This window comes from Lolium rigidum, chromosome 1, assembly GCF_022539505.1.
Source record: "Lolium rigidum isolate FL_2022 chromosome 1, APGP_CSIRO_Lrig_0.1, whole genome shotgun sequence".
Classification (NCBI taxonomy): Eukaryota; Viridiplantae; Streptophyta; class Magnoliopsida; order Poales; family Poaceae; genus Lolium; species Lolium rigidum.
The window spans coordinates 18,211,843-18,283,560 of NC_061508.1; the positions used below are offsets into that span (position 1 = coordinate 18,211,843).

The following is a 71,718-nucleotide window of genomic DNA, read 5'->3' on the forward strand; positions in this document are numbered from 1 at the left end:
ACCCTTCGTGAGGTCCTCTCTGTGGCTTAGGTTTTCGGGACGAAGGAGTGGGCGAAGAAAAGGAGGCGAAAGAGGCTGTGGGCCGCGCCGCCCTAGGGTCTGGGCCCACCTTGGCTCCTCTCTGCTCCCCCTTCTGGCTCCCTCCGTCATCTGGAAAAATAGGATTTTACGTGAAATTTCCTCCCACAGTTGATCTTCCGAAATATTGCGTTCGACGGTGCTTTTTCCAGCAGAATCCCGGCTCCGGTGCTTGATCCTCCAATAATGATGAAACATGCAAAATAGATGAAATAACATAAGTATTGTGTCCCAATATGAAATATATCAATGAATAACAAAGCAAATTATGATACAAAATAGCGATGCAAATTGGACGTATCAACTCCCCCCAAGTTTAGACCTCGCTTGTCCCCAAGCGAAACTGAGCTCGATAAACAAGACCACATGTTTATGGAGTGAAGAGTCGATAAATAAAATACGGACAAGAAGCATCATATTCATTCACACAAGACGTTCTAGTAAACAACTTCCTCATATAACTCCTCTTGAAATAGGTAAAGAGAAATCACAAGTAAAGGTGCATAAGAAATCATAGTTGGTGATGGCAAACTTTGTTCTTGGTCAGAGAAATACTAACGGATTGTACTTCTAAGCAAAGCTTTCATATTAGAATTTTATAGCTGAGCTTTCATATTCAAGCATGACAATCTCCTCATAATCATTGATAACTTCGAATTCATATTCATTCAGATAAAATTGGTACTAAACAAAAAAGTATAAAAGACATGATTAACTGAATCATAGCATAAATGATTGGTTCACAACAACTCAATTGCTTGCTTGAGATAGAGAGAAATAGGTTTATTGACTCAACATAAAAGTAAAAGACAGGCCCTTCGCAGAGGGAAGCAGGGATTAAATCATGTGCTAGAGCTTTTCAAGTTTTGAAATCATATAAAGAGCATAAAAGTAAGATTTTGAGCGGTGTTTGTTGTTGTCAACGAATGGTAGCGGGCACTCTAACCCCCTTGCCAAACGAACCTTCCAAGAGCGGCTCCCATGAGGGACGGCATCTCTACCAAGCAAGGTAGATCATCCCCCTTCTCTTTTGTTTACACATGTATTTTAGTTTTATTAAGGATGACACTCCCCCAACCTTGGCTTTCTCAATCCATGGCTAACCGAATCCTCGGGTGCCTTCCAACATTCACATACCATGGAGGAGTGTCTATTGCAAAATTAAGTTGCTTACTGATAAATCAGAGCAAAACATGTGAAGAGAATTATTAATGAAAGTTATTAATTGGGGCTGGGAACCCCGTTGCCAGCTCTTATTTCAAATTATTGGATAAGAGGATGTGCCGCTAGTCCATTGGTGAAAGTCCGCCCAACAAGATTGAAAGATAAAACACCACATACTTCCTCATGAGCTATAAAACATTGACACAAATAAGGAGTAGTAGTTTGAATAATTTAAAGGTAGCACATGAAGTATTTACTTGGAATGGCAGAAAATACCATGTAGTAGGTAGATATCGTGGACACAAATGGCATAGGTTTGGTCTAAGGTTATGGATGTATGAGAAGCATTCCCTCTCGATACAGGTCTTTGGCTAGCAAGGTTTGATAGCAAGCATAAAGGTTGAGGGAAACAAACAAATATACATATGATAGAAACAATCATGCATCTTTCTCATAAGCACAAGCAATTTTAACTTTAGAATACTAAGCATAGAGATAATAGAGTAATATATCTAAGTGTATTTCTCTCTTCTATTAAACATCAAGATGTTGTTGCTATTGACCAATGCTAAGTTTGCCAAAACCAAATAGATTTACTTGATGCTCCCAAAGTGATATCAATACTCATGTCAAGAGTAATCATATAATGGAGATTGCAAACTAAAATAAAGTGTGCAAAAAGTAAATGATAAAACTTCTCATTAATATTCCATAACGATAACTCACACCAACGGATACATAGATAACTAACTAAGAGAGATACTTCCACATTGCATACTATTCCATATGATAACTTCCCTACTCATGATATGACACTACTTGATAGTAAAAGATAAAGGTAATGATGATGTGATACCGCGGCACTCCCCCAAGCTTGGAACAAACCAAGGGGATGCCAATACCGATGATGAATTACTCCTTCGGTGATGATGGTGAATCTTTGTCGTCATCAGACTTCCATGGAAGAGGCCCTCCATCAACAAAAGACATCTTGGTCTCCGGAAACCCGAAACTAGCAAGCATGACTTATGCGCTTAAACCTGTTTTCATACTCACAGTTTTGATTATGAACATCATAGAGTTGAGCTTGGAGTTTGTTGGTGGTGTCGTGAAGTGAGAAGATATCGTCCCACAACTTTGCAGTCACCTTCTTGTGCCCATCAATGAGTTCAGACACAATCTTGTGAAAGATATCCACTTCACGCTCAGCCATCTTCTTGTAGTTGAAAACCTCTTATTCCAGTTTCTCCATCCTGTCTTCCAAACTCCCTTCTCCTTTAGGACCCTGGACATCCTTGATCTGCAACTCTCCATCCACGAGCAGCAACTCTTTGGGGTGCATCTTTAGCTCGTTCATGTAAGGGTTGACGACGTCCTCAAAGAAGCTGTCCTTCTGAGTTCCCGACGAGGACATGGTGGATCTAGATCCAAAGCAGATCCTGGCAGAAAACAGCTCGAAACAGAACACGACGAGAAAACGATATTACGGACCTCCAGGGATCCGGGGGATTATATAGCAAAAAATTTCACGACAAAAGGAAAGTACCAGATCAAACCAGAGTCGGAAAGGGGCAACGAGGCGGCCAGACCATAGGTCGGCGCGGGCTCGGTCAGCCGCGCCGGCCTATGGTGGCACGCCCTCGTGCGTCCTTTCCACTCCGTTTCGAACTCATAATTTTTCATATTTCCTAAAAACAGCAGAAATAATGTTCCGAAAGGTAAACGCGGACTTTTTATTACCTCGTATCGTTACCTATTCAAAGTCCAGCTTCGGCGGACTCGTCAATTTGTCCTTTGATGAAAGCCTCCGGTGTTTCCACTTGAATAATATCAACATCAACATTATAAGAATCACCCGAGATATAATGCTTGAGTCTTTGTCCATTCACCACTTGTGTGGCATTGCCTTGGAGAGAGCTGATTTTAATTGCTCCCGAACGATACACCTCCTCAACAACATATGGTCCTTCCCACTTCGAGAGTAATTTCCCCGCAAAGAATCCGAGACGAGACCGATACAATAGGACTTTATCCCCAATATTAAACTCTCTTTTGATAATCCTTCTATCATGCCATTTCTTAACTTTTTCTTTAAAGAGTTTAGCATTTTCATAAGCTTCACTTCTCCATTCATCTAGAGAACTTAATTGCAGCAATCTTTTATTACCGGCTAATTTAGTATCTTTATTTAGTTCTCTAACAACCCAATAAGCTTTGTGCTCTAGTTCTAAAGGTAAATGACAAGCTTTTCCATAAACCATTTTATAAGGTGACATTCCCATAGGATTTTTATAAGCAGTTCTATAAGCCCATAGTGCTTCTTTCAATTTGCTAGCCCAATTCTTTCTAGATTTATTAACGGTCTTACCCAAGATAGCTTTAATCTCTCTATTTGATAATTCTACTTGACCACTAGTTTGAGGGTGATAAGCGGAAGCAATTCTATGATTAATACCATACTTAGCAAGAGTTTTTCTAAAACCTCCATGAATAAAATGAGAACCTCCATCAGTCATAATATATCTAGGTACTCCAAATCTAGGAAATATAACATCTACAAGCATTTTTATAGAGGTCTCACCATCAGCACTTTTTGTAGGTATAGCTTCTACCCATTTAGTAACATAATCAACAAGCGACAAGTATATGAGTGTTACCATCTGAAGAAGGGAAAGGACCCATGAAGTCGAATCCCCAACAATCGAATGGTTCAATAACAAGAGTATAATTCATAGGCATTTCATTGCGTCTAGATATATTACCAACTCTTTGACATTCATCACAAGATAAAATAAATTTCCTTGCATCTTTGAAAAGTGTTGGCCAATAAAAACCTGATTGTAGAACCTTTTGCGCGGTTCTATCTCCAGCGTGATGTCCTCCATAAACACTACCATGACATTTACTCAATATTTCCCGTTGTTCATATTCAGGAACACATCTTCGCATAATACCATCTACTCCTTCTTTATATAAGTGTGGGTCATCCCAAAAATAATGCCTCAAGTCATAAAAGAATTTCCTCCTTTGCTGAGCTGAAAAGGTTGGAGGCAAATACTTCGAAACAATAAAGTTAGCATAATCTGCATACCAAGGGCTCTCTCGCGAGCTCACCTTTATTACAGAATTGTTCATTTCGAAAACTATCATTAACAGGAACAAGATCATAAGCAATATTTTCCAATCTAGACAAATTATCAGCAACAGGATTATCAGCACCTTTCCTATCTATAATATGTAAATCAAATTCTTGCAAAGTAGTACCCATCTAATAAGCCTTGGCTTAGCATCTTTCTTGGTCATAAGGTATCTAATTGCAAGCATGATCAGTATGAATTGTAACTTTCGAATCAACAATATAGGGTCTAAACTTATCACAAGCAAAGACTACAGCCTAACAATTCCTTTTCAGCTTGTAGCATAATTTCTTTGAGCAAGCATCAAGAGTCTTACTAGCATAATGAATAACATTTAATTTTTTATCTACTCGCTGTCCAAGAACAGCGCCTACAAGAAAATCACTAGCATCACACATAATTTCAAAAGGCAAATTCCAATCAGGAGGTTCGACTACAGGAGCAAGTTGTTAAGGCTTTCTTTAGAGTTTCAAAAGCTTCCTTACAATCATCATCAAAAACAAAAGGTACATCTTTTTGAAGAAGATTAGTAAGAGGCTTTGAAATTTTAGAGAAATCTTTAATAAATCTCCTATAAAACCCAAAGCATGACCAAGAACACTACGAATACCTTTAACATCCCTCGGATAGGGCATCTTCTCAATTGCTTCAACTTTAGCTCTATCAACTTCAATACCTCTCTCGGAATTTTATGTCCCAATACAATTCCTTCATTAACCATAAAGTGGCATTTCTCCCAATTAAGAACAAGGTTAGTTTCTTCACATCTCTGCAACACTTTATCGAGGTTTCGCAAGCAATTATCAAAAGAATTCCCATAGACAGTAAAAATCATCCATGAACACCTCTACAATACTTTCGCAAAAACCATGAAAAATAGCAGTACATGCATCTTTGAAAAGTAGCAGGAGCATTACATAAACCAAAAGGCATACGCCTATAAGCATAAGTTCCATAAGGACAAGTGAACGTGGTTTTCTCTTGATCTTTAGCTTTAACAAGCAATTTGTGAAAACCCGTAATAACCATCAAGAAAGCAAAAATGAGTGTTTTTAGATAACCTTTCTAACATTTGATCAATAAAGGGTAAAGGGTAATGATCTTTCTTAGTAACTTTATTAACTTTTCGAAAATCAATGCACATTCTATAACCTACAACTATTCTTTGAGTAATAAGCTCATCATTATCATTAGGCACAACAGTCATTCCTCCTTTCTTAGGAACGCAATGCACAGGACTAACCCATCTACTATCAGCAATAGGATATATAATACCAGCTTCAAGAAGTTTTAATACCTCGTTCCTTACCACCTCTTTCATCTTCGGAATTAGACGACGTTGATGTTCAACAACAGGCTTTGCATCTTCTTCCATATTAATAGCATGTTGGCAAATAGAGGGAGAAATCCCTTTCAAATCATCAAGAGTATAGCCAATAGCTCCTCGGTGTTTCTTCAATATTTCCAATAACCTTTCTTCCTCAATCTCTGAAAGCTTAGAACTAATAATAACAGGATATATTTTCTTATCATCAATATGAGCATATTTAAGATTATCAAGTAAAGGCTTTAAATCAAAAACAGGATCTTCCTTTGGTGGCGGTGTTGTACCCAAATCTTCCACCGGTAAATCATGCTTGAGAATAGGTTGACGAAGAAAAATTTCCTCAAGCTCATCTCTTTCTTTCCTAAAAGCTTCACTTTCACTATTCTCCAAATGTTGCTGCAAAGGATTATTAGGAACAAGAACAATAGATGCACACTGCTCCATTTTAAAATCATTACTAGGCAAGTCAGCTTTTATAAGGGGTTTTGGTAAATTTAGAAAAGTTAAATTCATAAGGTTCACCAGCAAATCTAGTCAAAATTTTCTCTTTCTTACAATCTATAATAGCTCCACAAGTATTTAGAAAAGGTCTACCAAAAATGATAGGACAATGATCACTAGCAGCAGAACCAAGTACCAAAAAGTCAGCAGGATATTTAATCTTACCACATAGAACTTCCACATCTCGAACAATACCAATTGGAGAAATAGTTTCTCTATTAGCCAGATGAATAACCACATCAATATCTTCAAGTTCACAAGAACCAATTTCGTGCATAATCTCCGTGTAAAGCTCATAAGGTATAGCACTAACACTTGCACCAATATCACATAAACCATAATAGCAATGATCACCAATTCTAACAGATAGCATAGGAACACTAACTTGTTTGGGTTTATTAGGATGTGAAACAATATTAGAAGCATCTTCACAGTAAAATAATATGACCATCCTCCACATTTTCAGTCACAAGATCTTTAACTATTGCAACAAAGAGGTTCAATTTTAATTTGTTCTTCGAGTTCTTTGGGTTTCTTTTCACTTTTATTAACCGCACTAGATACGACAGAGTACTCCTTCATTTTAGCAGGGAAAGGAGTTTTTTCAATATAAGCTTCAGGAATAACATTATCAACAGTTTCAATCACTACACATTTGTTTACAGATGAATCAACTTTATCTTTATACGGTTCATGATACTTATCAAAATTCTTCTTAGGCAATTCATAATGAGAGGCAAAAGCTTTATAAAGATTTGCAACAACTTGGGAATCAAGACCATATGTAGCACTCATATTACGAAATTTATCAGTATCCATAAAAGCTTCAATGCATTTATAATCATAAATTATACCTCGATTCTCTATCTTTGTCGTTCTCCCATCCTTCAGTATTTTCTTGGATCCGATCAAGAAGGTCCCTTTTAAACTCTTCTTTCTTGCGTGTAAATGATCCGAACAAGAAGTATCCAAGCAAGGTCTTGTCTTGAAAAGAAAGTCTTGCATAGAAATTATCAATAATAACATTACCAGGAAGCTCATGAATGGGGCATTTGAGCATTAAAGACTTCAATCTCCCCCAAGCTTGGGCAATACTCTCTCCATCATGAGGCCGGAAATTATATATGCGGTTCCGATCTTTGTGAATTTCACTTGGAGGATAAAATTTGGAATAAAATAAAGGCACAATGTCCTCCCAATCAATAGAATCACCATTCTTCAAGCAATTTATACCAAGTGCGCCGTTTACCAGACAACGATATAGTGAATAGTTTCTTCCTAACATCATTCATAGAAATACCTGCACATTTGAATAACCCGCATAATTCATGCAAAAACAATAAATGATCACCAGGATGGACAGTTCCATCCCCTTCATAGCGGTTATCCATAACACGTTCAATAATTTTCATAGGTATTTTATATGGTACTACTTCCTCACCTGGCGCTTCATCCACTACCGTTGCAGTAGTAGTAGATTTCCCAAATAAAAATTGAAGAGAAGATCTCTCCATAATGATTTATAGCAACGAGAGCAGAAATAAAATCAGCACAAACAAGTAAAAGTTTTCCTTACCAATTCCACTTACCAATAGCGCTTCACTCCCCGGCAACGGCGCCATCAAAATAGTCTTGATGACCCACAAGTATAAGGGTGTATCGTAGTACTTTCGATAAATAAGAGTGTCGAACCCAACGAGGAGCAGAAGGTGTTGACAAGCAGCTTCGATGAAGGATTCACCGTAAATGCTCACGGACAAGTATTCGGGGGTTTTGATATTGCGGATAAATAAAGTACAAGTAAATAAAATGCGAGAGAAATAATTGCAGCGAGTGGCCCAATCCTTTTTAGCACAAAGGACAAGCTGGTTTGTTTACTTATAATGACCAAGCGTTCTTGAGGACACACGTGGATTTTAGTCTAGTACTTTCGCTTCATGTGGCTAAATAATCTTCATTGTTTTGATAAGTGTTGTGTGGGTGAACCTATGCTAATGCACCGCCCTTCCTAGGACTAATACATACTTGTGATTATACCCCTTGCAAGCATCCGCAACTACAAGAAAGTAATTAAGATAAATCTAACCACGACCTTTAAACTCGAGATCCCGCGATCCCTCTTGCATCGATATACTAACGGGGGCTTAGGTTTCGTCACTCCGGCAACCCCGCAATTAGCAACCGAATACAAGATGCACTCCCCTAGGCCCATAAATGGTGAAGTGTCGTGTAGTCGACGTTCACACGACACCACTAGAAGAATGACACCACAACTTAAATATCATAACATTGAATATTACTCAACCATAATTCACTACTAGCATTTAGACTTCACCCATGTCCTTGATACGTCCAAAACGTATCTACTTTCCCGAACACTTTTGCTATTGTTTTGCCTCTAATTTGTGTATTTTGGATACAACTAACACGGACTAACGCTGTTTTCGACAGAATCGCTCCAGTGTCTCGTTTTTGTGCGTAAATCCAACTTTCGGGAAAATCCTCGGAATTTATGCAGATGGCCCTATTTTACCAGAAAACTGACGGAGCCAGAAGGGGAAGAGAGGTGGAGGCCCGAGGGCCCCACACCACATGGCGGCGCGGCCCAGGGGGGCCCGCGCGGCCATGTGGTGTGGCCCCCTCGGCTGGCCTCCGACGCCCCCCTTCGGACTACTTATTGGTTTCGACCTGAAAACGCACGGAGAGAAGTCGAAGTCGCTAGAAACCCTCCAGAGAGCCGCCACATCGCGAAACTCCGTCGCGGGAGCCGAAGTCTCCGTTTCGGCACTCCGCCGGGACGGGGAATTGGAGGAGATCTTCACCGCCATCACCGCCAACGCCTCTCGATCGACCGGCCATGTTTCCCCCATCCATGTGTGAGTAATTCCCCCGCTGTAGGCTGAAGGGGATGGTAGGGATTGGATGAGATTGGTCATGTAATAGTCATAAGATTGTTAGGGCATAGTGCCTAGTATCCGTAGATGTCACTTTTATGATATTGTTGCAACTTGTTATGCTTAATGCTTGTCACTAGGGCCCGAGTGCCATGATCTCAGATCTGAACATGTTATTGATTCATGAAGATATTCGTTGTTTATGATCTTACCTGCAAGTTGTATACACATGTCGCTGTCCGGAACCAATGGCCCCGAAGTGACAGAAATCGGGACAACCGGAGGGAATGGCAGTGATGTGAGGATCACATATGTTCACGGAGTGTTAATGCTTTGCTCCGGTGCTCTATTAAAAGGAGTACCTTAATATCCAGTAGTTTCCCTAGAGGCCCGGCTGCCACCGGCTGGTAGGACAGAAGATGTTGTGCAAGTTTCTCATTGCGAGCACGTACGACTAAATATGGAACACATGCCTATTGATTGATTAGTACTCGGATACCGTTTTATTATTATCTGCAAATGCCCATGCTTTGATTGTTACATGAGTTTCTCTCATCCATGCAACGCCCGTTAAATCCGTCCCCGTGCCTACAGTATTTTAATCCTCGCTGTTTACTATAATCACTACTGCTGTCTTTATTTCACCGCTGCCGTTATTTCACTATTCCTACCGCCATAAAACTGTTATCGCTGATAAACTCTCGCGAGCAAGTCTCGTTTCCAGTGTGCAACTGAATTGACAACTCCGTCGTTAAGGCTTACAAGTATTCTTTGTCTCCCCTTGTGTCGAATCAATAAATTGGGTAATACTTCCCTCGAAGACTCGTTGCGATCCCCTATACTTGTGGGTCATCAAGACTATTTTCTCGGCGCCGTTGCCGGGAGCATAGCTTTATTTGGAAGTTCACTTGGATTGATATTGTTCGCTGCAAATTCTCCATCATGGGTAAACCTCGCGATACTAAGATCGCCATATTACCATCCACTACAAGAAAAGGTACAACTCTTAGTACCTCTGCCGCTCTTGATTCGCCATCTCGTGATAAGTAAACTTGTTTCACCACCACAAACTTCAAATGTTGGTACTTCGCTGAATCTGAAATTTCTTCTCATAATTATGATGATGCTTCTGCCGTGCTTGATAATGATGGTTCGTTAGGATCTTTTCTAGATGCTACAATTGCTAAGTCTAGACAAATTGAAAATACTGAAACTCCTAATGAAAATGCTGCTACACCTGTTAATTCACCCGAGTCCGTTGAATATTCTAGTGATGATCTTGATGAAGATTATGTAGAGCTTGACGATGATTTTATTGAAAAATGCAATGCTACTACCGATGCAAGAAAAATTAAAAAGTTGCTTGCGTAACATGCTCGTTAAATATAAACCATCTCCTGATCCTAAATTTGCCACATCTCCTATAAACATTAGGGATAAAGATTATGATTTTTCTCTTGATCTATCTCATATAGCTATTGTTGAGAAAACACCCTTTTGTGGTACTGAAAAAGAAAGTGCTGTTGAACACTTGACTCGAGTTATCTACTCTTAGTGGCGTGTTTTCCGATGATGTCAAGATGCGTACTTATTTTGTCGTTAAAATTTTTCCTTTCTCATTAAAGGATGATGCTAAAACTTGGTATAATAATTTGCCTCCCGGTTCTATTAAAAGTCCAATTGACTTGCGTGATGTTTTCTTTCGAAAATACTTTCCTCGCTAGTGCTCAACATGTCGCTTTGCGGAGAATTTATAATTTTGACCAGGAAGATGGAGAGAAATTGCCTCGAGGCTTGGGCGAGATTTTGCTCTCTTATTAGAGCTCAGCCTGACCATGATTTAGAAAAGCATGATTTACTTGATATATTTTATAGTGGACTAACTATTGAGTCTAGGGCATACCCGGATAGTTGTGCTCGGTTGTGTTTTCAGGAAAAGAACTCCGGACGACGCTCGAAGAATTATTGGCTAAAATAGGTCGGAATCATGATGATTGGTCTACACCTGAACCAACCCCGACACCGATAGTGAAGAAGAGGGGTATGATTAAATTGAATGATGAAGATATGAGGGAAGCCAAGAAGTCTCTTAAAGAGAAGGGTATTAAACCTGAAGATGTGAAGAATTTACCTCCTATAGAAGATTTATGTGAGACAATTCCCCCTTCATCCATGATTGAGGTACACTCTCTTCAACGCTTTACTAGGGAAGATATTCCGTATTCAAAACCTCCTGCTCAATGCTTAGATGAATTTGATAATTATATTGTTAAGCAAGAAAACTTTAATATGAGAGTAGAGAATCATTTAATGGAAAATTCTCGAGCTATTAGTGAATTGCATGGTATTGTGGAGAGAACCTCCAATGATGTTAAGATACTTGTTAAACATTTTCAAATGGTTCAAACTCAAATTGATCAACTTACTAAAGTGCAAAATGACTTGTTGGGAAATAATTCTAAAGAAAAACATGCTTATGAAGTAACAACTAGAGGTGGTGTTTCTACCCAGGATCCTCTATATCCCGAAGGGCATCCCAAAAGAGTTGAACAAGATTCTCAACTAATTAAAACTAGTGCTCCATCTAAGAAAAAGAAAAAGAAACATAAGAATGTTGTAGAATCCTCCGAACCCGTTAATGATCCTAATAGTATTTCTATTTCGATGCCGAAACCGAAAGTGGTAATGAACATGAGGAAGATAACGATAAGAATGATACTCCCGATAAAGAAGAAATTGAAAAAGAACCCGAAAAGCATGCTAAAAATAAAAAGTACACTAAAGAAGATTTTATTACCGAGAAACATGGTAATGAAAGAGAACCTTGGGTTCAAAAGCAAATGCCTTTTCCCGCTAAGAAACTAAAATCAAAGGAGGAGGAACATTATAATAAATTTTGTGATTGGATGAAACCTTTATTTTTGCAAATTCCTTTGACTGATGCTATTAAATTGCCTCCTTATTCAAAGTATATGAAAGATATTGTTACTAACAAAAGGAAAATCCCCAATGAGGAAATTTCCACTATGCTCGCTAATTACTCCTTCAATGGTAAGATTCCAAAGAAGCTTGGAGACCCAGTGTATACCGACTATTCCTTGTTCCATAAAGAATAATTATGTTAGAACTCGCTCTATGTGATTTGGGAGCAGGTGTGAGTGTGATGCCTTTTTCTCTTTATAAGAGACTTGATTTAGATAAATTGATACCAACTGATATATCTTTGCAAATGGCTGATAAATCTACTGCTATTCCTGTTGGTTTATGTGAAAATGTTCTCGTGCAAGTTACTCAGACATTGCTTGATATTAACCGATTTTGTTGTGTTGGAAATGCCTGAAGATGATAATATGTCCATTATTCTTGGAAGACCCTTTCTTAATACTGCAGGGGCTGTTATTGATTGCAATAAAGGTATGGTTACTTTCAATGTTGATGATAAGGAACACACCGTCTATTTTCCCAAGAGGATTGATAAAGTATGTGGAGTCAATACAATTTTTAATGTGAGAACTATCAAAGTGGGATCCATTGATTGTCCTATATATGAGCCTAAAGAAGAATATCAAACTCTTGTGATTGGATCCATATCAATTCAATATAAGGTAACATGATTGATTTGAGGTTTATTTCTTCTTATGTCATATAAAATTTATTTGGTAGCAAGACTTGATCAACCTTGTTAACAAGTATATTTTAATGCATAAGAGAGCTAAACAACATTTCTTTCTTTCTTTCTTTCTCCCTCCACTTATTTTACTTGCTGTAGCACTTTTGTTTTGCAATATGCTTTAGTCATTTAAGATTTTAGAAATCATTTTCCTGCGCAGTAATCATTAATTTAATACCCAGAAATGTGCATTTTTCGAAGTTCTCTAAAAATTACAAAAATTACACCGTTGGTCCTATTTTTCGACGAGGCATCCGGGAGCACCGGAGGATGACTCGTGGGGCACCGGGGGTGCCACACCATAGGCCGGCGCGGCCAGCAAGGGGGCCGCGCCACCTTGTGGTGTGGGCCACCCCTTGCCCCACTACATCATCTCTTCCTCCCAAGCATCTTCTCTCTCCCGAAAAAGCTCGTACCAAGTTTCTCTCACTCGTGTTTCTGCTCAAGAACTCGCGATTTTTCGATCTCCTTGCTCAGCCCAGATTTCTGTCCGAAATTTGGCACATTTACTCCTTGGTATGTGACTCCTTTGATTGTCCAATTAGAATTTCACTTGGTTGAGTATATCTTGAATATTTTGCTGCTGTAGATAACATGTTTAGTGAGCTTGCATGCTTGTTCTAAGTGGAAAAAATTAGTTTTGATGCATGTTTAGTACTCTAGCAAGTTCCTATAGTAGTTCCCTTCAATTACATACCTTGAAATCAAATTTTATAATGATTGTTGAAAAATTTCAGAAAATGGAAGGAAGTATGCACCAACTTAACCAAGAAGAGTTGGAGGTACAAGCAAGTCATGAGAGTTCATCGTGAAGAGGGAGTATACCCCTCTTATTACCCATGCACGGACTTTATGCGGAATGCAGGAATCCTGCAAGACGTTCAAACACTAATTTCCAATGCAGGATTGGGAGATTTTGCTATTGGTGAACCTCACCAATATGCTAAACTAACGGTGTCGGTTGTGCAGGATTTCGAATTTCACCGGTCTCAAACTGACCCCATGGTCCGGTATAAGATTTATAACAAAACTATCGACTTGCCTTTCAGTGATTTTTGTACAGCAATTAGAGTGCCGCGATGGGGATCCTGCGAGAAGATCAGGGGAACACCGCGGGAGCTTTCAAATCTTTATGCGAGGATTTGTAATGGGAGGAGCTTCTCCAATGATAGTGGTAAGATTAGTAGCATTCAACAGACTGACCATCCGCTACTTTGCCTATTTCATTACAAAGTGCGTTCTTGCGAGAAGGTCACGGAGGTAAGTTATCTGTCCAAGATTTGGCCTTCTTAGCTGCTGCTTTGCAACAAGATAGGACTTATAATTTGGGTGCTTTAATAGCTTGTAGACTTGCTACTAACCGTGAGAAAGGAGGAATTTGTGGAGGTCTTATTGCCTCTCGCTTATTAGCTATGCATGGTGTAGGACCTCACCATTTAGATATTCCGCTTTCTATAGAGAAACTTGATGTTGGCTCCATGATCAGACATGAATTTATTTCAGATGCATCTAATTTGAACAACCTGCATTATAGGATAACTTTATATAAGAAAAGTTGGAGTATAACTAAGAAAATTGAAAAATTAGTACGCTTGCCTGCACCTGCTTTGTTTAACCTTGATGCCAGGGACGGGTGGTCGATCACAGAAAATGAGCTAAACGCATACATAGAAAGGGAAAGCCGTCGTGCAAGGGAAAATGTGGAGGAGGCCGAGGAGCACCCCGACTCCTCATCCGATGCAGCGAGCTCCTCATATCAACATCATGGGCATGTGGAACCTCCACGATATTCTTTTGCGCAGGGGCCCTATTACCACTCCATGTATGATCCACCGGCGTGGAACTCCGACCCTCGTTGGGAATGAACTCCACTTAGGCCAAAAGCCTAACCTTGGGGGGAGGTATACCGGCATCACTCATTCTTTGCATATTATGGTTGCTGGTTACTTGTACATACTTGTTTAGTCTCTTAGAGTGGTTTTCTAATGAGAGGGAGATGATATTTGGGGAAGTGCTGTCCAAAAACAGATTCTGGGCTGTTACCAAAAAATTCGTGCGCACAGCCAGAACGTTATTTTGAGTTGCCAATTTTTGAGCATGTTCCCCAGGTTGTTATCTAACTTTCATTAGTTGAACACTTTTTGAGCTGAGCAATGGAAGATTTTTGTTAATTTCGATTTCTGTACTGCTGTCAGGATTTGGCAGATTTCTGTCATCCTGCTTTTTCTGTGTTTCTGTTAGTTTGCATTCTTTTGTTTTCGCTTTGTTTCTTTCCTAAAACACAAAAAGTCCAAAAATATTTCTGTTGTTTCTCTTCACCATTTGTTTATTTGGTTCTTTGCTCTTAGTTTATTTCGTTTGCTATCGTTGGTTTGCTATGAGAAAACCCAAAAAGATTTTGCTTTGTTTGCTTGTTTTCTTTCGCTCTTGTTTCTAATTCGAAAATACAAAAAATATTTGCTGTTCTTCTTTGGTTTGTAAAGTTCATCATGAGTTCAATGGTCTTCGGTGGCTGGAGCGTGGTTTTCATTTCATATTATCCAAGCTACACAAGTGAAAAGGCAATAATGACGATCTACGACAATCTGATTGTGGTGAGAGGCTGGTATGAACTCTATTTGCTTTCATTTTTGTACATATACTCATCCATATGAGCATGCTTAGTTGGTTCATGTGAGGTATATGTTATTTGAGAAAGTCTAGTAGTTCATGATCTCTCATGTTTAGTTCCAATTTATTAATATGAGTAGCATGTCGTGGATGTTTGCTTGCATTGTTTTATTCATAACTAAGTATGGCATTGTGGTATCCTCCTCTGAATAATTCATTTATATCGACTTGGCACATGCTCACGCATGCATATGACTCGAACAAAAAGTCAATTAAGCCTCGATGATTTATATTGCTTCGTAGTTCTTGTATCACTTTTATGCCTCCGTTAATTTATTTTGCCGCAAGCATGATTATGACGAGTCATCGCTCTCTTGATTTGTCGCTCCCTAGTCTTTTGCTAGCCTTCACTTGTACTGAGCGGGAACGCCGCTCGTGCTTCCAAACACCTGAAAACCAAGTTGTTCCAAAGTGTCCACCATAAATACATATGCATGGCATTTCAAACCATTCCAAGTAAATTCTCATGTGCTACCTTTAAAACTTTCAAAATGCTTCTCAATTTGTGTTAATGTTTCATAGCTCATGAGGAAGTATGTGGTGTTTAGCTTTCAACCTTGTCATTTACTTTTGACGGACTCTCATATGGACTAGTGGCACATCCGCTTATCCAATAATTTTGCAAAAAGAGCCGGCAATGGGATTCCCAGTCCCGAATTAATTAACTTAAATAGACACTCCTCCATGGTTTGTGATTGTTGGACGGCACCCGAAGGATTCGGTTAGCCATGGCTTGTGTGAGCAAAGGTTGGGGGGAGTGTCATCATCATAATAAAACTTAAATAAAAAGGCACTCCTTCATGGTATGTGATTGTTGGCGGGCACCCGAGGATTCGGTTAGCCATGGTTTGTGAAAGAAAGGTTGTAAGGAGTGCCAACCAAAAATAAATAAAATGGGAGCCGCTCTTGTGAGTCCGGTTGATGAGGTAGTTAGTGTACCCATTACCATTCGTTGACAACAACAAACACCTCTCAAAAATAATTTTACTCCTGCTTTACAAATGAAAAGCTCTAGCGCATGTTAATCCCTGCTTCCCTCTGCGAAGGGTCAATATTTTACTTTTTATGTTGTGTCTCCATCCTTTCTTTGAGCACTATCTTGAGAGCACGACTGTCATTCTTAGTATAATATGCTTGTCTCAAAATATGATTGATTGTGGTATAACTTTGATGCTTTTATCTTTGACAATCACTACTTCTAGTCTTTCTATGAACTCAAGAGGTGCCTCGGCATTTATGTTTTGCCGATCAAATACGGGCAAGCGAGATACCACTTTATGATATTCTCTTATGAACATTGCAATCTTGCTTACATACATGATTCATGATGCTTATTATTAATTGTTGGTACCTCTCCATGATTGACATAGCTGTTGGATGATCTTATTTGCATATGTCTCATTATGAACTACTTAAGTATTAGCCATAGCATGAGAATATATACATCATATGAGCAAATGTGTTCGTGAAAGTTCTTTTATCGCTCAGTTGTTAACTGAATTGCTTGAGGACAAGCAATAAGCTAAGCTTGGGGGAGTTGATACGTCCAAAACGTATCTACTTTCCCGAACACTTTTGCTATTGTTTTGCCTCTAATTTGTGTATTTTGGATACAACTAACACGGACTAACGCTGTTTTCAGCAGAACTGCTCTGGTGTCTCGTTTTTGTGCAGAAATCCAACTTTCGGGAAAATCCTCGGAATTTATGCAGAAGGCCCTATTTTACCAGAAAACTGACGGAGCCAGAAGGGGAAGAGAGGTGGAGGCCCGAGGGCCCCACACCACATGGCGGCGCGACCCAGGGGGGGCCCACGCGGCCATGTGGTGTGGCCCCCTCGGCTGGCCTCCGACGCCCCCCTTCGGACTACTTATTGGTTTCGACCTGAAAACGCACGGAGAGAAGTCGAAGTCGCCAGAAACCCTCCAGAGAGCCGCCACATCGCGAAACTCCGTCGCGGGAGCCGAAGTCTCCGTTCTGGCACTCCGCCGGGACGGGGAATTGGAGGAGATCGTCACCGCCATCACCGCCAACGCCTCTCCATCGACCAGCCATGTTTCCCCCATCCATGTGTGAGTAATTCCCCCGCTGTAGGCTGAAGGGGATGGTAGGGATTGGATGAGATTGGTCATGTAATAGTCATAAGATTGTTAGGGCATAGTGCCTAGTATCCGTAGATGTCACTTTTATGATATTGTTGCAACTTGTTATGCTTAATGCTTGTCACTAGGGCCCGAGTGCCATGATCTCAGATCTGAACATGTTATTGATTCATGAAGATATTCGTTGTTTATGATCTTACCTCCAAGTTGTATACACATGTCGCTGGTCCGGAACCAATGGCCCCGAAGTGACGAAATCGGGACAACCGGAGGGAATGGCAGTGATGTGAGGATCACATATGTTCACGGAGTGTTAATGCTTTGCTCCGGTGCTCTATTAAAAGGAGTACCTTAATATCCGATAGTTTCCCTAGAGGCCCGACTGCCACCGGCTGGTAGGACAGAAGATGTTGTGCAAGTTTCTCATTGCGAGCACGTACGACTAAATATGGAACACATGCCTATTGATTGATTAGTACCTGGATACCGTTTTATTATTATCTGCAAATGCCCATGCTTTGATTGTTACATGAGTTTCTCTCATCCATGCAACGCCCGTTAAATCCGTCCTTGTGCCTACAGTATTTTAATCCTGCTGTTTACTATAATCACTACTGCTGTCTTTATTTCACCGCTGCTGTTATTTCACTATTCCTACTGCCATAAAACTGTTACTGCTGATAAACTCTCGCGAGCAAGTCTGTTTCCAGGTGCAGCTGAATTGACAACTCCGCTGTTAAGGCTTACAAGTATTCTTTGTCTCCCCTTGTGTCGAATCAATAAATTGGGTAATACTTCCCTCGAAGACTGTTGCGATCCCCTATACTTGTGGGTCATCAGTCCTCAAGAACTAAACGAACTACTCACGAGACATCATATGGAATACAATCAGAGGTGATATGATGATGAATAACAATCTGAACATAAACCTTGGTTCAATGGTTTCACTCAATAGCATCTATAACAAGTAGAGAATAATGCCGGGAGAGTTTCCCTATCATACAATCAAGATTTAACCCGAATTGTTACGAGCGGTGACGAGGTGCAGCGGTGGTGATGACGGTGTAGATGGTGGAGATGATGATGATGATGATGGAGATGATGTCCCGCTCGATGACGATGGCGATGGCGTCGATTTCCCCCTCCGGGAGGGAATTTCCCCGGCGGATTCCTGCCCGCCGGAGAGCTCTTTTCTCTTTGGTGTTCTCCGCCCCGCAGAGGCGGCTGTAACCCTTCGTGAGGTCCTCTCTGTGGCTTAGGTTTTCGGGACGAAGGAGTACGCGAAGAAAAGGAGGCGAAAGAGGCTGTGGGGCCCCCAGACCACAAGGTGGCGCGGCCAGGCCATGGGCCGCGCCGCCCTAGGGTCTGGGCCCACCTTGGCTCCTCTCTGCTCCCCCTTCTGGCTCCCTCCGTCATCTAAAAAAATAGGATTTTACGTGAAATTTCCTCCCACATTTGATCTTCCGAAATATTGCGTTCTGACGGTGCTTTTTCCAGCAGAATCCTGGCTCCGGTGCTTGATCCTCCAATAATGATGAAACATGCAAAATAGATGAAATAACATAAGTATTGTGTCCCAATATGAAATATATCAATGAATAACAGCAAATTATGATACAAAATAGCGATGCAAATTGGACGTATCAGCTCGCACGAAGCCCTCGAGCGTCGCGACGAGGTCTGCGAGGGCTTCCTCGCGTGCGACGCGCTTGTTCTGGTGAAGCGTCCCGACGCAGCTCTGGATTGAGAACGCGCGCGCGGAGAGCAGCTCGCCGGAGTTAGAATTGTTGCGCTCCATGGAGGAGCGAGTGCTAAGAGGGCCTGATCGCTTGGTGCGCTGAGGTTGGCGAGCGAGGACGGCGAGGTGTATATAGGCGCCGGAGCATGGAGGAGGAGAGGAGATCCTGGAGCAGAGTCAATTGTACACTTGTGCAAGGCAGAGGGGGAGGTGCTATACATCACCCTGGTCGGTGCGGACCAGGCACCGACCCCCAGGGTGCCTGTTGGGCCGGCCCAGTGACGTTTGTTTTCGTTTGTTTTCTGTTTTTCTCCTTTTCTGCTGTTTCATTTCTTTCCTTTTTAAAAAATTTAAAATGCCAATGTGAAATTTTTTCGGAATTTTTTTTCCAAAGTTTGTATATTTTTGAAAAATTGAAAGCATTATTTTCTAGTTTTTATTTTTTTGTATGAATAATTTTTGGATTTGAACAATTTTCGATGTGAACAAATTTTACATTTGAACATTTAATTTTTTCTTTGAATTTAAACAAATTTCATATTTGAACGGTTTTTAAATTTGAACTGTTTTTAGATTTGAATGGTTTTCAAATTTGAACATTTTTAATTTTTTTATTTGAACAATTTTTAAAAATTATAATTTTCGAATCTAAAAAAATATAAACAAAACCGAAAACAGAAAAAAAAAGAAAACAGAAAACAGAAAAAAAAACCAGAAAAGAAAAAAGAAAAAGCAAAAACGAACTGCACAGGCTAAACATACCCAAATGGGCCTGGCTCATACCCGATCAGGAGGTGTGCGGTAGCCAACGACCTGGTCGGTGTATAGGTTTTGCTAGGCAGAGGACCAGATGTTTCGTGACGGGCACGTACCCACGGCCCATATGGAAATGGAAACACGGGATGTTTCTTGGCGGCCACGTACCCACGGCCCATATGGAAATGGAAACAGAGGACGTTTCGTGGCGGGCACGCACCCACGGCCCAGGTCTGTAGCGCTGGGCGTTGCGGTGCACTCGTTTCACCCAGACGTGCGAGTGAGTGGGCTGGCCCATTAGTTTCGTCGCACATTAATCTGCTCTGCTGGTTCAGAGGCGTTCAACACAGTGCGCCACAATTCGAATTCATACAGCTTGACCACATCAATTAGATACGGAACGGAACGGCTTCAGCCGCCGCCTCAGAGAAAAAGCCCTAGCCGCCTCCATTTCGTCTCCTCTATAGATCGGTTCCCCCTTCTTCGACCGGCTTCGCCGGCGTCAGGAGGAGTGGGGAATCCGATCTATGCGTAGAGTTTTTAATAAAAGTAGTCTTTACATACAGTAGTCTATGTTAGGGTTTTGGTCGCCGTTTTCTTGTTGGTTTCCCCGCAATGGAGATGGCATCGTCTGCAATAAGTGATCTTCGGCCTTTCGTTCGACGACGAGATCTTCTTCCCGGCGTCAATGGTGGTGTTGAAAGATTACAATTATCTAGGTATGGGTGTTCAGATCTTGCTTCGCGAGATCGATCTTGGATCTTTTCTCATGGTTGCCGCGAGGAGGATTATCCTCGCAGTTTTTGTCCCGATTGCTACGTCCTCGACAATGGTGATTCGTACTCTTGGCTCTCCATCAACGTCGACAAGGCAGATCGGTTTTTATTCCCTAACATACTGGTGTTGGTACTCTTGCCGATGTTGATTGACTACTTTAATGGTTGCGTGCGTGCACGCAGCCTTGGCATTGCGGCTCAAATTAAAATTATGGGAGAACCTTCGTTGGTATTTACAGGTTTATGGTTTGTTATCAATATTTGGCTGCCTTCAGGAAAGTACAAGATTATATCTTGGAAGAAGAAAGAGTTTGAAGACCTCGAAGATTTGCTAGTATTTTTTAGACTTTATTTTGTATAATCGCTAGAGACAGCTTGTGTATCTCTACCATGTACTATTTATTATTATGAATATATGTGGTATTGATTGTAAAAAAAGAGTGCGCCACGATTTAGAGGCGTCGGCAAGAGGTTCGCGCGTGTCATTGGATGACTGCAGATGGATGGTACAGAGTTTCAGGGTGTTTTGTGTAAATAAAGAACCCTTATCTTTAAATATTAGATTCATTAGGGCAAGTGATGCTAGGGGCCTCTTCGCAATTTGTACCTGCCACGTATTATGGTAATGCTGATCTTCCAGGGTTTTATGGCCCCTTATTTGTTCAAAAAAAAATCCCGCTTCATCATGATTTAATTAGAGCGCACGGAACCTCTAAATACGGACTAAGTGATTAGGGCATGTACAATGGGGTGATGTCAGCCTTCCCTTATGTTTACCACGTAGATTTTTTGCTTAGTTTGAGAAAAGTGAATGAAGAAACAGAAGGTTGTCTTCCCTTAGCTAAGTGATGATCTCTTATGAAATAAGAGAAGACTATTTTTCCCATTGTACGACTTGTCCTCCTTTAGCCACATTATTTTCTATTAAAAATAGTTAATTCTCATTTATTATAATGGATGACAATAAAAAATAATGCATTGTTCCTTTAATATTTATCATCTTCTCTAGATGACGTGGACTATTAAGAGAAAACATGTCTTCTCTACCATTATACATGCCCTTAGAGGGAAAGCTTTCGCCAAGCCCACAAACTAATCAGTCCTGATCCCCCCGACCATAGTCCTAGCCTAAATTTGGGTCGGAAATGGATCACAGTGGACAAATCCGTAGCATTTTGTTCGTTTAAATTGTGCCCGTCTTTGCGGACATGTTCGAACAGAACAGGCTCAGTCCATCCATGTCGCTTGCGATGGCCAAGGGAGACACAAAAAGATCTCAAGGGACAAAAAAAGGAGGTCTTGATCCAGTGAAACCATATTCCCTCTTTTGCTGCCGCCTCCACTCGCTCTTTCCCTCCCCTCACTGCACTTCCCCGTCGGCGTCTCCTTACACGCAACCTCGCCACTGCTGCCACTCCACCGGCTTCCCTCGCCGATCCCCCTTGCTCGGCGAAGCTTCACCCAGCTTCCCACCTCCACGTCCATTCAGGTCCACCCCGAGGTGGACGCCTTAACCGAAGCCCCTCCTTCAAGCGACCTGGTCTCCCCTCGTTGATGTGGCGGCAACAAGCAACATCACTTCATGTCTCCCTCCCGGATCGTAGCTAGGAATGGTGTGGCCAAGGACGACATATGGGGATATTTTGTGACCGCATCAGGAAGAGGGCACTGAGCGGCACGCCGTCGCCATCATCGTCAGTACCCAGTGAAGTGGAGCACGCTGCAGCGCCATTTTTTTAGAGCAACCACCTATTTCATTCAATAGAAAATCAAGTTACATAAGTAAACAAAGGTGCAAACTAACAGACAGACTAGGAGAAAACAGTTGTTCTGGAAACTTTGCAGAACAACTGGAAACTTTGCAGGAAAAAACCTAAAGGACAGAAGCATACAAAACTATCCCTTGGGCTTCCTATACTCGCCGAAGCCAGCGGCCGCCGCCAAACTCCAACACCGCCTAGATGTGCGCTGGAAGAGACGTCGAGCCTCCACCATTGCCAGATCCAAAAGAGCACCATCGCCAACGAGGCTTTGTGAGTCGATGAACAGGCCCATTGCAAGCAACAAGGCAATGTCGCTGTGGCATGTCCACCGGGGATGTCCCCGTGCTATCTTGGACCAAGATCCATGGCATCCCGACAGTGAAGTCGGGGAACAACGATAGAACCACCACCTCCAGACCAACATCCTTGCTCCAAAGCATCCATCTCGCCTCCCCCCCCCGAGCCGCCGCGGATAACGACGAACGCCAGGGACACGTCGAGAAACAGATCTCGCCAGATATGAAGAAGCGGTGAGAAGACCCCGCTGCCGATCTGAAGGATCGACAAGTACACATGACCATCAACTCTGAGACGCCGCCGTGAAGGTCGCCGCCGGTGTGGGAGTAGAGTTGAGGCAGATTTATTTGCTCGGGCGCCGCTCTCACCACCCCAATGACAGACCATAGCATACAAGCCCTAACTCTGCCTACAGAACAAAGGAACGAGATCCCCCCTCCCTCCTGCCGCCGGAGCGGCAAGTGGAGGGAGAGGGGATCAACGCCCTGGCTGGAGGAGATTAGAGGGAGGGAGGTCGCGCCGCCGCCTCTGTTCGCAGGAGGGAGACGCGAAACGGTTCGTTGCCGCTGCAGCGCCATTGATCCAGGTATGTCTCAATTTACTGTCGATGCCCTCTTCTTGCTGCAACTCAGTCACAACACGAAATCAGACTCGATGCTTCTTTTTTTACTTCTCCGAATACTTTGCACTAATGCATGCTGTTGAGTCCAGCCATTGTCCATTTTGGCCGACATTATGACGGGCAGCTTCTCATGTTTTCCTCTCATAAAGGTAACCTTGAATATATATCATCTACTGTTTGTTATTTTCTCACCAGTTTGCACCGATTAATTACCTACTTTTACCTGACGGTTCAACATATACAACATCAAGAGGGATACCCTCCACGAGGTTTTGAAGATCCTAGGCAACAAAACCACCCTGGCCAATGATGCTATGTGGGTTGTTCTTGCTGAAGACATCTTCACATCCTCCACTTAGTGTTAGTTAAACTTTGCCCCAGGTGTATCATCGAATTGTATGCCAACCTAGTCGAACCAGCTATTTGTTTGTCCTGTACTTTTTGATTCACCTTGTTTTTTTATTTAGAAAAAGACCAACAGGCCCCAATTTCATTTCTGAAATTGAGAGTTTTTTAGGTCCACAACTTGATACAGAGACATAGTAAAGCTGGCTAACTCCAGACTTCACCACAAATAAACGAAGCTAGTTCTAACTACCACCACACTAAAGTACCTATCAACAATACATCACATCTGCCACTTTATACCACAGAACCTCCAGCACAACTACCTTTAAATACTGAAACTTTTCCTGTAAAAACTGAAACTCCTGAGACAACTACTAACATATTACAAACGAGTCACTGGCATTGTTCATGAAGACGCCAGTCCCGCCTGGTTATCAATCCTCGAGGTAACTGGATCCCAACCGTAACAATGACTGAACACCTCATGCGCCACCATCGCCATTTTACTGGCTCCTCGTTGCAACAGTCTTCGTGGTCCTTTTTTCTGCAGAATTGCCCATTCATTCAAGAAATGGCATAAGTAAAGAACTACATTAGTTGGGTCCCTAGGTCTAATCCCTTGAAAACAGGATTTATTCCTTGTTTCCACAAAGGCCAAAATAAAGCTGTAGTACCAACCAATTGACAGTAACTTTCTATCTCTCTCGCACGAAGAAGAAAACCATCCTTGAAATATTGATTCACCTTGTTATCAGTACATTGGTATACCTATCAATCATGAATCTCTATGAATTACCCATATGTTTCTTTGCCGTGGCAATTGACCACAACCCGTCCTAGTTGGTTAAACTTACACTACATTTTATCAGCACAATCTGTACAAAATTCCTTCATATTATCCATGAGCACAAGCACATACGCCTAAGCCTACATTTAATTTATTTATGAATCACCTGATCGGTTGGTTCAAGCTCATAACCTGGTACACAGATTTATTCAAACGCATTACTTCAAATTTAATTGAAGGATCTGCATAACCTTGTCAGACACTAGTTCGAACTCAGTTGAGGTATGCCTGACGCTAGTTGTCGCTAGTTGTCAGGCAGCTTTTCATTAGTAACGCACATTGCAGTTCAGTTTTGATCAAACATAAAAGGCATCAGACAGCCAAGTCTAGTTACAGTACGCACGCACTTGCGATGAGCCTTCCCCACACACGCTGGACCCAACTCCATCATCGTCATCTTCTAAAACAACCTTCTGCAGCCCTCGAGTCGACTCAACAGCTGTGACTATCTCTGCAACAACCTTCCGCCTTCAGGAACGGTCACGGAGGTGCCAGGTGCCACACCTACTCGCGCCGACCACCTAAAACTCTGGACAGAGGCCCACGATGCCGTAGTTATGTACCACAGGGGCACAGAACTCCCGGGCATGTGTACCAGCCGCCCAGATGTTCCACTCTTCAGACCAGCACCGAACGGCCCTCTCACTCCCGTGATTTCCTGGCCCACAGTAGCACACTGTGGCATACGTGTACCCACGAAGTAAGTGCCTTTTCTGCGCTCTGTATCGCTGCCAAAAGCCAACACTCGCCCAAATCCCTAGACTAAATGTACGGTCCTCAAAACAGGCTCATCTGAGCCTGAGGCCAGAAACGTAAGTATCCTATAACATGGAAAGTGAAAGATACTTTTCTTTGTAGCCTCTTAATTAGTTCTCGAAATATTGAATTGATACTTTTCTTTGTAGCCTCTTAATTAGTTCTCGAAATATTGAATTGTACAACTAATTTGTTCTTCTCTTTGTCTCCAGCAGCCGTGGTGCTATCCTTTCTGCAGTTCACTAACACGAATCTATGCACAACCTCTTCATTTTTCGTATTTCACTCTATATTAGGCTATCTACCCACGTACTTTTCTCGATATATGAAGAGTTCTTGAAAGGGCCAGCCCTGTAAGACCTTCAATGTAGAAACTACAGGTTCTGATGACTTTCTTATGTTCGTGCTCAAAGCCAACAGCCCACCAATTGTAACAATGAAAACTACAAGCAAACTCTAGGAGGTATTGAAACCACATGATATCATTATACAAGGTCCCCAGGCACAAGCAGAAAATTGCAGAAAAACTAACCATATAACCAGTAAGGTTGGACTGGCCACTAGGCTTTGAAATCAGACAGATTTGGAGGTTTTGAAATCTTGCACTGTTCACTACTATAGATGTCAGATTTTGTCATTTTCGCACATCCCCAAATGTATGGTATTTCGAGTTGAAATTTTGCACATACATAGATCACAACATTGTCTACATCAAGATTTTTTTATCAGATTTTTTTGAAACCTTAAAATATCATTTTCATATTTTCGAAAAAAACAAGCTATGGGTAGCTCGGTCTACATTGGTGGTTTCTGAGAAAACTGTCGAAAAAATCAAGAAAACAATACAAATGATTTTTTCAACAACTAGTCCTATGATCATCTAGGCCTTCACAATTGCAGTCCACCTGAGCATTGTTCGATCAGGGGCAGGCAAGGAAGCACCGTTCATGGTCATGAGCAAGACCAAATCAACCAAGGTACACTAGGACATGAGGCAGCTGACTGATCAATGGAGTCATGTGTGTTCTTTCTTGTGATTCTAGTTTGGATCCACCATATTCACTAGATAAACTTGAATTTAGATAGGGGACGGAAATAAAATAAAACAAGCAAGCCTAAGGTGAGAGCAAGCTTGCATACCTAGGGGTGAGAAGCATGCTAGTCTATGTCTACACATGCTACTCATTTCTTCATTGGATGAGTCGGTGTCATTTCTCTCCTTAGAGGACCACCCTGCGATATTACCTTGTTGTCAAGGAGAAGATTGGATAATAATATAAAAGAAACAAGAAATCGAAGATCATAAACACAATTAGTAAACAACTAGAAATGTGGTAGGCAACTCTGTTGTTACTAATATTAAACATTATAAATCAAACAAAGACATTCATTTAATAGGACGGTAATTTTAATTTCCAGAATAATATATCAACATATTACGTTTCAATAACAATAAGCTACTACACTAAAACAACCAGAAGATTGATGTTTATACAAATAAAACTTTTTATTTAGCCAGATATGTGTATATTTCGATGTTATGCCAGAGTGCCTTTATGCTTTGCAGAGTATCCTCAAAAGTCAAAACAGAGAACATCAATTGCTGAAAATTTCAATTTTCACAGCAAACAAATACCACAATACACTCCCATCTTTATCCCGACAACTTGTATTTCCCTCTAGGCCCGTAGCTTCACACTTGTACTCAACCTGAGCATTGTGCAGGGGCAGGAAGATCAGCATTCAATACTCAGGGCGGCCCATGAGCAAGGACAAATTAACCAACATCCATAAGGACATGAGACTACTAGCTGATCACCCATCTGATTCTATCATTCTAGTTCGACTCACTGAACAGTACAAGAAAAAAGATAAGATAATTGGGTTACGCGAGGACAGGGCAAACGTACATACCTAGGAATGACAGTGGGTGCGTCGGTGGAGAGAGATCAGCCTCTAACGCTTCTGCGATTCAAGCGTTGAACATGGTACTCCAGTCTATGTCTTTTCGTGCACCAGGTTTCCTCATTAGATGCGCCCGCGGAGAGGCCGAAACGAAATTGGCAGACCTTGCAGAACTTAGGGGGACAGGGTCAGGTGCCTCCGGCAAGAGATTGGCCTTTGGTGGCTCTGCGATTCTGGCCTTGAACATGGCAGTCCAATCTATATCCTTTGATGCACTGCGTTTCTTCATAGGACGCGGCGGCGATGTGGCCTCGAACATGGCAGTCCAATCTATATCCGCTGATGCATTACGTTTCTTCATGGAACGTGACATCGATGTGGCTTTGAACATGGCAGTCCAATCTATATCCTTTGATGCACTGCGTTTCTTCATAGGACGCGGCGGCGATGTGGCCTCGAACATGGCAGTCCAATCTATATCCGCTGATGCATTGCGTTTCTTCATGGAACGTGACATCGATGTGGCTTTGAACATGGCAGTCCAATCTATATCCTTTGATGCACTGCGTTTCTTCATAGGACGCGGCGGCGATGTGGCCTTGAACATGGCAGTCCTATTTATATCCGCTGATGCATTGCGTTTCTTCATGGGACGTGACATCGATGAGGCCTTGAACATGGCAGTCCAATCTATATCCTTTGATGCACTGCGTTTCTTCATAGGACGCGGCGGCGATGTGGCCTTGAACATGGCAGTCCAATCTATATCCGCTGATGCACTGCGTTTCTTCATGGGACGTGACATCGATGAGGCCTTGAACATGGCAGTCCAATCTATATCCTTTGATGCACTGCGTTTCTTCATAGAACGCGGCGGAGATGTGGCCTTGAACATGGCAGTCCAATCTATATCCGCTGATGCATTGCGTTTCTTCATAGGACGCGGCGACGATGTGGCCTTGAACATGGCAGTCCAATCTATATCCTTTGATGCACTCCGTTTCTTCATAGGACGAGGCGACGATGTGGCCTTGAACATGGCAGTCCAATCTATATCCTTTGATGCACTGCGTTTCTTCATAGGACGCGGCGACGATGTGGTCTTGAACATGGCAGTCCAATCTATATCCGCTGATGCACTGTGTTTCTTCATATGACGCGGCGGCGATGTGGCCTTGAACATGGCAGTCCAATCTATATCCTTTGATGCACTGCGTTTCTTCATAGGACGCGGCGACGATGTGGCCTTGAACATGGCAGTCCAATCTATATCCGCTGATGCACTGTGTTTCTTCATATGACGCGGTGGCGATGTGGCCTTGAACATGGCAGTCCAATCTATATCCGCTGATGCACTGCGTTTCTTCATAGGACGCGGCAATGATGTGGCCTTGAACATGGCAGTCCAATCTATATCCTTTGATATACTGCGTTTCTTTATAGGACGCGGCGACGATGTGGCCTTGAACATTGCAGTCCAATCTATATCCTTTGATGCACTGCATTTCTTCATAGGACGCGGTGGCGATGTGGTCTTGAACATGGCAGTCCAATCTATATCCGCTGATGCACTGCATTTCTTCATATGACACGGCGGCGATGTGGTCTTGAACATGGCAGTCCAGTCCTTATCGATCTGTGCACCGCGTTTCTTCACCGGACGTGACGGCAAAGAGGGCTTCAACAAGTCAGTCCAGTCTATTTCCGCTGATGTAGAGCGTTTCTTCATGGGGGGCGGTGGTGATGAGGCCTTGAACATGCCACTCCAGTCCATATCCACGGGTGCGCCGCGTTTCTTCAGGGGGCACGGTGGTGAAGAGGCCTTGAACAGAGCCCTCCAGTCTACATCTCCACTTGCGCCACGATTCAGAGGCGTCGCAGAAGAGGCAGAGAAGGAATCGGCGGGGTGTGCATACCTTGGGGCGACAGGGTCGGTTGCCGGCGGCGAGAGCTCAGCTTCCAGTGGCTGTGCGCTTCCGGCCTTGAACAGGGGCCCCCTTTTCTTGGTCGTATGAGCCGGCGAAGTGACGGAGAAGCAATCGGCAGATTTCCTGGCGACGGTGGCCGGCAGGGACGGCGAGAGCTCGGCCTCCGGCGGCTCAGCGCGCCCTGCCCTGAACATGGAACCCCAGTCCACTTCCACGCGTTCGCCGCCGCCTTCCTTCGTGGGATGCGCTGGCGAAGAGACGGAGCGCGCAGAGCTAGCGGTGACGGCGACGGTTGCCGGTGGCGATAGATCTGCCTCCAAGCCGCCGCCCGTGAACACGGAGCGCCAGTCTATGCGTAGCGCCGCGCTCTCTTCGGCGGCGCCGCGGCTCTTCATCGGATAGGTCGTCGGCGATGGGATGGAGAATGAATCGGCGGCGGAGCCCGTCGATGCGGGTTTGTTCGGCCGAGGAAAGCCTTCCTGCTAGTGCTACTGCTAGGCCCATATTGTTTTTTTTTGTGGAGGATTCGTGCTAATTTCGTGTGAAATTCAGACGGAAAAGTCAGACTGGTGACATCTTTCTTTCGTAATAACACGCTAGTTCAACGAAGGCAATTGAATAATTAGCTGATACAATTATCTTGAAATTACAAGTACGTACTTTTATTCAATTTTACATGTTCTTTACCTTCAATTTAGTACTGCTAATATGAAATTAAATTGTAACATTTTTTTCCAAACAGTACTAAAGATTCCGAGTGACTGATAGTATAAAAGGTTATATCCCATCCAGTTATAGGTATGTAGACAGAAACGTGACCGTATCTCTTAATCAAGTGTTTTGAGTTTTCGAAAACCAAGAATAGATCCACAGAGCTTGGAGCTGGAGGTATCAATCAAATTCAGATGTGTTTGCCTTCAAAAGCTAAATATCACAGCAGTACAAGCAGTTAAAGCTAAGTGCTACTACGTCATGTAGGCGTTGTTGTCATGTTGCCGTTCCAATTACGCGCTATCCGGTTTGCTGAATTCGTGCTTACGGAATCAACTATGTCACTGCTTCGGCTGACGTATATTCTCATTTGCTGGTACATAGGAGCCAGCCAAGGAAGCTAGATCCAAAGATACGACAATGATGTGCATTTCTATTGTAGAAAATTAGACGGAGAGCATCACAAATGTATATTAGAAAAGGTAATATGTTACCTGAGACCAACTGGAGAGCACCGGGGTCACAGGGCAGTGACAATAGCCGCCATTTTGGGCAATAGGTTTCCTCGAACTGGAGGTTCAGTCTTGAATTTGGTTGGTAAGTATGATTCTTCCCCATCATCTTAGACATTACACAATCAAGCTCTTCATCCTGTAACAACAACCTGGTAAAAGAAATACTTGGCAAAATGACCAACAGTCTTACCAAACTCAAAATTTGAAGATACAATATTTGTATTCTACGTCCTGTCAGCGCATATGTGATACTCTTCCGAACCACCAGGGTAGTCTGACAACCCAATAGTATAGAAACATTCATGTCACTGTTCTAGTCTAGAAGACAGGGACATTGACAAAAACGAAACAAACGTAGTGGCTGCATAGATTACTGATATATAAGAAAGATATGGTAAACATACTCTCAGCACGCAGCAGCAGCTAGTTCTGATGGCTCCTCAGCTCTCCTCCCTCGCTGCTTCTGCAGGGATGTTCTTAGTTTTGGTTTTCACCATAGCTCTGCTAGCGGTCACCCTCTACATCGTCTGCATTTTCACGTCCTTCGCCGTCTTCTGCATCAGAGAGTTCGCCCAAAGAGCCCAGGACAGGCCACCACTCATTGGGACCGTGTTCCGCCAGCTCAACAATTTTGATAGGATCTTCGACGAGCATGTGAAGTATGCACTCCTGCACCCCACCATCAGGCTGGTCTATCCTGGGCACAGTGAGATTTTAACCGCTGACCCAGTCGTCATTGAGCATGTCCTCAAGACAAACTTCAGTAACTACAGCAAGGTGATCTTCCTTGTTGACCATATTCCCCCCTCCTCTCTTTGTAGGTAACATGGTAATAGATAGTTCATTCTGCACGTCAAATGTTCACATCCTGGAATATCTACAGAGAATCGTCAAAAGTCAAAACTTGAGTAGTTTGTACAACATAAATATTGCATTGCACACCTGAATTAACTGTCATGAAGAAGAAAATTAATAATCCTGGATTTACATTAAAGTTAGCCGGACTATCATTTCTTTAATCTCGCAAAAAAGAGTAAATCTATTATATGGCAATGTACAAAAAGTGACAAAAATTTGAGAACTTTGGATCCTATTTCACAGGGGGCCTTCAACATTCAAATCGTGAAGGATCTCTTTGGGAATGGAATTTTTGCAACAGATGGGGAGAAGTGGCGACACCAGAGGAAGCTAGCAAGCCACGAGTTCTCAACCAAAGTGCTACGTGATTTCAGCAGTGATGTTTTCAGACTGAATGCTACAAAACTGTTAGAAAAGATCTCATCTGCAGCTGCTAACAGAACAAGCATAAACATGCAGGTACTTACAAGATTATGATCAATATAAAAGAGCAAAATACCGCACTGTAAGTACTAAGATCATATTTGTAGGTGTAATAGTTTTGCAGATGCTTTCCAATTTAACACTAAATCACAAAATAGACAAGAAAATCAAACCCAACACCTAAATTGCTAACCGAATTCAATCTAGCTATCATGGGCAGAGAAGTAGAACAAGCATAGTTTCATTTAGAAGTTTTGAACTCGGATATATTCCTATGTCAGATTTTGAGCAAGCAAAACAAACATAATAAATAATTGAAATCTGGGTTCGTATCAGTGTGCTTGTTCCAAAAACTGAATGACTTGAACAAGCTCAACTGCAAAGTTCAGAGTCTAACCTGGTAGTTGCCCTAAATTCTCTACCCTTTCATTGCACATCAAGTCACTGACTCGTAATGAACATTTTCCTCAGGACCTTTTGATGAGAACAACTATGGATTCAATCTTTGAAGTGGGATTCGGGTTTGAGCTTAACGCACTATCTGGATCAGATGAATCTAGCATTGAATTCAGCAAGGCCTTTGATGAGGCAAATTCTCTTGTTTACTATCGGTATGTTGATATGTTCTGGAAACTAAAAAGGCATCTTAATATCGGGTCAGAAGCAAAACTCAAGAAGAGCATAAAGATAATTGACAACTTTGTGATACAGTTGATCCATCAAAAGAAAGAGAAAATGAAGAATGGAAGTGATCATGTAAGCGCTACAAAACTCCATCTACTCCATCTGTACGTCAGTCTCTTACAGTATGAGTAGGTTGTACCGCAGTTTTTTCTAATTGCTGGTATTTTCAGCTTAGCAAACTTGAGCATAAACTTGAACTTGGTATTGAAATACGAAATCTTGGCCTCCAACCGTGTCAAATTTCTCCACAGTTTCTAATTATATCGATTTCCATGATGCTGCAGAGAATCAAAGGGGACATACTATCAAGATTCATACTGGAAAGCGAGAAGGACCCTGAGACGATGAATGATCGTTACCTGCGTGACATAGTCCTCAGTTTCCTGATTGCTGGGAAAGATACCACAGGAAATACCCTTTCATGGTTCTTCTACATGCTCTGTAAGAACCCAGTAGTGCAGGACAAGATTAAATTTGAAATCAGAGAATCTGTTGACTGCATACAAGAGGATAACATGGAAATGTTCACTGCAAGATTGAAACAAGGTGCTATTGACAAAATGCACTACCTCCATGCTGCGATTACTGAGACTCTCCGGCTGTATCCTGGAGTTCCAGTGGTACGAACGACTCCTAACGCTATATCTTTTAAGAGTAGAGCCCAACGAAAATAAGTCCAGATATGGTTTGATGTAATTTATTTGTGGCATAACTTCACGACAGTTTATTTGTGGCATAACTTCAGGATGGTAAGATGGCAGATGAAGATGATGTACTACCTAACGGATATAGAGTGATAAAAGGAGATGGAATGAACTACATGATTTATGCCATGGGGAGGATGAAATACCTTTGGGGTGAGGATGCAGAAGAATTCAGGCCAGAAAGATGGCTAGCGAATGGGGTCTTCCAGCAAGAGAGCCCTTACAAGTTCGTAGCTTTCAATGTAAGTATTACATGTGCAAATATCAGTTCTCAAGTCATAAGCAAAAGCTGACAAGCAAGAAAATTTCATTTTTCCTTCAGAGGACTACAGATTTCATTTAACGATACTTTCAATGATCAGGCGGGGCCTCGTATCTGCCTGGGGAAAGAATTTGCATACAGACAGATGAAAGTCGTGGCTGCTACCCTGCTAAATTTCTTCAGGTTCAAACTGGAAGATGAATCCAAGGGTCCAATATACAAGCCAATGTTTACCCTCCACATGGACAAAGGCCTTCATCTATTTGTGTACCCAAGTAAAATTCCAGCTTAAATATGCAAACAAGCTACTATATCCTCTTTTACTGCAAGAAATATGTACAAGAAGTTGTAAGAATGAATGCCAGCATATAAAGAATTGACCTTGAATTTACATTCAGGTTACTCAGACTTCATATAGTATTATTTAACTTTCCAAAAGATAAAAGTAAACAGAACTGTCGGAAAACACAGAGATATCCATGAATATCACAATGCTTTCACCTTGAAACACTTGCGTGCGTAAAGGTTAATACCAGGGTTTGAACCCCAGAGTCATAGACTAGTGTAATGTCAACCCCAAATTTCTATGATTTCGATGCTGTTCAGCTAGAATCCCATTGAGATAATATCTGCTGATCCTAGGAACTGTTCCTCCAAATTTGTAGTTCAGAAAGCATCAAACTGTAGCTGTTCAGTGAACTTACCCAAAGTAATCAACCTGGATTGTTCCCCATATCAATGACATGCACAAAAGCACAAACAGATGAATCTAAACTGCTATGTCATTGTGTAGATGCCATTGTCAAGTTGTAATTTGCAAGTCCATGACTGCAAATCTACCGCGATAGTTCTAGTTTCACTAATTTCCAGCTCGCTGAACTCATGCTCACATAATCACCCACGTCACTACCTCTGATGTCTTCTGCTTGCTGGTACCTATAATCCAAGGAAGTAAACTCCAAAAATACAACAATTCTGTGCAGAAAAATTGTTAAGAACATCACATGGATGTATATAGAAGAAAAACTATGATACGTAAGTTTAAACCCTGGGGCCACATACCAGTGACATACATCACTATTTTGTCTACTTACAAATCAAAAGCTGATTCTTCAACATGGTTGCCTATTATGATTCGTTCTGAAGAGTGGAGATGATTCTTCCCCACCATTTTGGCCTTTCCAATCAGGTTCTTCATCCTGAAACCGAAGCATATCAAAAGGTAAATGTGAAATATGCATAGGGAAAACTTGATTGCTAGGAAAGTTCCGAGCCCAAATGATCCACACAAACTCAAAAAAAGTCTTACCACATTCACAATTTGCAGATAGCAAATTGCGCTCGATGCCCGATTAAAGAAGATATCAAACTATCCACCGATTTTCTTCTGAGCCATTTGGATATTTTGAACACGCAATAGTCCATTTTGTACAACACGGGACAGTCCAGAAACGAAGAAATAAAGAAACATGCATGTCGCTGTTCTAGTCTTGAAGACAGGGACATTGACCAAATCCAAAGAGATATTGTGGCTGGCTAGCCGGCTGCACATATTAAGATATAAGGGATGTGCTTTGTTTCAGTTTTCGTCATAGCCTTCCTGGCAATCACCCTCTACATCCTCAGCGTTGTCGTATCCTTCGCAGTTTTCTGCATCAGAGAGCCCAGGAGCGGCCACTGCTCATCGGGACTGTACTCCATCAGCTCAAGAACGTCGACAGGCTCTTTGACGAACAAGTGTCCTGTGCGCTTCTGCACCAAACCGTCCGACTGGTCTATCCTGGGCATAGTGAGGTTTTGACTTCTGACTCGGCCGTCATTGAGCATGTCCTCAAGACAAACTTCAATAAATACAGTAAGGTGATTGTCCATGTTAAACGTCTCTGCCACTCCTCTCCTTTCTTAGGGTTAATATGAGCATACAAATAGATATTTCATTTTGAGTTCAGATTAAATCCTGAAGATTAAAACACTGAGCCTCTGAGCAAAATGTTTTGACAATGTTGGAGCCTATCCAAGGGGGCTTTCAACACTCAAGTCATGAGGGATCACTTTGGGCATGGAATTTTCACAACAGATGGGGACAAGTAGCAATACCAGAGGAAACTAGCAAGCCATGAGTTCTCAACTATAATGCTACGTGATTTCAGCAGTAATGTTTTCAGAATGAATTCTGCAAAACTGGCAGAGAAGATTTCATATGCAGCAGCTAACAGAACTACCATAAACATGCAGGTTGGTCCATGACTATCATCAATATTTTAATATTAGTAAGAGCTCAGATCATATTTGTTGCATTTGTCTCGTTCTGTTTTACCATTTTCACTTACAAAAGGCTAAAGGAAACCCAATCCGACAACAAAACTTAAAATTCGGGCTAGCTATTCCGAGGAGAAGAAATCTGGAGCAAGCATTACACTATAAATTTCTAAACTGGGCTATGCATACTCATGTAATATAAGGATTACTTCAAATCCAGTTCAAAATTTGAGAATATGGTTGTTCCAAAAGCTAGTGACTTGAACAAGCTGTGAACTTATATGTTTTGTTCCAGACATGATTTGTCATAATCCGTATCTGGCATATGTAGCCCCTTAAATGTAACTTATCATAATATAACCTGGAATATTGGGTATCAGTGTAATGCTTAAATAATCATGACACTGAAGGACTGATCTAGTCCATTAAGTAACTCGGTATGGGATCCTACATCATGATAATCATGACAAATATGTGAACTCTAGCAATAATTTTAAGCTGATGCTAGGTTAGGTAGTATTTATCCACAAAAACAGGTTGGAGTAGAATTGTAGTTGGAGGAACAGGTTGGAATTTTTTTTTTAAAAGAGACAGAAATAAATTGCTAGAATACTGCTAAACTGCTATTAAAATTATTAGACATTCAAACCAAAAACTGAACATTTTTTATGAGGAAATATATTATCTCGAACATAGCATTGCCAGGGTTAACAAGTTGGTGGCAATCTTTCAGGATGGCAAGATGGTAGATGAAGATGATGTGCTACCTAATGGGTATAGAGTGATAAAAGGGGAAGGAATGAACTACATGAACTATGCAATGGGAAGGATGAAATACCTATGCTGAGGAATTTGGGCCTGAAAGATGGCTTGAGAATGGAGTCTTCCAGAATGAAAGCCCTTACAAGCTTGTTGCTTTCAATGCAAGTATTAGTGTGTAAATAATCTAGGTACAGGTTTAGAGGGCCTACTTAAGTGTACATGGCCAACTCCAAAAAAAATAGGTCTTGTTCAAAAAAAAAAGGTGCATATTAGGAACAACCAGTTGCTTTACATGATGCTTAATCATCTATATTCACCAAGAATTAGTAAAGAACATAGAAAACAAAATCATTACTGATATTTAAATCTGTCCTTCTGTTGCTGATGCAGAAAATCAAGCATACAGTGTTGGATTCTAACTATAAGAGCAAAGCACATGCATATAATTGCTAATGGCATGTACTTGAAACTAACATCAAGCGATACACCTTAAAAAAACAAGTTTAGATGTGTAACATTAGTTTTCAAATCACAAACAGAAGCAAATATAATTTTATTTTCCTTAAGACAGCAATTTTCACTTAACAAGTCTTCTTACAATTATCAGGAGCGGCCCCGTATCTGCTTGGGGAAAGAATTTGTGTACAGGCAGATGAAGATCATGGCTGCCACCCTGATACATTTCTACAGGTTCAAACTGGAAGATGAATCCAATGGTCCAGTATACAAAACAACGTTTGCCCTGCACATGTTTAAAGGCCTTCAACTACTTGTGTACCCCCGTGGAATTTCAACTTGAACACCTTAACAAGCTAGTAGTACATTTGTCGTTGCACTGTCATATGTACATTTTCAAAATATAGCTACTCTTTCCGATAAGTTGTAGCATAATGTGCAATTCTCGCATATGAATAACAAGAAGGATGGCCACTTTGCACTTTCATGGGTAAAAGTAAAGTACGGTACAGGATGATTCTGTTTATGCTCCTACTGTCATTCCAAAAGCAAATAATATTTCATACTCCCTCTTGTCCAGAAAGATTTGTCTAAATTCGGATGTATCTATACACTAAAGAGTGTCTAGATACATCTAATCTAAATTTATACAAAGTTGCGACATCCTTTTGTGGACAGAGGTAGTATATTTTCTCAATTACTGAGAAACATAATGATCGCTTTGGGGAAGCAAACAGGACAAACATCCTGGAAGCAAACAACATTGTTTTGTTTCACTGTTGCTTACAAGAGAGTACATAGCTGTTCTATAAGCTACTCTGCCTCAAAACAAGGTACAAGTAAATGGTTACACGGATGTTTATTAAGCTAGAGTTGGAAGCTGGAGCCCAGGCCTTGATGTCCAGCCTTTGATATTTCTGTAATTCTCAACCACCTCTTTTCTTAGCCTCTCGGTAGAAGCATCCAAAGGACTCTTCCGCTGCAAAAGAAAAAAAATAAAAAAATAAAAAAAACACATTTGATTCAGAAAATAATGATTACACAAGTTCAGATAGAAGGATGTGAGAAGAGAAGGCACCTTTGGGAATAACAACTTTGGGGGAGCCTCGACAACTTCACCAAATTTGACCTTTTCACGTCCTGGGAATTCCACATGAGTCTCAACCTTACCACACTTGCGCTTCTTTTTCTTCTCATCTAGATGTCTGAAATAAACGATACAAGATATGTCATTCCCTGTTCACAAAAGATATGTCTGAAATAAACGATACAAGAACATGCAGGTTTTCTTTAGCAGGTTCTGCTAGAGTATCTGTCCAACTTCCAAAAGAAAATACGGTCAAATTTAGCATCAGTGCAAACAAGAAGCTTGTCATTTTGTTTACATGAAGAACCAAATAATCTAAATGGATGGATGCAAAGCTACACCTCCCGAGTCAAACAAACAAGATATAGATATCAGATGGATAGAGATCGTACTTCTTCCTTTTCTGCTTCTTCGTAATCGAGACATTCGCATCGAGTTCCTTGAAACGAAGATCCAAAGCCTTCCCCCGCTTTCTCTTTCCCTTGCTTCCATCCACATTTACGCTCTCATCGGCCACCGGTCCACCCTCGCCTCTAGTCTCAGCTGCTTTGTTATCTGCAGCAGTCTCCAAGGCCTGCTTCTTAGCTTTCTACATGAACATTACCAAGTATATGGAGTCAAATGGCGCAGACCATACATCGTATTTCAATGGACTGTCATTGGTAAACCAGATACCGAAAGAAATAGCAAGAACTATGCCATCACTGTGAATTAAGTGAACATGGCACGCAAGAAACAAACTGATTTCTATCAAACTCTACGCAATGAAGTAGCACTCTGTTCCTATGTCGCATTACCTTATCTTTTCCCTCCTTGTTCTTCCCCGTAACATCTGCGTCTTGCTTCCCTGGAGTCCCTCCTGGGCAGCCACCACCAACGACAACGGTCAGCGGAGGTACATGATTGCCAGAACAGCCAAGCTTTAACTGAAGCGTCAAGGAAAAGGTAACCTCACCTGTGGATGCGTCCACGCCCACGCCGGCGCCAGCTTTGCCTCCGCCGCCCTGCTTGTTCTGGATGGCGATTAGGCGGCGGAGCTTGGACGGGAGCGCGTCGAGCTCCCGCTGCTTCGGCGGAGGGGGCAGCCGCGCGTCGCCCCCGTGCGCCGCCCGGTAGTTCTTCTCCCTCCTCCGCACCCCCTTCCCCGTCATCTCCTCCTCCGCCGCCGCCGCTGGCTGGTTCGTTCGTCTCCGCCGCCGCAACTGCTGCTACGCGAGGTTAGAGAGGGAGGCACCGAGGGTTACAGACACCAAGTGGGCCGTTGGGCTCGATTAGGCCCAATCAAAACAAATCACTGCAAAAGCGGGCCTCGAATATTCGTATCATGGGCCTCTTTGGCCCGGCCCATGTAGAGGGTCACATGGCTCGCGGATGCGAAGCCTCTGGAGAGAGAGAAATGGCCGCGGCGGCGGCGACGACGACGACACGTGCAGCGCAGTTTCTGCTTGGCTTCAGTCGCCGAGCGCCGCCGCTGCCTCCTCTCGCTTCCCTCCTCCTCCGGCGCCGGACAGGCGGCGCGTTGGCCGTGCGCATGGCGTCGTCGGACGCTGCGGCGCCTCAGGTTAGCACCACTGTGGCGGTCCCCGGCGCGGCGGCGGCCGTCCGCGTCGTGGCGGCGCCGGGCCTCCGCGAGGCGGACTTCAGTAAGGCGGTGGATTCCGCGCTCTTCAGACGGTGGCTGGAGAACCTGCAGTCGGAGAAGGGCGTGCTCACCGATGGGAAGCTCAGCCTCAGGCAGATCCTCATCCAGGTGCGGTGCTCCTCCCTCTCTTGAAGTCAGAAATGCCAATAATTTGCGCTCGCTGACTGCTTTGTTGTGTGCAGGGGGTTGACATGTTTGGGGAGCGTGTGGGATTTCTCAAGTTCAAAGCCGACATCATCGACGAGGAAACCAAATCCAAGGTCAGGGAAAGTTAGGGTGTGCTAAGTCAGACGATCCCGTTCCATCACAGTTGGACTAGGACTATCATCGGCACTGATATATACCTAGTAGCTTGTGAATACCTAATTGACTGAAATGTATGTTACTTTCTCCGTCTACAAATAAGTGGCTTGGACTTGTCTAGATTTGCATGTATCTACATGTTGAAGGCATCTAGATACATGTGAATCTAGACGAATCCGAGTCACTTATTTCCGGGCGGAAGGAGTATTTGTGGTTAGCAGTTCATTCTTATCATGAGTAGGGATCATAAGGTGGGTGCTTATGAGATAGGTTACATCAGGGGGGGAGGTGGGATTGGCCAAACTGAGCAATATCAGGGTTTGCTAAACCGGAACGTATAGGCTAAAGCAACGTTTGGTGGCACTGCATTAGCATGATGGTTTTAAAACAAATCGAAGGCGTTTGTCATATTCATTGGTACTCTGTTTTACCTTTTAAAACTGGATGTGGTGGATGTGCTAGCATTAGCAAGAGGCAGGGATTAGAGTTTTGTTCATATTATCGATTGACGATGAATTTAGGTTCCAGGAATTGTATTTGCAAGAGGGCCCGCTGTTGCTGTGTTGATCCTTTTGGAGTCTAAAGGGCAAACTTACGCTGTTCTGACTGAACAGGTATAATGTTTTGACTTGCAGAATATGGCCAGCCAAATATTTAGACAATCAAGCCCTCTGTTGAGTATTGACTGTTTTGACAATTTCAGGCTAGAGTTCCTATAGGAAAATTTGTTTTAGAACTGCCAGCCGGAATGCTAGATGATGAAAAAGGTGATTTTGTTGGCACCGCAGTTCGAGAGGTTTGTTTCTTCTTTTCTCCGTATGCACAGCTAGGTTTAGAATATTTTGTAGGTAATCGGTCACACTAACCCTGTTTTTGCTCGAATTGGTTCACAAGACATTATATTACTACTATTGCTTCCAGAAGTTCGGTAGGACTAGTAAAATGCTAGTATTTATATTCAGTTAATGCATAACCAGTCTCCGGAAATGATGCTTTAACTGCGCACAGGTGGAAGAAGAAACCGGTATTAAGTTGAATTTAGAGGACATGGTCGATCTTACTGCACTGCTGGACCCTGCCACTGGATGCAAAATGTTTCCATCACCGGTAAGTGATAACTGACCAGCATTTTGTTCACTCTACAAATCTGGCATAACTTCTGATCCAGAAAAAAAATACATAACTAGTTAAAATCAATTTGGCTTAAGTGCCTGGTCTTTTCGCTTTTATTTTTGTTGAGAATCAACGACATAAAAGGCAGCGAGATTGTCTCCTTGCGAAAGAAATGAAAAAAAAAGATTTTGCCCAAGATCCCGTCCTGCTTGTGGATCTTACAACAGTTATAAGAGGGGTAGCCAGTTTGGCATCAGAAACTGGAATGGACATGATTACTGGATTTGTGTAGTAATTCTGACCCTTGTTTAAAAACTTACATTTACTCCTGTGTCATCACAAGTGTCGTCTCTGTCTCCAGGGCGGCTGTGACGAAGAAATTGGCTTGTTCCTATACAGGGGACACGTCGACGAGGAGACCATCAAGGCTCTCCAAGGGAAGGAAACTGGCCTGCGGGACCATGGAGAGCTGATAAAGCTCCGTGTGGTTCAGTATGACCAGCTCTGGCGCTCAACCGCAGACGCGAAGGCGCTCTGCGCCATAGCTCTGTACGAAATGGCCAAGAAGGATGGCATCCTGCCATCACCTGGTGGTGGCTTGTCAGCGAACCTGTAAGAGCTGAAGAAGTAGTAGTGCATTCTGTAATTAACGAGAAGTTGGGAACACTGGTATTGGGATTTGGGAGTGCTTGAACCCAGTACTGTAGTGTCGTTCGTGCCTGCCTGGATGGAAGGTTACAAAAACTTATTATATGTGTGTGGTAACGAGAACTATATATGTTTGTGGAAACAGTAGTTCATAGTTGAACTGGGACATTGTCGTCATGTGCATTCTCATGATGACAAAACCAATGACTCCCTCGATCCCCCTGCTGAATCTCCTTTTACCAATCCTCGTGAGTTTCTTTCTCACACGTACTTGTGCTATTGTCTCAGTGAGCTAACATTTTTCATTGACTGAACCAATGTGATCGTGGGTAACTGTAATGTCCTCAGTTCCCCAGGTACTGCTAGAGATTATTGCATGTTATTTTTGGATGCCATGGGTTTTATTTCACCGTATGAATTCGCGGATAAGTAACAAATTATTTTGATGTGCATATATAGAATCACTCAATCGTGCAGTTAAAGTAACAAATTATATTTTGATGTGCATGCATCGAATCACTCAATCGTGTAGTTTGTGACGAAGTTATTGTTAGTATATCTCTACTCCTTCATGTTTCAGTTAGCTATCCACATTTTATAATTGTCCTGAAGTTAGGTCGTGCCTTGCGTGTTAATTGTCCAGAAGCGAACGAAATCTTGTAAAGTTGCAGGTTGCACAAGTGTGTTACGATTCTTTTCTGTGTTAATAAACTCTTGTCGAACCCAACTCAAGCAACTTATTTGTTTCCCGGAAAACTATTAGCGGCGAATTTCATGAACTCCATGTGGTTTCATTAGGTAACCTCATCCAGCATTCTACCCATGAAGGAGAAGAAGATACACCATGCATGGAGCGATGCCGATAAAATGGGAACGGATGGGAGCAAGAATTGTAGTGCCAAAACCAGAGGCTAGAGGCTCAAACAACACTGTTACCAACCAGATAACATTTCATTGACAGATAACCAGCAGCCCAAACTGATCGATCGATCCGCTGAGGTTTTATTAACCACATACAGTAGGATACACACACACAAAGTCACACGACATGACATGGCCTTTACAGTAAAAGAAGAACGCAAAGCAGAAGACATAGCTTGCTTATTATTTTCAGACGAGGGCTTTAATTCTTGGAAACGGATGAAGACGGCTTTCGTTCCTTGTTTGAGCTAGAGGGTGGCGCACTTGACGAGGCAGCCTCCGAGGCAGCTCGGCAAGCCGACTGCAAGGCAGTAAGTTTGGCAAAGACCATCGGTGTCTGTGCACGTGGCCAAGCAGGCAGGGACACTAACGCTGGTGCAGATGTTAGTGCACCTCTCTGCGCAATCCAGCCCCGTGGTGAGGACGACCAGGGTGCAGAGCACAGCAACAACGATGCTAGTCTTGAGAGAGGAGGCCATTGCTGGATGCTGGATAAGAGCAAGCTAGCTAAGATTGATCAATTAGGGATGGTTTGTTGATGGATGGATGAGAAGGTTAGACACAAGGGGGCTGCTATTTATAGGCTAGCTAAGGCCGGGTATCGCCATTAGGTTTGACTTTACAATATACACTTGCTTCCTCATCCTCTATTTCAGGAGCCTCCTGTTGTAATATAATACAGCTACATATCCATGCGCCTACGTATACAAGCAAAGAGGGGCTGAATAAAGACGCAACAACATACTAGTTGACTTGGAGAGAATTGTTTAGCTAGCTCGTGCTCCAGTCCTCTGCATTTTTACTTGGCATCGCGTCACTCTTCAGCATCTTGCCATTTGAGAATACTCCGCTAGTCACCTCGTGCTCCATGCCCAGATTCCTCGTGCCTCCTAACCGTGTAAGGGAAAGGCGCTCTATTACCCTTTGTTACATTGTTATCCAAATTTATATAAGGAGATTAATTTTTAACAAGCGGAGCGAGGCCCATTGTTGGAGGCTTGGACCTTGTAAGCCGCCGGCTAGGGTTTATCAGATTATAAACACTTTCCGATATAGTAAATTTTTGTAGTATGTGTTTTGGTTTCGTTCTTCGTTATTTGTTTGTCGCGTTTATAACAAGGGTATCACATCTGAGTTTCAAACTATGGTTTGCGACATGTCTTCCTTGAAGTTAGATATGCCACAGATGGACCCCCCCTCCCCCCAACCACCCGCGGTACGGATCGCTAACACCGCTTATTGTAGATTTTGTAAGCTGCCGGTTACAGCTTATCAGATTATAAGGTAACCCATTGATGAGGACATCCCTACTACACCACTACCTCCGTCATTAATAAATGAAGATGAACCTGCTATGGAGCTCAAGTCCAATGAAGTTCGGATTAGACCAATTACAAGGGCTCGTGCGAAGCTACTTAAACAACAGGTGAACTTGTTTCTAAACGGTACTTTGATTGACGAGAACTTTATACTGCCTAAGTCCTATTACTTATGTATCATCAGGTATCAAGAAGAGACGAGCATCGCACGAGGAGGAGAGGAGCAGCTGGACATGAAGACGGACGTCAAGATGGACGTGAAGCTGGACATGGAGCTGGACATGAAGATATCTCATGGACGCGCGAGGGAGGAACGGGAGGCATGCGCGAGAGGAGAAGAAGACGTCCAGGCCGGTCCAGCACCCGGTCCGACCGGCCGCCAGACCGGCCAACCCGGTCGACCGGGCGCCAACCGGACGTGATTTATCGTACCGGATGAAAACCGGAAAACCTCGCAACTATCCGGTTGCCGCCCGGTTGACCGGACCCCAGACCGGCCGACCCGGTTGCCGCCCGGTTGACCGGACCCCAGACCGGCCGATCCGGTCCCTGGCCCGGTTGACCGGATTCCAGACCGGATTTGTCCGAGTCTGTCTCGACCAGATCTATTCTGGGTTGGTTATTTTTGTATCTTTTCGACCAGAACTCGTCTCGGACGCCTATATAAGTGCCCAGGACGCCCCCTAGCTGCTTTAGACCACGTTTAAGATAAACCCTAGTTCTTAGTTGTTTGCTCTAGCAAAACTATGGAATCCCTACACCATATTGCTTAATATTGTGTAGATCCTAAAAAAGTCTTGTGTGATCTGCCGTTCCATTGGGAATTAGACGGTTGCAACTTACCGCTTCGTGGTCGGTGGCTACGTGCGCAAGTGTGTGGAGTTGCGAATATCTTGCAGGGTTGAGAGCTGTTGCATTGGCGATAGGGACCAATCGAGAGATCTCGTTGCGTCATACAAGTTATTATCCACTTCATCGTCGTGTATCTCCGCTGCCATCACCCCGTGATCATCATCACCACCCTTGCTTACTGAGAAGATCGGGCCACCCCTTATCATCTTGGTATCAGATTTCCAGTTTTCCCCGGTAAGCCATCCACAATCCACCCCATAGTTGAGTTGTGAGTGTTTCCTATCCAGAAAAAGCCAAAAAAAAAATTAGGGTTAGGGTTTGCCATAGCTTTGGATTGCACTAATTTCAAGTTTTAGTTGCTTTTCGTAGTTGTTTTTGCGTATCTTTTCTTTCCATCTAGTCTTTTAGGGTTTGAGTTTACTCTACCATCTTGTGTTCCTTTATCTTGTGGTGTCAGTTTTTGTTACTCCGAGTCCACATAGCGTATAGTGTGCTTGTTCCCAATCATAGACACAGCCTTTCGATATAAAGTGACTAGGAACTTCCCCAGAAGAGACTAGTTTTACCGCTCGACAGGCTGCTCGTTAGGTTATTGGTGCTTTGCATTTTTCTGTTGGCCGTGTTATCAAGGAGTTGTGTTAGAAAATCAAAAAAAAGGAGAAAATTGAAAAGAAGCAAAAAGAGCTACATAGCTGCGTGTGTTATATAAAAGAAAATTCCAAAAAGAAAAGTGTAGTGCTAGTTGAATCAAGTGAAGGCCTAAGTTTACTTTACTGCACTTGTAGTTGAGCAATCTTGTGCCTGTCTCGTTGAGCTTTGCTAGCGTCTCTCGTGTGCTTTGCAACCTTTCCCATATATAGTTGCATTGCCCCATTATGTCGCCTTGTGTGAGTATCATTGGTTGTCTACGGTCAGCGCTAGAGCTTGTTATTGGTGCAAATAGGTAGCCTACCTACAGCCCCACATATACCCTGCTTTGTCGTGTGATTTGTTCTTATACCCTTGATATTCGCTTCGCTACATCTGTGCACTAGTTGTTACTATAAGTGGTAAGCAACACTAATTTACTTTGGAACGGTAAGATCCCCTTTTCTTATCAGTTTTGAGTGAGTTGTGAGAGTACCACCATATACTTTTGATTTAGTGCACTAATCTACTAACGATGTCTGCTAGTGATCATAGAATTGTTAACCAGGAAAACAAGAGTGCTGCAGATATCATCACATGGAGGGAGTATGAGGCTCTTCGTAATGAGATGCGACGTGAATTCCGCGCTCAGGACGAGGTGCTTAATGGGAAGATTGATGAGATTTCCCAAAAGCTGGATGCTACTCATGTGACCGTCACTACAATGCAAGATCAAATGACGGATGTACAACGCAATCTTGCTGATTTGCGCTTAGCTGTTGAAAATTTGACCGCGCAACAACAACAAGAAGATGACGATGATCCTGAGCTTCAAGATGACGCACACAATGCTCGTGATGCGCCACGTGGTAATCGTCCTCGCGGTTGGGTTCCACTTGGCCGCAATGATCGTGGACAAGATGAGGAAGATGGTTTGGGTAAGCCCAAATTTTCTATACCCAAGTTTGAAGGAGGAGCTGATGTTGAAGAATACCTCACTTGGGAGCTGAAGATTGAGAAGTTGTGGAGCTTACATCCGCATTATACTGAAGACCGGAAGATCAAGCTTGCTTCTTCCGAATTTGATGGCTATGCTTTGCGTTGGTGGGATGCTTTTGTTCGTAACCGCGAAGAGGATCGTGAGCAGCCTATACGTACATGGCGTGCCATGAAGGAGGCGATGACTGCTCGCTTTGTGCCTACAAATTACTTGCGGAATATATATGATAAGCTGACTCTTTTGAGACAAGGTGTGAAGACTGTGGATGAATACTACATGGAGATGGAGATGCTTATGCAGCGTGGCCGTGTCCGTGAGTCTCTTGAGATGACAATGCAGCGTTTCCTCAACGGTTTGAAGTATGACATCAAAGGCATTGTTCGTCACTACAGCTACACCAATATGAATCAATTGTTACATCATGCAAGAGAAGCTGAATCACAGTTGGCTGACGAAGCAAAGATCAAAGGATGAGCTACAGGAGCTGGGCGTTTTACACCCCGCGCGGCCCCATCTATGGCGCCGGCACCTTCGACGCGCTCCGCCCCTCCGCCTAGTAAGTCGGTCTCCAATGTGTCTAACACAAAGAAGTCCGAATCTGCTACAAGTACGAGTGGCTCTAATGTGTCTACTGCGCGTAACCGTGATATGGTTTGTCATACATGTGGTGGCAAGGGTCACTTCAAGAGAGATTGTCCTAACCGCAAAGTTATGGTTATCAATGAGGACAATGAGTACGAGACTCGGAGAAGATGTTGATCCTAATGCTCCGAGAAGATGATGACTATGACAACGATGGTGAAGATGCATATCCGTCGATGCTCGCACCATTGTTGTGTCGCAGCGTGCTCTTAATGTGTTGCCTAGTGCATCTACTCAGCGCTGCAATTTGTTCCAAACAAAGGCTTTAGTTGGTCCTAACAAGGCTTGCAAGGTCATTATTGATGGCGGGAGTTGCCGCAATTTAGCAAGCAAGGAGTTGTGTACCAAGCTGAAGTTGAAGTATCTACCGCATCCGCATCCATACTATATTCAGTGGTTGAGCGACAATGGTGAGATGAAGGTAAACCACATGGTGCGTGTTGAGTTTGCTATTGGACCGTATAAGGATTGCATTGATTTTGATGTCGTTCCTATGACGGTGTGTCACCTACTATTGGGTCGGCCTTGGCTCTATGACCGTTCTGTGCAACACAATGGCCGTGACAATACATATCACTTGGAGTTCAAGGGCAAGAAAATCAATTTACAGCCTATGACACCACATCAAATTGTCAATGAGTCTCGTCAGAAAGTTGAAGTCAATTTGGAGGATGCTTCTTTAGATAGGCGAGAGAATTGTCATGTTGTGAGTGATATAACAAAAAGTGAGAGAGTGAATTCCTTAGTCTCATTAGCCACCAAAGAAGACATGAGAGAATTTAGTGAGGATCCTACAGCCATACCTCTTGTGCTTTTGTACAGGGGTACGGTTTTGGTTTCTAACGACATGACCCCTCTTCCTCTAGGTGTTTCTAATGTTTTGCAGGAATTTGGCTACGTGTTTCCGGATGAGGTACCCGCAGGACTTCCACCATTGCGAGGTATTGAGCATCAAATCGACTTGATTCCCGGAGCTTCGCTACCCAATCGGGCACCTTATCAAATGAACCCCGAAGAGACGAAGGAGATACAGAAGCAAGTACAAGCGCTACTCGACAAAGGTTATATCCGCATAAGCCTTAGTCCTTGTGTTGTTCCTGTTATTCTTGTTCCTAAGAAAGATGGTACATGGTGTATGTGCGTAGATTGTAGAGCTATAAACAATATCACTATTCGATATCGTCACCCTATTCCCCGTTTAGAGGATATGCTAGATGAATTGAGTGGTGCTGCTGTGTTCTCTAAAATTGATTTGCGTAGTGGTTATCATCAAATTAGGATGAAAGAAGGGGATGAGTGGAAAACTGCCTTTAAAACAAAATTTGGTTTATATGAGTGGTTAGTAATGCCTTTTGGTTTGACTAATGCACCTAGCACTTTCATGAGACTGATGAACCATGTTTTGCGTGAATTTATTGGCAAGTTTGTGGTTGTGTATTTTGATGATATATTAATTTACAACCGCAATGAATCTGATCATATTATACATATTCGACATGTTTTGCAAGTGTTGCGTGATAGTAAACTTTATGGTAATCTTGAGAAGTGCACATTTTGCAAAGATAAGGTCATATTTCTGGGTTATGTTGTCTCTAAGTATGGAGTAGAAGTAGATGTGTCTAAAATTGAAGCTATTCAAAATTGGCCTACTCCCATGAATGTGAGTCAAGTTAGAAGTTTTCATGGTCTAGCTGGGTTTTATCGCCGTTTTGTGCCCAATTTTTCTACTATTGCTGCACCTTTGAATGAATTGACTAAAAAGGGTGTTGCATTTGAGTGGGGCGTTGCCCAAGATCATGCTTTTGATGAACTGAAACGATTGTTAACTTCGCACCGTTGCTTGCACTTCCCGATTTCAATAAGCAATTTGAGATTGAATGTGATGCTAGTGGTATTGGAATTGGTGGTGTGTTGATGCAAGAGGGTCGCCCAATTGCATATTTTTCTCGAGAAACTTTCGGTGCTAAGTTGAACTATCCAATATATGATAAAGAATTGTATGCTTTGATTAGAGTTCTTGAGGTTTGGCAACATTATTTGTGGCCAAAGGAATTTATCATACATTCTGATCATGAAGCTTTGAAATATCTGAAAGCCCAATCTACTTTGCATAGGCGTCTTGCTAAGTGGGTTGAGTTCATTGAGTCTTTTCCATACATTATTAAACATAAGAAGGGAAAAGATAACATTGTTGATGATGCTCTATCTAGGAAGAATACGCTATTAACTCAACTTGATGTTAAAATTCCTGGTTTAGAGGTGTTATGTGATTTGTATGCTACTGATCATGATTTTGCTGAACCATATCGCTTATGTGCTCTTGGTAAAGCATGGGAAAAATATCACATACATGATGGGTTCTTGTTTCGACCTAACAAACTATGTGTTCCGAGAATCGTCCGTGCGTTTGCTCTTATTGCGGGAATCACATGCCGGAGGTTTGATGGGTCACTTTGGGCGTGAGAAGACGCTACTCATGCTCGCTGATCACTTTTATTGGCCAAAGATGAGGCGGGATGTGGACAGGTATGTGAAGAGATGCATTACTTGCAATAAGTCCAAGTCCAAGCTGAAGCCTCACGGTTTGTATACTCCATTACCGGCACCTACTACACCTTGGGAAGATATTAGTATGGATTTTGTGTTGGGTTTGCCGCGTACTAAAAGAGGCCATGATTCTATATTTGTGGTAGTGGACAGATTTTCTAAAATGTCACACTTTATTGCCTCGCACAAAAGCGACGATGCGTCGCATATTGTTAACCTGTTTTTCAGGGAGATTGTTCGACTACATGGAGTCCCGAAGACTATTGTTTCTGATCGTGATGTGAAGTTCATGAGCTACTTCTGGAAGATACTTTGGGGAAAGCTTGGGACAAAGCTGCTGTTCAGTACTACTTGTCATCCCCAAACTGATGGTCAAACTGAGGTGGTGAATCGAACCTTGTCACAACTGTTGAGATCCATGATCAAGAAGAACCTGAAGGAGTGGGAAGAGTGTTTGCCGCATGTGGAGTTTGCTTACAACAGGGCGGTACATTCTACCACGGAGCTATGTCCTTTTGAGGTGGTGTATGGTTTCAAACCCATTACTCCACTTGACTTGTTGCCTTTGCCCATACATGAGAGAGTTAATATGGAGGCATCCAAGATGGCAGATTTTGTGCGAAAAATCCATGTGAAGACTAAAGAGTTGATAGAGAAGAAAGGCAAGAGCAATGATGCAAGGATGAACAAGAAGCGCAAAGAGATGTTGTTCAAGCCTGGTGATATGGTCTGGGTACATTTTCGCAAGGATAGGTTCCCGAAGCTGCGGAAGTCTAAGTTGAAGCCTCGTGGTGCTTGGTCCTTACAAAGTGCTTGCCAAGATCAATGATAATGCATACTCGATAGATCTTCCGAGCTTGATGAGTTTGGTGTCAGTAATTCTTTCAATGTTGCTGATTTGACACCATATGACGGAAAAGACCTTGGAGCGTCGGGGTCGACGCCTTTTGAAGGGGGGGGGGAGATGATGAGGACATCCCTACTACACCACTACCTCCGTCATTAATAAATGAAGATGAACCTGCTGTGGAGCTCAAGTCCAATGAAGTTCGGATTGGACCAATTACAAGGGCTCGTGCGAAGCTACTTAAACAACAGTGAACTTGTTTCTAAACGGTACTTTGATTGACGAGAACTTTATACTCGCCTAAGTCCTATTACTTATGTATCATCAGGTATCAAGAAGAGACGAGCATCGCACGAGGAGGAGAGGAGCAGCTGGACATGAAGACGGACGTCAAGATGGACGTGAAGCTGGACATGGAGCTGGACATGAAGATATCTCATGGACGCGCGAGGAGGAGCGGGAGGCATGCGCGAGAGGAGAAGAAGACGTCCAGGCCGGTCCGAAGCACCCGGCTCGACCGGCCGCCGGACCGGCCAACCCGGTCATCGACCCGGTCGACCGGGCGCCAACCGGACGTGATTTATCGTACCGGATGAAAACCGGAAAACCTCGCAACTATCCGGTTGCCGCCGGTTGACCGGACCCCGAACGGCCGACCGGTTGACCGGACCCCGGACCGGCCGATCCGGTCCCCGGCCCGGTTGACCGGATTCCGGACCGGATTTGTCCGAGTCCTGTCTCGACCAGCATCTATTCCGGGTCGGTTATTTTTGTATCTTTTCGACCGTAACTCGTCCCGGACGCCTATATAAGTGCCCAGGACACCCCCTAGCTGCTTTAGACCACGTTTAAGATAAACCCTAGTTCTTAGTTGTTTGCTCTAGCAAAACTATTGAATCCCTACACCATATTGCTTAATATAAAATATTCCATTGGGAATTAGACGGTTGCAACTTACCGCTTCGTGGTCGGCGGCTACGTGCGCAAGTGTGTGGAGTTGCGAATATCTTGCAGGGTTGAGAGCTGTTGCATTGGCGACAGGGACCAATCGAGAGATCTCGTTGCGTCATACAAGTTATCATCCACTTCATCGTCATGTATCTCCGCTGCCATCACCCCGTGATCATCATCACCACCCTTGCTTACTGAGAAGATCGGGCCACCCCTTATCACCCATGGTGTTTATAAATACTCCCTGATATAGTGATGTTTTGTTGGTTGGCATCCGTGGTTTTTACCTCTCTTTGTTGGAGAGGGTTTTCCACGTTAATTTTGTCTTCCTACGCGTGTTCTTGTTTCATTCCTCGTTATTTGTTTGTCGTGTTTATAACAAGTAGTATTAGAGCTCGTGTTTCAATCTACGGTTTGTGACATGTCTTGTAACACCCTAGGTTTTAGACGATCCCGGGTTAAAAATTAGAAAAAGGATGTGCATTGCATCACAAAACTGAAAAAAGAATCACGCTTAATTGCATAAAAACCTAAGGGGGTCGAAGTTTCTCTCTCGTTGCTATTGGCGTTTAGGGTTTCAAGAGTGCGATAAATTTTGACATCACCTCTTTTGAAATTATGCTGTGTTTGGATGCATGGAATTGAAGCGTGGAATTGAATTGGACTAAGATTCTAAATCCGAGATGGAAATGAATTGGTTTCTAATTCGATTCTGTTGTTTGGATGTACCTAGAATTTGCGGTTGAAATCAAACGGTGCACCAAATTCTAAATCATGTTTGGATGTGTTTGGAATTGGAATCAATGGATGTTCACCGTCCCGCTAGCGCCGGCCATCATCCCGTCCGCCGCCGCTCACCCTCCCTGCGCCGCCGCCGCTCCTCATCCCGCTGCATCGCCGCTCACCATCCCGCCGCATCGGCGCTCACCATCCCGCCGCATCGCCGCCGCCCTTCCCCATCTGACCGCGTCGTCGTTCCCATCCCACTGCGTCACCGGCTATCGATGTTCTGGAGTAGGGCGGAGCAGGGCGGGGCGGGACAGGACAGGGGCGGAGCAGGCCGGGGCGGGACAGGGGCGGAGCAGGGCGGGGCGGGCAAGAGCAGGTCGGGGCGGGGCGGAGCCGGGGCGGAGCAAGGCGGAGCAGGCCGGAGCGAGCCATGGCGGGGCAGGGGCGGAGCCGGGGCGGAGCAAGGCGGAGCAGGCCGGAGCGAGCCATGGCGGGGCAGGGGCGGAGCAGGGCGGGGCGGGCTAGAGCAGGTCGGGACGGGGTGGAGCCGGGGCGGAGCAAGGCGGAGCAGGCCGGAACGGGCCATGGCGGGGCAGGGGCGGAGCAGGGCGGGGCGGGCCAGAGCAGGTCGGGGCGGGGCGGACCAAGGCGGAGCAGGCCGGAGCGGGCCATGGCGGGGCAGGGGCGGAGCGGCGGTATGGCGGGGCAGGGGCGGAGCGGCGGCGGGGGTTGGCGAGCACGGGAGAGATAGGGAGGAGAGCGAGCGAAGGAGTTTCCGAGCGATTCCGAGCTCGCGACCTCGGAATGTTTGCTCAACTTTTTACATGGGAGGATTCCGAGCGCGGAATTTGGTTAAGTTTCCACGTCAAGATTCCGAGGCCAGACCAAACGCCGGAATTCGCGGAATTGGCCCAAATTCCAATTCCATGCCCTAATTCCATGCATCCAAACACAGCAGGGTTTGAAAGGAAAATGCATTTGAATTGACATTCAAATTTGAAATTTGAATTTGAATGAACTTAAAAAAATATATTTAAATTATTACTCTAAAAATAAATATAAATAGACAATTTGAATTCAAATAAGTAAATAATTAAAGCAAACATTTGAATTCCAATTACAATGTTAGCTCATTAAGGAAATTTGAGCTTTATTGATAATCATATACACATACATTGTCTTTACAATATCCAAAAAATTTACAATTGAAATAATTGAAAGAATAAAAGAAAATTACAAGATGATCATTAAACAGTAATACAATTAAGCTAATCCTAGTCTAAAACCTAGCTACCATCCTCTCATTTTGATCTTGGCGCTTGAAAACCTGCAAACACAAAAATAAAAAGAAAGACAATAGATAAATGACAAGTGGCAAATGTCACTTGTTAGTCCAAGAATAACTCACAGGGGGATAATATCAAGATTTGGCCGAGCTGATCCAACAACTCACAAGCAAGCAACACACAAGGCAGGGCCAAGTTTCCAAGCATAAATGCACAAGTTTCCCTAAGCCTTGTCACAACCAGGGGGAAGGTACTTGGTCAGGTCGACCAAGGAGTACACAAGCACACAGCTTAGTCACATGTCACATATCAATAGCAGCACATGCCTAGGCATGCAATATATAGCATTCACCGGGAAGCTCACAGCACATCCATCGACAGTTCTCACCATAACCACAAACAGTGGCAGCTGTTCATCGCAGTTCATAGTTGTTCTTCACCAAGAACGAAACCCCAACAACCAAATGGAGCCAAATATCAAGCACAAGCATCAGTAGGAGCAAGGAGGAGAAGTACAAGCTCATCAGCAGAAGAAAATCCACTACATCAACAACATAAGAATATAGGAGCTGGAGTGAGGTATACCCGGCCAACACCAGTAATTGATCCAATGGATCGATTTCTTGTTCTCATCACAAACTCCACAGAAATTTGGGCCAATAGAAGGATATGTCATCATATGGCTATAGCACTGATGCAACTGACAAAGCTGGGAGTTATAGTTGATAGATCCCAACCTTAACGGTGTGTACATATAACCCTAGGAAGAACAGAGTCACAAGCAAAAGCATGCTAGGAAAGGATCATACCAGCAGAAAGCCACCTAGGATCACCTAGCAAAATCAGGCTTTTTTTTAGATAAAGGAGCATTGCCCCAGCCTCTGCATCAATAGATGCACACGGCTTGCTTTATTAAAATATAGTATCAGTTCACCAAATATTCAAAGTCACTTATTACAATCATGAATCGACTATAGTGGATACATGAATTAGCCAAACAAAAATACGGCGCACAGAAAAGCTATGCATTTCCTATTCTATGAAGATGCCGCCACCCAGTAGCCTGGAAAAAGAAGTCATGAGCAACCACTAGCATCTGGTTGCATCCAGTAACCATATCCTCCCGCTGCTCCAATAGGAGAAGGAAAACCCATTGTTGAATCAAATGAGCAGCTCGCCGGATAACCTGCAAAAAATTAGTTCCAGTTTGCTTGTTAAAAATAATATCATTTCTAGTTCTCCAGATCGCCCAACATAGAGCAGATATTCCAATTCGAATTTTCTGTTTATCACCCTTTCGTACTCCATTAAGCCATCTACCAAACAAATTAGTAATATTAGCCGGTGGAGGGATATTATAAGTTAAGTACATCATGCGCCAAACAATCTTCGCAAAAGTACAATCGATGAACAAATGATTGACCGTTTCAGGTGAAGCACAAAAACAACAGTTTTGACATCCATTCCACTTTTAGCTAAATTATTCGTAGTTAAAATCACCTTATTACTCAAGAACCACATAATTTTTTTAATTTTCAGTGAGATTTTTAGTTTCCATAGATCAGGCTATATAAACATAGGAGCAAGTTTCACAGAGGGGATCTACACATCAAACTCACAACTCTAAAACCACTTGGCTGTACCCAATCCAACAACTAGAGCCACTAGGGGAGAGAGGAGCAGACAGAGAGGGGATCGAGAGGTACCTGGAGCAGCGGGGATGCAACGGGGGTCCTGTACGCCGCTTCAAGCGGCAACTTCCGCTCGCGCCGCCTGAAGCGGGCGCGGATGGGCCGGCCCAGTAGCACGAAACATATAAAAGAGTAAACATATGTTGCAGTTTTCTTTCCTGTTCTGGTTTTCTATTCCGGTTTCTGTAGAACAAATTTGAAATCAGAACATTTTTGAAAACCGAACAAATTTAAAATATGACAATTTTAAAAACATGGCAAATTCGAAATTTGAACAAATTTAAAATATGAACAAAAAAAATTGGAACAAATTTAAATCTGAACAAAAAAGAAATTGGAACAAATATAAATCCAAACAATTTATTATAACAAAATCAAAATTTCAAACAATACCTAAATTTAAACCAGTTTGAAATTTAAACAAATTAAAGTTGAACAAAATTCGATATCAAAAAATTTAAAATATACAAAAAAAGTTAAGTTAAGTTAATAGATTAAAAAATGTACAAAAAAATGTCCGAATTAAAAAATTGTTTGATTTCAAAAAAATTCAAATCTAGAAAATAAAATAAAATATGAAAACAGAAATTCAAAAAAGTTCGAAAAAACATAAACTGGTAGGGAAAAACCAGGAGAACCAACGAAAAAAACCTGAAAAAAATAGAAGAGAAAAACAGAAGAAGCACCGCTGCCCTTCCTGATGGGCCGGCCCAGACCTACCCGCTCTGAGAGGAGCGCCAGCTAGCGCCCGCTATGAGCGGAGAATAGGTTTCTCCGGGATGCAAACCATGACCACAGTGGCATAGGCCAGCCATTGGGCTCGATTAGGTCCAAGCTAAACAAATCATTGCAAAAGCAGGCCTCGATCATTCGTCTCATGGGCCTCCTTGGCCCATGTAGAGGGCCACATGGCTTGCGGATGCGAAGCCTCTGGAGAGAGAAATGGTTGTGGCGGTGATGGCGACGACACTTGCAGCGCAGTCCCTGTTTGGTTTCAGTCACTGCGCGCCGCCGCTAGCTGCCTCCTCTCACTTCCCTCCTCCTCCGGCGCCGGACGGACGACCCGTTGGCCGTGTGCATGGCCTCGTCGGGAGTTGTGGCGCCTCAGCTCAGCGCCACCGTGGCGGTGCTCGGTGCGGCAGTGCACGTCAGCGTCGTGGCGGCGCCGGGCCTCCGCGAAGCGGACTTCAGTAAGGCGGTGGATTCACATGGTGACTGGAGAACCTGCAGTCGGAGAAGGGCATCCTCGCCTATGGGAAGCTCAGCCTCAGGCAGATCCTCATCCAGGTGCGGTGCTTCTCCATCTCTCGAGTCAAAATGCCAATAATTTGCGCTCGCTAACTGCTGGGTTATGTGCAGGGGGTTGACATGTTTGGGGAGCGTGTGGGATTTCTCAAGTTCAAAGCTGACATCTTCGACGAGAAAACCAAAGCCAAGGTTAGGGAAAGTCAGGGTGTGCTAAGTCAGACGACCCCGTTCCTCTATTGTGGGACTAGGACTATCACCAGAATTGATATCTATAATATCTAAATAGGAGCAACCCACTAAGTTGATTTATCTTAACATGCAAGCTATCCACCTCATCAAGCTTCTCTACCAATCCTACACTATCAATTCTGCCACCTCACCACATTACCATATCACCTAATGTACCACGTCAGTCCACTCACAGTCACAACATCATATCAATTATTTAGCCGTCCTACAATTAGCGGGAATGGGGGATCCCATCCCGCCGTCAGTGCATCACCGAAGCTCTGAGTTCTGACCTGAAGCGTCTCCACTTCCTAATTAACGGTTTTTATTCATATATGCTCCACTTTCTTCATCCCATTCATTCTTTACTGAATGAGCAACGCACGTAGTACCATTCGCTTCCTCTCCTATACTGAATGACCTCTTAATTCCCTCCATTCACTTTTCCGTGCAAAGCGACTGATGGCTTTCCTTATTCCTCACTTAACTGAATCCCCTCTCCATGTACATGGACGAGGTACTTATGGAAGTCCACCCCTCATCCACATGTAGCAGTCGCCAATGCATACACCGATCGTACTGGATTTTTTTCCCAAACTCTGGGCATCCATCCTTGAAGGTAAGTGATCCATTGCATCCACTTGGTAGGACAGATAGAAGGAGCCCCCTCGTCGCCCCTCCTCTGGCGACTCGGGGGGCAAACCCTAGCGCCTCCAGCCGCCGGCCCTCGCCGGTTTCTCCCTTCCGCCGCTGCCGCCGGCCCTTGCCGCGGTGGCGGCGGGCCCCGTTCCCAAAGGGAGGCGGGGACCCTCCGGTCGCAGCTCGCGGCGGAGGCCGGACGCCGGGGCGGCGGCCCCGGGCTGGTGGTGGGTGCTCTCGGCGGCGCCGTCTTCGCGCTGGCGGGGTGGGGCTCTACGGCCGCTCGGTGTCGCGCGGGCGGCATGGTGCTGGCCTCAGGTCGAGGTGGTGTCCCGCGCGCTGGCGGCGCTCGATGGGCCTGCTGGCCCGGCGGCGGCTGCTGGCGTTGCGGGTGGAGGATGCGGGCGGCGCGTGCGGCCCTCGGACGGCGGCTACGGGCGTCGCAGGGAGGCGGAGGCTGGGGTGGCGGCGGCATGGTGATGTGCATCTCTGCCAAGTTCCTGGGCCAGATCTGGGCCCAGGCAGGCATGCTGCCTGAGCGCGCTGTTGTGGTGCTGCTGAAGCGGTTCTGCTGCTTCGTGTAGGGAGGATGCCGGGGCGGCGGCCCCGGATCGAGGGCGATGTTCTTCGTTGCTGCGGCTTGGCTCTGTTCAGGTCGGCATGGTGGGGTTTCTTTGCGGCTTGAGGTGCTGTGCAGAGATGCTACCGGGGTTGTTTGGTGGTTGACAGAGGAGGCCCGTGCAGTGGTTGGGAAGGAGATCCAGGCGAAAGCCTAGCCCCGACTTTGGTTGGTGCCGGCGATGGCGGCGTCTGCGGACGTCGCTCCCCTCCTTGGAGGCATCGTTGAGGAGCCTCCATTTCTCTCCAACTCCAACTGTCTTGGTCTCTCCGGGTGAAAACCCAAGCTCCGGTTTCCGGAGTGGGCGATGGCGGCGTCTTCGTCGCTTCCCTCTTGAGGGCATCGTCTTGGAGAGTCGGCGGTGGCTGTTTGGTGGTGCTCCTCTTCTGTCTTGGCTTGTGAACGTCGGGGCGGCGGCCCCGAATGGTGGTTGTGCGCCGAGGCGGCGGCCTCGGGATCCATGGCGGGTAGCAGCCTCATGGGGTGCGGCGGCTTCTTGGCTTGGCTTGGGTGGCAATTTTGTGTCGCTTGTGCGGCGAGGTTGTCGGCTCGGTCAACGCGTCTCAGCGGAGGCGGTTGGACTTTAAGTCGGGGCGGCGGCTCCGGATGTTGGTGTGGCGGCCGTGGTCTGCGGGCGGTTTTGTCGGGCAGCTTGGGCTGCGGACGGCCGGGTCGCGCGGCGTCGCAGCTCGATCGCGAGCGGTGGTACGTCGGGATGGCGGTCCCGGAAGGTGGTGTTGGTGGTCTGCGCTGGGCGTGGCGGAGCGGCTGGATGTCGGGGCGGCGGCCCCGAAAGTTTGGCAGTGTTGTGGGCATCGATCTCGTGTCGTGTGGGCGACAAGGTCGCTTTGGCGCAGTTCTCTTGGAGGTTTGGCTTCTTCACCTTCCTGGAGCGTCCTTTGCCTGCTCCTCCCATAGCAGTCATGGCGTTTTCTCTCCGGCACGGGTGGGAGGCTAGATGGTCTCGGCGTGTGCGTCGTCCGTTGTATCATCGATGTGTTGGGCCCTTGTGTGCCAGTGGTTGGCTGGGTTTAGCCCAAGTTGTATCGGTTTTAGCCCGGTTTTCCGTTAATTAACTGGGCATCTTTCTTCTTAATTAATGGATAGGCAAAGCTTTTGCCTCGTTTCAAAAAAAAATCCTTGAAGGTAAGATACCGACGACCCTGCTATTCCTGTTCCCGTTTTGATCCTCAAGAACTGAATCCAAGTTGACGACCCCCGTAAACATGCAGTTCCAGGATGACCAAGTCCCCGACAGCGTACTCAAGGATTACCAAGTCCCAAATTCACGTACGTGGCATCTCAACTATGATTATCACATGCACATCATTGTGAATTCGTTTTGTTTTTCTTGCAGATCCGATCTCTTTGTCCAAACTTGGCAGGGGGGTTTCGCCCAGGTTGCAGCTTTAATCTCTACAAGCAAAAATAAAAAAGGAGCAGGTAATTAAGGTGCTCAGGATTGTATGGCCTCTGTATAGGATTTGTTCGGTGTGGAATAGCATCGCTCATTCAGATTATAGATTCATGTACATACATGCATACCAGACTAAGCTGCTACATATATATTACTGTCTTAACAGGTCACAAAGCAGGATTATACATATTAAAAGAGAAGACATGCTTCTTCATAAGCTAGCACGGTACTCCCTCTCTCACAGTTTATAAGGCGTGCACGTACATCTAGATCGCAAATTTGATCAAATTAGCATTAATTATATATTATAAAAATTATATCATTAAAAAGTTTAGATGTTCTATTTTCTAATGATATAATTTTTGCATTATATAGTTTAAATTATATAGGTCAAATTGATGACCTAGGGATACGGGGAGGACTAGTAAACTGAGAAGGAGGGAGTATCAGTTATAATATCGCCTTCAATGGGTTAAAAATTATTTGGCTAATGTATATTTATTATTCTGCTAGAAACATTTTTCTGCCTAAAATTTAAGATAATCGTTATTAACACCTGATTCTCGCCAATACATGTTTTATGTAAATCTGAAAGATTGAATTTGCGCCAACTGTGGATTGTTGAATCTACCATTTCAATGATTTATTCCCTATTAAAATATTGTATGCAAACTTTATTTACAGTACATAAATACTGATTTTCGTTTCATCAGGCATTGCATATTGTAGCAAACAAAACTATATATTCTTTTTTGGTTGGTTTGTTACATTTCCAAGGCAATAAATCTTATTATTTATGTTCTGAAGTATCATGGCATGTACTAAATTTTTGTGCGTACCTGTTATTTGCAGGGGTTTACGGCTTTGATTTATTGTACTCCCTCCGTCCATAAATAGATGCCAAAGATTTATTTAAATTCGGATGTATCTATACACTAAATCGTGTCTAGATACATTCAAATTTAGACAAATTTTTGACATTTGTTTATGGACAGAGGTAGTACGAGATTTCAATCATTGCCTAATTTTAATGAAATTTTTACAAGGGTCCGCACAACAACGTGCAGGGTATCATTTAATTACTGTGGATACAAGTAACAAAATTTTAATCACATCTTCTATGTGTCTGATATGTGTACATTGTTGTATATGTACCAGACTCTTTGTCGCATTTATTGTGCAGAAATTAGATGTCCATATACTCGATTGGAAGATATTGTTGTTTAAGTTACTCAGTAGAACTTTCATCCATCATATGATCTGTTTAAATATTGTTAATATACAAACAGATCATGTTTCCCATCATTATTCTCTAAAAATTCCCGCTGCAACGCGCGGGGAGTCATCTAGTATACCTAGTAGTCATGGGTGGGATGGAAGGCTATGGAGGCATATGAGGAATGAGTACCATGGGAGGCTATGAAAGCATGGGAGGAATGAGTTTCATGGGTGAGATGAGTTCCATGGGTGGGATAAGTTCCATGGGAGGAATGGAAGGCATGGGAGGAAATGTAGAAATGGGTGCTATGGGAACTCCTCCGGGTGGATTCATGTCAATGGTTTCTCCAATGCCATCCATGCCTACTACCAATGATAGCTTGATACCTTCTCCTTCGATTCATTCTACTAATGCACACACAACCCAAGTTTAAAATGAAGATGAAGAACAAGATGGAGGAGCAAAAGAAGATGGTGATTATGAATGATCATCCATATTTACTAGTGTTTTGTATTAACTTTGTTTCTCAGTTGGTGATCTTGAACTATGTCTTGCTTTTGAACTATGTTATCTTATATTTCATTGTTGTGTTCACATGGTTGCATATTGTATTTGATCAAGCGCTAAAATCCTGCCGCGCGCGCTGCATTTTACCACACCTAGTAAGCACTGGATAGCGACACGCTAAATTTTTCAGCACCTGGTGAAATAATTCGCAAACGCATGTGGTAAAATTAGGAAAAAAGTACTGCATAATTTTTTGGCACGTGGCGCTATCGCGCGTCTTTTGGAGATGATTGCAGGATACCCAATCACTTTTGCCTATGTTCGTGCCTTCGTGGTGAGAGGATTCTGGATGGTTTTTTTCTTTTCGTCAAAGCAGAAAATCAAAACCGGGCCTAGCGATTTACTGGGCTTCCAGTACACGGGCAAGCTGGGCTGGGCCGTGTCTAGCAGAAAACGCTACGAGCCTACGACGAAATATTTAACAGGCGCACGTACACGAATCGACCAGCTCCGCCGCCGACTCTTCCTCCATCTCTCTTCGTCGCCGACGCGTCCGACGAAGAAACGCGTCGCGCGCGGCGGAGCAGCCTGCACTGTAAGACACAGGCAGACGTGCCGCGTTCATGGAGGGAGGTGCGATCCCGCCGGAGGAGGCCGAGCCCTCGTCGCTGGCATCCGCTGATCTGGCTCTCGCCCCTAGGTCTGCAAACCCTAACCTTTTTTTCTCCTCTTCCTGATACAAGTTTGTTTAGTGGCCGTGGTAGATTCAGATTACAATCAACCATGCATGAAGGCATCTTGACTGCAGGGATTATTAGTCTGTTGGTTAGATCAGATTAAGGATGGTAATGGATAGGTATGGGCAGGGTAGAGCAATACCATACCATGTCCGTATAGTCAATGGGTAAGAACTTCTACCCATACCGTACCCATGGGTATTACTCATACCTATACCCGGTGGGTACCCGTACCCATTGGGTATCCGATGGGTAGGTCAAATTGTATAGAAGTTACTCGTAATTTTACATTTCTCGACGATAATTTTGATTAAAATAATTAATTATCTCATATTTTAACTCACAAGTCAACAAAATTAGCAGGTCACATAAGAAATTAATAATAAACGGGCAGCCTGCAATGACCGGGGCAGGGTATGAGTATATCTGCGGGTACGAGGCTATACTCGTACCGTACCCATGATTTAGCGGGCAGGGTGTGGGTACTACCCATGGGCATAAAACTGTACCCATATCTTACACATGTGGGTACGGTACCCGCAGTTACCCGTAGTAAAATTGCCATCCTTAGGTCAGATTGCTGGCGACTCCGCTTGCTCCGTTAAAATACTCAGCTGGCTGTTTAAAATAGCTCGCTATAGCCTGGCTATAGCCTTTCGCGAGGCATGCAGCTACGGCTAGATTCTTCAAAGGTTAAAATAAAAATAACCGCTAATAGCCCGGTTATAGCTATTTAGCGCAATAGCGGCTATCTTCCCGCTCAACGGGCCTTAAAATTTTGATCCAAAATTTTCAGAGCGGTCTACTCTAACAAAATCTCCACGTGGCTAAACCTAGCCACAAAATATCCCTTGTGTAACTATTTGTGTACTATGTTTTGGTTATGTGCATCTCTTATGTGATTATGTTACTATGTTATGTATCTGTGAATTGTCGATGTATATATTATATACAATTATATGCTGCCATTATTTAGCAAATCGGCTATATAGGCTTAGCCCGTTATAGTTTAGCTATAGGCTTTTGTAGCTCCAGAAATCGCCGCAGCTATATGCTATAGCCCACTATTTTAACCAGACGGTGGAACTATGGGCCTAGAGGGAAATGATGAAATGAATGTAACCTCGCTTCGTTATGTAACACTTGGGCAACCAGGATAGAAATACTGATATTGTGGTGACACTAGCTAGTTATACTGAAATTTAAGTAATGATGTGCAAAAGGAGGGTTGCGAAAAAATGTGATCAAGAAGTTATAAGTGTTGTCTGGATGAAGATGTGAGCGTATTGCAAATCTAAAAAGGTTAGGGTCCGGCAAACCTAAAAAAGGACTCTTCCCTCTAATCTCCATATGTGGGTTGCCCCTGCAGCAAATCCCTCCAACATATTTATCAAGGGTAGAACAAAATGTAAAATAGTCATGTCATGTAAAGTGCAAGCCAACCACACAAACTAAATATAGAGGAAAAACCAATTAATCTTTGAGTATTCACTTGTATTGACACTCTAACTGAAGTTATAGCATTTCCCGACACATTCTTATCACATCGGATCTAATTCAACTTTGTGTATACTCGTCAATCGACAAAACCAGTTCCACCACACTATTTTTTTTTTACTTTGTCCTCCGCCACTGGTTTTGTGGAACCTATATGTTCTGAAAATGCTATTCTCGTCACTTGATATGTTATTTGTTTGGAGATTATTCTACAAAGTACAAATATCACCCCCTCTAGCATGATTTATGTGTATTCATATTGTGGCTCACTAAAAAAGGTTATCTTTATCTCCTAAAAAAGGTTACCTTTATGCTACTGTGCAGAACATCAAGCTGTTGGTTATTTTGGTGAAACTTATTATGATTGGAGTGTGGCGTATTGATATATATCTTACCGTGGAAATAATTAATGTTTTGTGAAATTATTACATTTGTTTCCCTCATTTCTAATCTTTTGCTGGTTATGTTTCGATTATCTCTAGTTCCTTGAATCTGATATATCATTGTATGACAGAGAAGTTGCTGTTGGAGAGAGGCTGTCTAAGAAACTCTGCCACCGCTTGGGCTCTACCTACTCAGCCTCTTCTGAACGACATGTTTGGGCAGACCTTACGGACATCCTGCTTCATCTAATCGTTGCTCTATTTAGCTCATTTCATGACTTCCTTGTTGTTAATAGCACCTGTCGTGCATGGCGCACTGCACTTTCTTCCTTCCCATCCATATATAGCTTCATCTTCCCACCTCTCTATGTCAAAATAGGTGTTCATTATGCTCATCGGCATATGGGATATTTCTATACCTCGACAAATCCTTTATCTAACTTCAAGTGGCAGCTTCGTGATCCCGCGAAGACATACTTATCCCGTCATTGTTCAGCCCCCCGAAATACTCCATATTATGTGCAATATTTGGGGTGCTCATATGGGTATTTTATATTCTCCTGTGGAGAGCAATGCCTCCTCGTTGATGTGTACACTAGTACTATGGTGAAGCCCCCAAAATTCCAACGTACATACAACTCCCATATTTACTATGGTTTCTTGATGGCCCCACTAAGTTCACCCAACTCGAAGATGCTCCTTTTCTCAAGAAAATCCATGTTCCAGTGGCAGGTTGGAGCAAACTCCTGGACAGAACATCCCCTTGTTTGTGAACACATCCACCACGCTGTATCCTTCAAAGGTCAGATGTTTGCCATCGACTGTCTTCGGAAGCTCAGTACCATAAACTTGGCACCTCAGCTTGGCATGCGAGAAGTGGCAGTTGTGTGGGGAGAGGACATGGTTAATGGCTTGCGTAAAAATCCATGGTTAGTGGTTTGTGGTGACATGCTTCTCATGGTTGACATCTCGATATTTGTTAACAAACCATATGTCTCAGATAAGAGATTCCGCTTTGAAGTCTTCCGCCTTGATTTATCAGCCAAACCAGCTAAGTGGGCGAAGGTAGAGAAGTTGGAAAACTGGGCTCTCTTCGTTAGCATTGATAAGAGGAGCCCTGCATTTTCTTGCATGAGCCCTGAAAGATGGGGCGGGAAGAGTAACTGTGTTTATGTTCCGAGTGCCTCCGAAGATTCTGATGAACCTTGGATTGCAGTAGAGTTTGGTCAGTCAATGTGCAGCAGAACCCACCCCCTTTCATACATCCTTACTGGCAAAAGGAGGAACCAGAACCTCTGGGTGCTCCCCAGTTTAGTTTACGGCGCCGGTCAATGAACGGCCATCCTTGTTCATGCCCGCCTACTGTTTTTTTATGAGTTAGCCAGCGAAATCAGATCTCTTTGAGTGGGTATACATGATTCATGTTGTTATTATATTCAATCTATATTGAACTCTGTTTCAGTGAAGAGTTTAGTCGGGGTGTTTATTCTGTATGCTGAACGAGGAAGACTTATTACTGGATATATTTATTATTCTGGAATGTTTTGATATCACTTGCTCATGTATTTATGTTCCTTGGTCTGCATTTGTTCCTCTTTTTTCTCCTTTCTTGCTGTGAAACTCTTTGGCTTTCCCTTCATAACAAAAAAACTCTTTCATCTTTAATGGAACACATACTTGTGTATAATGACGTTTACTTAAAAAAAAGTGCTCTAGATTGTTGAAGGCAATCTACTTGAATTTGGTTTGCTTATTCTTCTTAATGAATAGAACATAGTTCCATGTACGTGTGTTCCATTTTTTTCTTGGTGAGAATGTACATTCTAGTAGCAGCCATGGTAGTGTAATCTGTGTGACATTGTTTTCTAGCCAAGAGTTTCAGACAACCCGCCTAAGAAATGGAGCGTAACCTATACCGTCATTTTCATATTTTCCTTGGAATTAAGAATACACATTCTTCTGCAATGTTATTTGTTAGCCCAGAATCTCACACAAGATGCCTGAGAAAATTAGGCAAGATTGCTTCACTGCCATATAATATATACGTAGTCGAATGCTCTTGTGTTGCTACGGATCTAATTTATTTTCTTATCATATACATGTAGACATAATATGCATAAACTCACATGTACCCAAAAAGATAGCCACACAATATTCCAATACAATAAAAAAATATTTTAATTAAGATGTAATTTAGTTGAAATCTACAATTCAACATCATATGCATAGAAAGCAATAACCCCGCTATTAGGTCATTGATAATATTAACAAAGTTTCCACTTTGCTCGTAACTTGGAGATGGCTAACAAGTGCCCACCGATGTATGGAATATCGCCTTACATTGTCAGGCCGGCCCAACTATTGGCGGCGCTTGCTACGCTGTAAGAACAAATATATCATAAAAGGGGTGAAAAAAGGGATAACACTCAGATATGGGAATTGATTGGAGAAAAAAAGAGGAAAAAAAGACTAAATCGCGGAGCTTCATGGATACCTCCTCAAATGCTTTTGACTATATCTAGATCTGTGGCAAGTGATTTACAAAGTTACGGCTAAGCAGGAGATAGTTTTTTATTAGTTTTGTACTATTTGTATCATTCACATGTTTATATTTTTTTGTGAACCATTTTTTTCTTGTCGGTAACATTGCTAGCAAAATCTAGCAAGTCCCAAATTTGAAGCCCAAATCCACAAATCCACTCATTTTTCTCACGTGTTTTGCTTGTATCAATGCAATACTTAGAGTTTGAAACTCCTTGAAGGGCAGGAGGAAGCAACAATATAACATGTACCATGAGTAGGGTCTAACCATGAGCGGACAGTTCGCCTTTTTCGGGTCTCAGCATGAGCTGTCGCTCGCGCAGCAAGTGGCCATGCACGCCTGCGCCCTGGCCTCCTCCGCCTCCAGCAAGGCATGCAATGCGGCCATGCCCGCCTTCGCCCGTCCTCATTGGCCTTTAACACCTGCATATAGACATCTGTATATGCAATTTGCACCTGCGTTTAACATCTTACAACAGAGAATCATCACTAAGCCAGTAATAACAAAAGTTGGGAAATAAAAACAAGAAAACCTTTAAAAATAGCACAATACCATGAATTTTGGTTCTTTAAACATTATTTTTACCGGACAATGATGCTATTTTTAGACCAGGTCTAGGTCAAATAGAATTTGCAAACTTTAGTAACCTCACAGTTGTCAAGCAAGTTCAAATGCAAGTTTACCCCTGCGGCTTTGCTCATGTTCTTTTGTCTATTTTGTACAAAGTATTTTTAAAATACTACAATCCTATTGTGTCCAAAGCAAAAAAAAAAAATTGTTTTCGATATAGGAGTTAAACCATGCTGGCCACATATCCTATTATGGGGCAGGGGCAGGAAAGTTAGCTCGATCTTCTTCGTTTCGCATTGTAAGGGTACATTATGTGGGGACCCCGGACTAGCTGCTCAAAATACCAGTTATGTACTCAGTTCACGATCCTAGTGCGCCGTGAACACATAACCGAATTGATATCAAAGTTACATCATCCATTAAAATACGAAATAATAATATTACAAATAGGTAACCTCACCAAGACTTACATAATAGGCTTGAAAGGCCAATCTTAACATCAGAGTAGCAGAAATCAATTCATCAGTGCAAAGCCCAAGCTACTTGCCATAACCCTACATGCAACTGACTGGGAGAATGTTCCTAGCTCGTATAGACATCGTCAAATCCTTCTTCATTTGTCGAATTCCTCCAAATATGGCCAAGTAAATAGCTAGTGACAAAGTCGTGAGTACATTTGGAATTGTACTCGCAAACCATCATGAGAGATAGGCGCTATTCTAAGGCAACAAAGTGAGAGATAGTTTCTCTCGTGGATAAGAATGTGTGCGAGAGATAGTTTCTTTCGTGGATATAGCATGTGTGCGAGAGATAGTTTCACCTCCGTGTGCCTTGGTTATCTTTACACCCGAGTTTTCTTTTCTTGTGATTGCCATCGTGCTTGAAGTACATATATCTTGCTATCACTTGTGTTACATATATCTTGTTCCCATCTTGCTTAGCTTTAGTTGTTGTTATTGCACTTAGTTTCATCCTATCATATTTAAGTTTTGTGCTTGTAAAATAAATATTAGTTTAATTCCGCATTCTTACAAGCTAAATCCGTAATAGTTTTTAAATCACCTATTCATCCCCCTTCTAGGCAGCATCTCGTCCTTTTCAGATGGCGGTATCTCTAGCTTGGGGCACCGTTGCGGATGCCGCTGACGACGACGGAGAGGATGCGCCCCGACACGCCCAGAAATGAGTGTGCCCGTCCTTGTTCTAGGACGTGAGCGGCCCGATGAGGCATTTTCGTGGCGCATGTTGAAGAATTCGATCCACCAGGCGTCGTTGTCGGTTGCGGCACAAGTGGGATAGCCACGCTCCTACAGGCTGTTATAAACGTGACACGCAAATAAAGAAGAACAAAATAAGAACACACACAGGAAGCACAAGATTTTAACGTGGAAAACCCATTCCAAGAAAGAGAGGTTAAAACCACGGGCGTTAGCCAACAAAATTTCACTATATCGAAAAGTGTTGATAAACGTCATAGGATATCTTATAATGTGATAAACTCTAGCCGGCGGCTTACAAAAAAAATATAGGATGTGATGACGATAAGCTTTGGCGCAAGCCTCCGACGACTGGGCTCGCTCCGCTCATCAGAAGTTAGCCTTCCTGTGAATTTGGATAATAATATAATGAACTCCACCTTGAGATAAATTCCTTCTTGTAGCATGAGCTTCAACAATTCATGAACAACAAAGAAAACACTTGTTGGCGCCACAAGCAACATTTATACTAACCAAGCTCGAGCAAAGCTCAAACTTGGAAATAAGAACTAACTTTGTCATCATATCAGCATGATTATCATGTAACTTTGCATACCTTCAGTTTACCTTGTGCAACAATGTCGCGAACATAATGGTACTTGACATCAATGTGCTTTGTCCTCTCATGAAATATTTGATCTTTAGTAAGGTATATGATACTTTGACTATCACAGAACAAGTTAATGCAAGAATTATCTCCACAAATATTAGCATACAAACATTTGAACCAAACGGACTCTTTGCAAGTTTCAGCAATAGCCATATATTGTGCTTTGTTTGTAGATTTGGCAACAACAGGTTGTAATGCTGCCTTCCAACTCACAGAACATCCACCAACAGTGAACACATAACCTATAAAGGATCTTCTCTTATCTAAGCCGGGTGCAAAATCTGAATATACATATCCAACGAGTCTCTCACCGGTCTTGCCAAACTTCAAGCAAGCTTTGAATGTGCCACGAACACTAGTAGAAAATATGGCTTTCTTCCAAAGCCCATGTGAGCTTTAGTCCCGGTTTATATTTGAACCGGGACTAAAGGTGGAGGTCTTTAGTTCCCGATTGAGTAGTCCCGGTTACCCAACCGGGACTAAAGGCCCAAACGCAATGGGACTACATGCATTTTCCCTACTAGTGGAAGGTACCTGAAAATTCACTGAACAACTTTTCAATGTTTTTTGCCACAATTAGCCATGTATTGACTGACCAAACTCATAGCATACGATAAATCGGATGTAAATTTTCGTGTCGATCGATTTTCATATATTAATTTTTTTTCAAGTTCGTATGCAAAAGTTATTTCCATCTTACCGAAAATACAAAAAAAATCAAAATAAGTGAAAATTCATGTTTGCTATTTTTCATAATAACTAGATCACCTAACCTACCTACAACCAAAAGTATTTTAACTTTTGAATTTCTATCATTTTCTTTTGTATTTTACAAAGGTAAAAAAGGCGATAGGGGGTGTGGAACAAAAAGAAAACCTGGAAGACATTTAGTCCCGGTTAGGGACACCAACCGGGACTAAAGAGGCTCGCACCGATCGCAACCTGCCACAGATTTTTTAGTCATGGTTGGTGTCTCCAACCGGGACTAAAGGTCCCGTTCAAACCGGGACTAAAATTGTGCGGTGTCCTACGCATTAGTCCCAGTTCTAAACGTGACCGGGACTAATGCTCCGGACAGCTCCGAACAAAAGACCCTTTTTCTACTAGTATAATTTAGGACTTATGCTTGAGGCGTTATGAACAACACGGGAATGATAGTGCACGTAAGACAACAACGAGGGGCTTCTTGGTGACGCTTTACAGAGCTAACACATATTGTAGCTTCCAAGTTAACCAAAACCACACTGTCTTTATTCAAGCCCTTCACACATTACAAAACGGGAAATTACAAAATAGGTAATGATACTACTACACCATATAGGCGACGAGAGAAGACACGACAAAGAGAGATTACATGAAGGAGACGCCGGACGTAGAAAACAACAAGGAGAGCTTCTTGGTGACACGACAGTGGTAGTCTATATAGCTTGTCGGGCTCACAGCAAGCTGGGTTTTACGGGCCGTACAAGCAGCCAGACCTGCAGCTAAGCCGCGCGTCTTCGCAGGGTTTGAAACACCGCTCCTCGGTAAACCCGCAGTCCCGAAGCTTGCAAAATTTGTTTATGATGTCGCAGTACTGAAAGTGCATGGAGCCCCCATGTGTGGTTTTGGTAATTAATGACAATCCCTATGGACTAATGTTTGCATTGAGGTATATTTGTAGGAGTTGTCCATAGGCAATTCTTGAACCATATGTTGGCTTCAAGGTTGCAATAAGAAGAATTTGATGAAGGATATCAAGTGTCAAGTATGTCTTGAAGATGAAGATGAAGTGAGCCCTCAAGTTACTTCAAGACATCAACATGTTTGTATTAGGTTGCAATAAGAAGAAATTGATGAAGGATATCAAGTGTCAAGTATGTCTTGAAGATGAAGATGAAGTGAGCCCTCAAGTTACTTCAAGACATCAACATGATGAAGAATGAAGAAATGAAGTGCAAGTTCAAGATGAGCCATCTCGAAGAGGTCCTTTGCTTGAGTCTTGTCATCCATATGGTGATCATGGATATGTGAAGATGCGCCGAATAAGAAGCTCTCCCATGGTGGATTATGGGGGAGCAATCCACATGGTGGTCATGGTTATGTGAAGATGCGCCGAAGAAGAAGCTCTCCCATGGTGGATTATGGGGGAGCAATCCACAAGGCTTCGTCAAGCAAGCACAAGCAAGAAAGGCGTTCCATCTTGTTGAGGTCAAGATCGTCGTCGTCAAGCTCAAGTGGAATGCGCAAGTATAAGGTTTGCTCTTGATAGGGTTTCTTTCTCACCGGTCTTATAGTGTAGTTGGAGACCGGTTTATAGTTTAGTTGCCGTACTATCAAGAGGGCTCTCGAGTGAGTAACTCGATCGTATCATTCGGAGAGAGCTCAAACCTTTGCATCCTTGCATCATCTTTCTTGGTTGTTATTTGGACCTTATCCATGTGATGTTTTAGAGCTTGTGCTTATTCTCATGACAAGCTCTAGTTCATCGAAAATGGATTTCGCATAGATCACTTGTTGCGTTTTCGAGTTTGATTCATCATCTTTCTTGGTTGTTATTTGGATCTTATCCATGTGATGATTTAGAGCTTGTGCTTATTATCATGACAAGCTCTAGTTCATCAAAAATGGTTTTTGCACGGGCAACTTGTTGCATTTTCGAGATTGGAGGTTTTACCGGTATGTCTTTTTTAGATAGGTCAAACCTTTCATCATTTGTTTCTATCCTCCCTTGTTGTACTATGATGGTTTCCTGCATGATCTTGTAGAGCTTGTTCCTAGCTTCAAAACAAGCCCAAGATCATCAAAGTTGGAGTCCGGATGCTAAAGTTATGCCCGTTTTAGTTTTGGTGTTTCTGCAGTTTTGCCAGGCCGGATTTTTCAGAAATATCCGGGGCGGATTATCCGGGCCGGATATTTCGGAAATATCCCCCCCCCCCCCCCCCGAAATCGGCTAAGGACCAGAAGAAAAGCAGCTCTGGACAGGGGCCGGATTTTGTCCAGGTTTTGTCCCTGAGGCCGGATAATCCGGCCCCCGGATAATCCGGCCCTTACTTAGGCCGGATTATCCGGTCCTGGTTTTGCCCAACGGCTCGATTTTCTTGGGGGGTATAAATACCCCCTTCTTCCTCCTTGGGTTGTGCTTCTCTC

The 71,718-nt window shown here is 43.3% G+C and overlaps 4 protein-coding genes, 1 long non-coding RNA gene and 1 pseudogene across 5 annotated transcripts; 4 read left to right on the forward strand and 2 right to left on the reverse strand.

Annotated features, from left to right (window-relative positions):
* Positions 1-26,585: 26,585 nt before the first annotated feature.
* LOC124668289 lies at positions 26,586-27,703 on the reverse strand. Its single transcript, XR_006991636.1, has 2 exons — positions 27,360-27,703; positions 26,586-27,155 (listed from the first exon to the last, which is right to left on the reverse strand). It is a non-coding gene; the product is annotated as an uncharacterized LOC124668289 (long non-coding RNA).
* Positions 27,704-30,936: 3,233 nt separating this feature from the next.
* On the forward strand, positions 30,937-33,727 carry LOC124704714 (cytochrome P450 704C1-like). The gene is made up of 6 exons (XM_047236988.1): positions 30,937-31,281; positions 31,606-31,821; positions 32,257-32,541; positions 32,754-33,089; positions 33,215-33,415; positions 33,536-33,727. Exons 1-6 carry the CDS (start codon positions 30,937-30,939, stop codon positions 33,725-33,727), a joined length of 1,575 nt encoding a protein of 524 aa, XP_047092944.1.
* Positions 33,728-35,002: 1,275 nt separating this feature from the next.
* LOC124704724 lies at positions 35,003-37,255 on the forward strand (annotated as a pseudogene).
* Positions 37,256-37,660: 405 nt separating this feature from the next.
* LOC124668294 lies at positions 37,661-39,150 on the reverse strand. Its single transcript, XM_047205460.1, has 5 exons — positions 38,979-39,150; positions 38,797-38,858; positions 38,392-38,588; positions 37,991-38,117; positions 37,661-37,891 (listed from the first exon to the last, which is right to left on the reverse strand). The coding sequence occupies exons 1-5, from the start codon at positions 39,148-39,150 to the stop codon at positions 37,775-37,777; spliced, it is 675 nt and encodes a 224-aa protein (XP_047061416.1). The 3' UTR covers positions 37,661-37,774.
* A 377-nt stretch (positions 39,151-39,527) lies between these two features.
* LOC124668302 (nudix hydrolase 14, chloroplastic) lies at positions 39,528-41,727 on the forward strand. The gene is made up of 6 exons (XM_047205471.1): positions 39,528-39,749; positions 39,824-39,901; positions 40,466-40,558; positions 40,648-40,740; positions 40,953-41,051; positions 41,419-41,727. The coding sequence occupies exons 1-6, from the start codon at positions 39,531-39,533 to the stop codon at positions 41,671-41,673; spliced, it is 837 nt and encodes a 278-aa protein (XP_047061427.1). The 5' UTR covers positions 39,528-39,530; the 3' UTR covers positions 41,674-41,727.
* Positions 41,728-61,522: 19,795 nt separating this feature from the next.
* LOC124668312 lies at positions 61,523-65,026 on the forward strand. The gene is made up of 2 exons (XM_047205481.1): positions 61,523-61,694; positions 63,743-65,026. Exons 1-2 carry the CDS (start codon positions 61,618-61,620, stop codon positions 64,944-64,946), a joined length of 1,281 nt encoding a protein of 426 aa, XP_047061437.1. The 5' UTR covers positions 61,523-61,617; the 3' UTR covers positions 64,947-65,026.
* Positions 65,027-71,718: the final 6,692 nt, after the last annotated feature.

Bases quoted from the DNA above. Each gene is read 5' to 3' on its own strand.
- LOC124668294 (XM_047205460.1), bottom strand. From the start codon at position 39,150: ATGACGGGGAAGGGGGTGCGGAGGAGGGAGAAGAACTACCGGGCGGCG. The intron at 38,859-38,978 runs GCGTGGGCGTGG...GTGGCTGCCCAG, and splicing joins CGGAGGCAAAGCTGGCGCCG to GAGGGACTCCAGGGAAGCAA. The intron at 37,892-37,990 runs GTGCCTTCTCTT...TTTCTTTTGCAG, and splicing joins CAAAGTTGTTATTCCCAAAG to CGGAAGAGTCCTTTGGATGC.
- LOC124668312 (XM_047205481.1), top strand. From the start codon at position 61,618: ATGGAGGGAGGTGCGATCCCGCCGGAGGAGGCCGAGCCCTCGTCGCTG. The intron at 61,695-63,742 runs GTCTGCAAACCC...ATTGTATGACAG, and splicing joins GATCTGGCTCTCGCCCCTAG to AGAAGTTGCTGTTGGAGAGA.
- LOC124668302 (XM_047205471.1), top strand. From the start codon at position 39,531: ATGGCGTCGTCGGACGCTGCGGCGCCTCAGGTTAGCACCACTGTGGCG. The intron at 39,750-39,823 runs GTGCGGTGCTCC...TGTTGTGTGCAG, and splicing joins TCAGGCAGATCCTCATCCAG to GGGGTTGACATGTTTGGGGA. The intron at 41,052-41,418 runs GTAAGTGATAAC...CTCTGTCTCCAG, and splicing joins GCAAAATGTTTCCATCACCG to GGCGGCTGTGACGAAGAAAT.
- LOC124704714 (XM_047236988.1), top strand. From the start codon at position 30,937: ATGGCTCCTCAGCTCTCCTCCCTCGCTGCTTCTGCAGGGATGTTCTTA. The intron at 31,822-32,256 runs GTACTTACAAGA...CATTTTCCTCAG, and splicing joins GAACAAGCATAAACATGCAG to GACCTTTTGATGAGAACAAC. The intron at 32,542-32,753 runs GTAAGCGCTACA...ATGATGCTGCAG, and splicing joins TGAAGAATGGAAGTGATCAT to AGAATCAAAGGGGACATACT.